This window comes from Botryllus schlosseri, chromosome 10 (genome assembly GCF_051294905.1).
Source record: "Botryllus schlosseri isolate E-star chromosome 10, Bs_hap1, whole genome shotgun sequence".
Classification (NCBI taxonomy): domain Eukaryota; kingdom Metazoa; phylum Chordata; class Ascidiacea; order Stolidobranchia; family Styelidae; genus Botryllus; species Botryllus schlosseri.
The window spans coordinates 18313643-18385731 of NC_137245.1; the positions used below are offsets into that span (position 1 = coordinate 18313643).

Below are 72089 nucleotides of genomic sequence, written 5' to 3' on the forward strand. Positions count from 1 at the left end.
CGCAACAGCTATGAAGATTGCAAGCGTGTTTGGTTCAACTTAACAATAATGAGGTGCATATAGTAAATCCTCAAGAAATTGTATCGGTTACCCCATGTTGGGCCCAAGATCAGTGTGTTTTTAGGAGGGGCGGGAGGGGCTGCAAAATGTTGTTTCGGTCCTGGTTACAACACACAACCGCATAAAAGTACCGACCTAGCATCATAACAGGGCTGTTAAACATACGATTTCACACGGCCCACGAAGCAATCTGTTGCAGACCAAATGAGAATACAATACAGCAATCACCATATAGCACACATTAGAGGTGGCTCACTCCTGCTCCACTCTTGTCTACAGCCGATAGGCAAGACTTTGACAGTGTGACGTCATATTGACAGACAATGGTTCTGTACCTCATTTTAAAACCCGCTAATTAGCGCTAAAGAGTCTCCGGAATTTTAGTTTCAAAATATGGTAACCCTACAGCGGACGTGCATAATATACGAGACTAGTTCACGGGCTACATGAAAGATATCTTAGAAATCATGCATGCAGATTGAAGGCACACATGGGAATGCCATAAGAACGGTTCATAAGTTTTTTCCTACTACCTGATACTAACGAACGATTGGAACGAACGTATCAAAGTATTACTATGCCTTCAAGGACAGATCCATTCGTCCATCATACTATAAGAATGTCGAGTCGGTTCCGAAACTTCCAGATTGATGATAAACTGCCACACTACACATTACAATATAATTGATTGACATGTATGTATATAAATATCACAAACCCAGGTAACCATAGACACGCCGATATGAAAACCGTCCGTTTCAATTTGCCCCAGTTTGCTGGCGGTCTTCAGAAGCATGGTAACTTGCGACCAATGTTTCCTATAGTTTTTGACGAGTCTGCGCGCACTTCTCAACTCACTGCGCGGTTCCTTGGTCATTGGACAACAGTGCGTAACGACAAAAAAAGGACATCACTTCGGATGTTTGTGTGCAGCTTAGGTTTTCTGTGCGCTGAGACCGTGTCAGCACTGTGCAATTGTGCACGTGCGCAGCTCAGAAGGAACATATCTTGGGACTATTAGCCTACATTACAAATTCGTATTTTGAGCTTGACTAAAACACTAAATCTAGGAGGTGGGCCACATAACATATATATACCGACATCTTCCTGTCTTTTCATTGTATCGCATTTTTGTGGTGTATTGAACTGATAAAATTGCTAATAAACCAATAATGAATGATAATAATACCGGAAAATGGGCCACGCCTGAAAAACGGTCGAAAACCCCTGATCCAGAATTTCAGAAACATATCGACGAAGGGATTAATCTTGAGAACTAAGGCTTTCTCTGGATCCGGATTTTAACATTACATTTAAACGGAAACACAATCCGGATTGAATCTAGATTCCATTTTGTCGAACAGCGTTGAATCTAGATCCCTCAAAACCATTATATTCGTATATCTCTAGAAATGTGCTTCACACGTGCCCCAGGGTTCGCTGAGATAGACTCAGGGGTTCGCCTGAGGTGAAAACACACACATGCTTATAAGATTCTTAGCTACTCGTCCGTCTTGGCCATCATCATTGGATGCACGAGCACGGCGCGACGTTATTGCGAAAATGACAGTGGAGTGACAATTTCCAAAGCGAAGCCTGGAATTTTTGAGCTATAGTGTCCGAAAATCAAGAGCAGAAGTCACATTCATTTGCAGTGAATATTCATTATAATGTTTTCGCATTGTGTACTTTCAACACCATGCTGATGTCTAGTTAATTTCGTGAGGCAAAAGTCTATATGGTAATGCATTAGATGTTACTAGTTAGATGTGTGCTGTAGTAGATTTTTGTTTTGAGACTAAGCTAAAATTTGGGTTTCGTGAAAGGCTAGCAGATTAGTGCAAGGTTTCGCCAGTTTAGAATACATATAAGTAACTACCTGCCGTAGGTTAGTTATCTATACCCGAGATGAGTGAGGTCACTGCGCGAGCAGGATTTTGGATTCTAATCGAGCAGGTATCCGGTAAGTTTTTCTTAAACATGATCGGATCCAGATTCACATTTTTTCCGAACTGCCGCATCCGGATCAGGACAGGATTCTGAATTTATAGTGCATGAAAGTGTATTTCTGTTTTTTTACCTCGATGTTTTGTATGAACTTGGAATCAGATGACTTATTCAACATTGCACCAATATTTCGAAAATAGCCTAATAGCAAACTTCAATGCATTGCCGAGGGGTAATTGGATGTATCGACGACAGCGTCAAGTAGATGCTCATTGAGCATTGCTCAACTTTGTGCAGAATATTTTTGGATCCGGATTTCAACATTTGAGATGGAAACAGGATCCGTATTCCATTTTATCGAGCAGGATTGGGTCCGAATCCCGAAAAAACATGATCCGTACATCTCTACTACAGTGATGAGCGGGTTGTGATATTTTACAGTTCTACTCCAGTCCTGAAAATTTCCAATTCAGTCTAACTCCATCCTGATCCAAAAATATTTTTCAAAATCACAGTCCAAATCATCCGCTCATACCTATTTTTTTTAAATATGAAGTTCAATTCTATGACTGAAAAAATGAATAACCACGTTATAGAGAATAATTGAACTTCGTAGAACTTCGTACAGCAGTAATTTTCAGTAATCTTACAGCAACAAGACAGCCAATCAAAACTAGCAAGATGCCTTTCTATACCTCAATAATCACAACATGTACATTATATGCCTATATACAAGAGAAAAGTGAACAATAAATTTATTATCAGGGGATCACTATACTCTTGAAACTTGCTATAGTAGTTGCATGGACAATTAAATACGCCATAGGTTATAACGTCAACCAGTGACGGTATACCAGTGTCCCATTTGTCAACATTCTTCTCCTGACTTTATGAGTTGTGACCCGTCTTTACTGTGATTGCGTTTCATGCGAACTGTTTAAGACTACCACAGTGTCACGCCTTAAAAAGGTAGACCCCCGTCCACTCTGTGAGTCTGTGATTGCCATATTCGCAAAATTACTACCTGCTATCAGCTCAACAACGTTGGTGGCTTTTGCACAGATCACTACAAAATGAAAACTTCCTGAGTAACAACGTTTCTCTCGTCTCTCCGTCCGATCTTCCCGCGGTTCTGGCTGCAAAACCAGCGTACCACAGTTCGGATTTTTCCATGCTAAAAATACAAGTCCAACAGGATCATTTTTTTTTCAAAAATCACACTCCGGTCCGAACCGGACCCAACGAAAATAACTCTTAGTCCGGATCCTGTCCATTCCAAATCAAGTCCAGTGCTCCAGAGATGACCATGGATTAGGATTAGGATTTGAAAAAACCGGATTTGTGAGGTTTTGTCGGTTTAGGATTTGAGAGGTTTTTTTTCGAACGGATTAGGATTTGGATTAGATTTACCGATTTTCTGGGAGATTGATATGTCGTGGGGCGAATGGCGGCAAACTTAATTCAGATCAGTTAATATAATGTACTTATGGTACACTACACTATGTCACACTCGGTGCCAATGAACATGAGAGCTGCAACCCTATGCTAAGTTATCATAGGGTTACCATTAGGGATGGTGTGAACGTGAGGTTCACGTTCGCGTTCTGTGTGTGAACCGCGGAAATTTAGAGGTTCGCGTTCACAACAGAACCTTGGTAGGTTCTGCACTGTGAACCTTTTTCATATATTACAATTTTCACTTCATTATAACATCTTTGGTTCATATTTATTGGATTTCAACTACGGGCCACTCTATGCATGGCGCTGGCAGCAATAAAAATTAACACTAAACGAGCATGCGCCTTGGCACCTCTCAAAAGTTTTACTTGCTTTGTTACAAAAGTTTGCTCGAAATATCCAGCTTTCCGTTTGTGAATATTTAGTGACTCTCTGCTATGAGTTTGACCCGCAATCACATAACATCACGAGCGAAATGCGTAGTCAGCGAATGATGCATATTCAATCAATCAATGAGATTGATATCGTTTTCTCATGCAAAAAAATCTAGCTGATGTACGGGGTCAATCTTGACTTCATATCTTTACTGAGTTTACTGCATCATTAAAACCAAATCCTTGCGATTGAGATGTTGGCTACTGCTGCATAACTTATAAATGGGGTAATATTGGTAGCAAGTATAGAAAGTAGTAACCCGCTTTACACTCTGCTCAATATCAATGTAGCGATACTCGGACGCCGAATACATTGTCCGGTCTGGCCTATATTCCCTGGTAAGTCCTCGTTGAAATTGTTGGCAAAGCGACGGAAGATATTGATTTGATAGGAGTATTATATCCTTTGATTGCCTCAGTTGATATGTTTAGCGATGTTTAAAACGCCAACATGGAGTTTGTGGCCTGAGTCGTCGCTAGGTATCGTGTACATTAACACAGGCTATTACTCCATTGAAAGATAGGCTTGGAATTAGCAATATGACGTCACGTGACGTCATGAGGTTCACGTTCGTGTTCACACAGAACCTTTCAAAAAGGTTCGCGTTCACACGAACCTGAACCTTTCAGAGGTTCACACCATCCCTAGTTACCATACGTCCTCTTTTATGACTTTTCTTTAAGTGTCCTCGGAGGATGCCTAAATATCCTCTTTTTTGAGATTTTGTCCTCTTTTTTTTTTAGAATTTTGGTTAAACATAGGGAAAAATTCGACTGAGATACAATATTTCAGCACTCACGTAACGCTCCGGTGGCCATTTCGGGAGCTGAGCCGGAAAGTTTACATTTTTTTTCTAATAGGTACAGAACTTCTATATACAATGGGGGAGTTCCACTTCATTTTGGACACGCGGTGGCGATAAAGATAACTCGACCCAAATCTGTTTTGTTGCTATATGCTTCACCATGGGACTGGACTTAACATGGACCTAATTTCGTCTCTTGACGTACAACGAGGATGGTGAAAGTATCCATATCAATATAAATCATCCATATGGATATCAAATAGCCGATAGCCGACGAAAATTATACCATTTCTTGCTAAAATTAGCATTTTTTTCTGGATTTCAAGTAAGAATTGGATTAGGATTGGACACGGATTTGAATATACAAAAGTTCTGGATTAGGATTTGAAACTTCGGATTTGGATTGGATTAGGACATAGGAATTCCAAATCTTCTCATCTCTCATCTCTACAGTACAGACAAACCGTCATGCTTCAATGGGTCTTCTTGGTATTCTTTACGCATTACGCAGCTCCTCAGTTTATTGATATCGTGTTGTCGGCATGACGGGTCTACTACGAGTCAGCTGTCAGCTCTAGCACGGCATACCAAGTACATGCAATCATGAACCATGTGGAATGTGAGTGCATGTTGCACTGCTAGCTTGTACCGAACTTACAAGGCGCATCTAACGTGTGCTAGTTCAGAGATCAGTTATGAAGTAGCGGTATATTTTTTACAATGTTGCCCTGGCCTCCTCACCCTATGGTCGCATATTCGGTAATTTGTGATGTATAGCATATTCAGGTGTTGTGGCAGATGTCGTGGTGGTACATGCATCTTATTTACATGCTTTAGCTAGGCCAAGGTGTTGCCGGAGGTGGGATATTAGGGTTGCCGGGTTGGGATATTAGGGTTGCCGGAGGTGGGATATTAGGGTTAGGATATTAGGATTGCCGGTGAAAACAAAATTTCCCGAGGGCCGGGTACACATTTAATGCATTTTTAATTCAAAATTGTTCGAGGGCCGCATTCTCCGAGGTCCAGAGTAGTCGAAAAACACCGTGAATACCACAACAAGTAGACCACGCGTGCTTGATATACAAAATTTCCCGAGGGCCGGGTTCTCCGAGGGCCGGGTTCTCCGAGGGCCGAGTTGGTAGGGCCGGGTTCTCCAAGGGCCGGGTTCTCTGGTAATCGTTTGGTTGAAGGACTTCTCCAAATTGTTTCTGATTCTTCCTATCATTTCACCGCAATCATGTGATGTTTTGAATAGATGAAATTATAAAACTGAACTGAATGTGAGAGTAAGATATCTTATCTCTGATATTCAACAGAGACCCAGGAGCAAAATTCACTTAAGTTTGATGTCTAATATAATTGTAACAATATGCAGGCATTGTCGTACGTGTTGGGAGGATTACCAGAGAACCCGGCCCTTGGAGAACCCGGCCCTACCAACTCGGCCCTCGGAGAACCCGGCCCTTGGAGAACCGGGCCCTCGAGAAATTTTGTATATCAAGCACGCGTGGTCTACTTGTTGTGGTATTCACGGTGTTTTTCGACTACTCTGGACCTCGGAGAATGCGGCCCTCGAACAATTTTGAATTAAAAATGAATTAAATGTGTACCCGGCCCTCAGGAAATTTTGTATTCACCGGCAATCCTAATATCCTAACCCTAATATCCCACCTCCGTCAACCCTAATATCCCACCCCGGCAACCCTAATATCCCACTTTCGGCAACCCTAATATCCCACCCCGGCAACCCTTATATCCCACCTCCACCAACCCTAATATCCCACCTCCGGCAACCCTAATATCCCACCTCCACCAACCCTAGTATCCCACCTCCGGCAACCCTAATACCCCACCTCCACCAACCCTAATATCCCACCCCCGGCAACCCTAATATCCTAACACTAACCCTAATATCCTAACCAACCCTAATATCCCCCCTCCCCCAACCCTAATATCCCACCTCCACTAACCCTAATATCCCACCTCTGGCAACCCTAATATCCCACCTCCGGCAACCCTAATATCCCACCTCCCCCAACCCTAATCCCCCTCCCCCAACCCTAATATCCCACCTCCGGCAACCCTAATATCCCACCTCCGCCAGCCCTAATATCCCACCTCCGGCAACCCTAATATCCCACCTCCGCCAGCCCTAATATCCCACCTCTGGCAACCCTAATATCCCACGCCGTGACTGCGTGACCTACGCATGCCCTGAGCTCCTTACAAGACCGACAAATCAGTTGATAATAACATTATTACTTTATACTTTCATATTAATACTTGTGAATACACCGAGGGCCGGGTTCTCCAAGGGCCGGGTTCTCCGAGGGCCGAGTTGGTGGGGCCGGGTTCTCCAAGGGCCGGGTTCTCCGGCAACCGTTGGGAGAAATTATACTTATATTATTTATTGTGATTTTGATTGCTAAGTTTCTATTTTTTAGATTATGTTGGTATGTGTTTTATTTACGGTGAGTAAAAGAATACAACCTGGTGAATATCATTGTGAGGAACGCTACGTTGTGTTATCCCGCTGACTGATAAATGGAGACTACTGCCCCATCAAATGACTCAGTGCCATTTCTGAAAAGAGGTCTTCCTCCCAATGCAATTGATTCAAGCAATAATCTGGGAAATTTTGTGAGTACTTTCATCCTTAAAGTCTCGAACAGTTCTATGTATATCAGCATCTAAATTATCAAGCAAATAAGCATTGAAGTGGTACTTCATCTATATTGAATATGACTAATTTAAGACAGCATTTTAACTAAAATTCTAGTTATCTTTTATGAAGGCAATTATTTTCTGATTTCCCGCAGGATATCTACGGAGAGCCTGACGATTATACAGCTGCTGAACCTGGACTGAAAGAAATCATCATACCGGTTGCTGTTGGGGTTGTGCTGCTAGCTGTTGTTGTGAGTTGTTTGTATTATAATATATTTAAAGATAAAATGTTTGCATGTCTTGAGTAGTCGTGATAGGTAAGCATCCATTTGGATTTTTGATTCAAAATACAGGGTAGCCTCAAATTTCCGTTGTAGAGCAGGGTTTTGGTGGAACCTGATCTTGATATGATCCATAGAAAAATCCTAGAATTCCCAATGATGCTATTTTTACGAGTCTTCTTGAAACATTTTAGGGATCACCAAGTATGAAATAATATTATGTGAATTCATACAATTTGGAACTCATCCAGAATAGTTTCGGAATTAACGGATACTAATATGCTCATCTTAAAATCTGTTACGCGAATCAACATTATCAATATTTGATCACTAGCGGTTGTATTTTAATGAAGTTATTGATAAGGGATTAGATATAACTGGTGGGCTACAATATATGCAAGGTAAAAGACATGGTGCATATTAGCCTATTCAATAACAATGAGGATGGGGTATGGTGAAACTTCAATCTAAGTCAGTAATGAGCTATATGCCGGCAAGAAATAATAAGCCATAACAGTAAGATAGTGATATATCATAATTTCAATGCGATTTAATGGGAAATTCGCTTTGATTGCTTTGTTAGGACATCATAGATGAATTCAACACCTAATCTCCCTGAAAACTTGAAGTCATCCATTGCATGTTACGCATTGTGGTGAAAGTCGACTTGTATTGTTGCAATGCCATACCATCCATGCAGAAATTGGTGTAGGCCTGTCATGCGCTAAAGAGTTATTACTATTATTCAGCTAGAAACTAGTCGGTAGAGTAGAGGTTAATGTATTGTTTCACAAAGAAGACCAAAAATAACAAGTAGAAAATTGAAGATTTACGGAGTACTTGAAAAAAGTAGCCTCACAAAGTAAATGACGGTATCCTAGAATGATATGCTAATCGTTCCCACGCAATAACTGCAATTGAAAAATTAATATCTGACCAACAAAGCAGAGAAAATATTGATTGCGAAGATTTCACTCGTTTCAATGATGCAAATCTAGTCTGCTTCTACTCGAAAAGTTTAGCAAGCCTGTTTTATTTCAAGGATCGTTCAAGGGCGGCAGTGAAGCTGTAAACATTTTCATGTTTTTGACCTACTCTATAACGCCTAGGAAGATGTGATATTGTCATTGACGTTGATAATGGCCTTCAACATACAGGAGCTCTTGAGAGTTGTCATTTGAGGTTTGTAAGGACCCTTCGCATATTGTTTCCAGACATGTTTACTTGAACTGTTTGTCACCAGCTCCAAGTCCTAGTGCTTTTGTTTTGTTATTGTTTAACTATTGTGATGTACTTTCATCAAACTTTTGGAAAGGCAGGTGCAGGCTGCATAGTCGGTTCATATCTACTTGGATTTCGTACATAGCTGTGATCTGGGGATGTCTTATACTGATTCATAGACAATCGTCGAGTGTTTAGATTTCGTGATGTCGTTAGCTGGACTGTGGTTCAAGGATATGGCGATCATAATTAATGAGTGTTGGACTGTTTTTGTTTGGTTCATGTTCATAATTAGCTAGACTCACCACCTTGCTCTTTTCAAGTATGTCAGCATATCGAAACTCGTTTGCACACTTTATTGATTTATCAGGGTAATCCATCTGAACTAAATATGTCGCTTGTAGACACGGGGTAGCGATCTTTCACAATCTTTGACCACCGAATGCCGTCTTGACAGGCGAGTGTTAACTTCATAGAAGATTTTTGACGACCGTAATCCAAGTCCGCATCGCCCACGATCTCGACTGTTTTTCCTTTATATTTCGCGACGATACTCGATGATTTTGGTGGGTTGAATGTATTTACGAGCGAATTCCCATGCCAAACAAAGACGGAACGGGTTAATTTCAATTCTAATTCTGGGATCGTAGCAGCCGTAATTGCCGGTTCGTTGCTGTCCGAAAACTGTCTTTCACATTTGAAAGCTGATTGCTCGCTGTGTGTCGGACTGTATTAATAGCATACTGCTATCACCGATCGGTTGCTAATTTCAATTGAAAATGTAAACGCCCTTCCTGGGCTGCATCCGTCCATTGTAGGACGGACTCCTTACTTGTAATGCCCCGCGTTTACGTTGTGTTCCATAATCCCGACGACTTCCAGCCGTCGATATATATATCCTGGACAGTTTACATCACTGCTTATAATACTGCTTATAACATTCAATGCGACAACAAAAGAAATTGGGCCCAGTTCTACGCCACATACAGAAAAGTTGGTATTTTTTCGACATTGCTTGTTGGCCTTCTTGCATTGCACTTTGTCCCAATGTTGCGAATTCATAGAATTGCTATTTCCACTAACGTACGTGTGTGCACCACATGGTTTGGATATTACGATACGACCGATCGGGGTTTCAAAGATTCAAGGAAAAGGCATCGAAACTGTAATTCTAGTTGATAGTAAAAGTCTTAGTGTAGGAGGGGGCATAAATTTCAGGAATCGAATTCAGGTTATGTGGGTATTCTTGCTTCCTAACGGCCTTGGAAGTCCTGCAGGCCTCGGTACTGTTGTCGCCGGGCGGTATTTCCAAGCGTCAAGGTAATCAATATCAATTTCAGATATTGCGGCAGCTATCTGTGTCACGTTCAATTCTAGTATACTTGAACTGGCGAGTTAGTCAGTTAGTTATGTATTATGTCAATTATATTATGTTGCGTCGTCTTTTCATGTCGTCTATGCAGCCAAGATTGTGTCGTTTTAATTTCTACATCAACACCCAAAAGTCTCTGTGGACCAACCATAATTCTGGTTCTTTCGCTCCTAATGACTGGAGTCATTGATTTCTGGCTGTCTACGGCGATTGCGATTAAAATTAGATGTAGTCCTATGTGGACTGCACGTTCTCTCATTTACTGATGCAATTGGCAACTATCGCGACCGAATGACTTGTGACTTGATCAATATTAGAATCGTGATGGCCGCTATCCGACATGCAACCAGGATTCCTGGCATTGCATTATTACGTAATGTTTCCAGAGCACGGCGTGTGTCGAAGTGCTTGGAATTGGCTTTGAATGCACGGCGACATTGTGTATCGACACAATTTATCATACTTTTCCTGTCACTTACTTATACGTTATCCTTTCTTTAACTCAGCGTGCAAGCCTCTTATTTAAGTGCTGTAGGCCAAGGTGAGTGTCTGATAAAAAGACTCCTCCAAGTCGTTTCGGCACCCTCCCCACTTTTCATTATATCGCAGTCTTGCGATGTATTGATTTGATGAAAATTCTAATAAAATGATGATACTATTCAATTTTTTATTGAAGTTCTGTACCGCCAAGAGTCTCTTCAAATAAACGAGACTACGCGATACAAATTTTTCGAGACCACGATACTTTATCAAGTATGATACAAAGCGATAGCATTTATTGTGCGTGCGCAAGTTCACGGCATCGGTAACGCGGATTTCGTCGTTCGATTAAATAAAATATAGTCCATGATATTTCCGAACACCAAATCTACTACATGTATGTTATTGTACACACACGAAGTCACTGATGCTGTCCCCTTTGCTCATACATTGTCCGAACGCTCCGTCTAAATCACGTCATCGACGCGAAATACGCGCTTTACAGCCCGCCGTTCATGGAATTCCATTCAAATGTTTATGCGCATAACTTTATTGAAGGCATCTGCACTGCTATGGAAATTTTGAGCGGCCGCAAGCGTTGTTGATCTGCGACTAATTCTCCCCGTGACGGAGGCAATGACACGAGCAACGAAAATAGTCTCAACTTGCCATCATCCGTTGCGCGTGAAGATATTTTGTGAATCAGCGCTTTTTCGTGCATATCTTTCGATTTTGACGCATTTCGCGCGTATGACATATTGGTTTGGAATCGCAACAAGTCTGAGCATTTGATAGGAATTAAATGGAGGAATTTGCGGTAGACTTCGACTGGTCAACCTGTTATTAAATATTTATAGTTGCTACGTATGCTACCCATTTGAAAGTGAAACCAAGTTCGGCGAACTTTCGCTCATACATCGCAATTCTCTGGTCTGGTCTCCTGTGTTTAGTAGCAACTTATCTTGGCATATTCGCCGCAGCCGAAAACCGTTTCGGACCCGGTTATCCGATATTGAAATCCGGATTTGTCCACCAGTAATCTCCTGGTGCCGGTCAATACTAATGAATCAAATTTTCGCTGTTACTTCACTACAGAGTACAAAGCGATATGTTCTGTGATATGATTTAATGACAGCTGGCATATCTCCATGTAAATTTCGAGATATCACATGTGCTGAAAGATCGATTCAAATGGTTGTTTCTCATTATTGACAATCCCTACTTGCTTCAATTCAGAGATTGATCCGTATTTATTAGAAACGCCATTCGATTCGTGTGTACGGGAATCTGTAACTGACCGGCAGGGATCTTTTTCGAGGTATTACGGTATTTTGTTCCAGCCGTATAAAAAAGCACGACAGGTCCACTTATGCTAACCTGGCACAAGTGCAATGGTACATGCATTGCAAACTGTGTGCTGACCGTGGAAGCACAGCATATTGACCACCTACGTACCCTGACCTTTATCAATATTGGCATTCTGTTTGCACCATTATCATCTACTACCTCTAGTCGTGCGTGCTTTGAAATTATGAATAAATATGTGTATCTATGGCTATGGCATGAATTACGACGCGATTACGAGTCTGCCGCCCACGCAACCGCGAATTTCGTAACATTGGCGTGCTGCACTTGAGTTCGTGAACTTTTTCGAAGTCGACGGATTAGTATTTCGACAAAGCGAATCGCGCACTTCCAAAAGGCAGCCCTGTGTATTTTCAATATTGGATGACGCTTGGGATATTGATCGCAGCGTGAATCGCAAATTGACCCGTCCCGGAATTTGCCTGTTCTTATGACGTTGCGCGTGCTGTGCAGTATACTCCTTAGCAAGTTCGGTATTATCGCATACTGCCTGCGCTGTGTACACCTCAGAACCTAACCTCGTCCAATCAGAGCGCAGTCTTGCTTTGAAAACGAATGTTCGGTAGGTTGATTTACGAGGTCTGTTGCGTTGTTGATAGCACGGATGGTACGAATCTCTGAAAGGTCCTGTTCGTGGGAACACAAACAAAACATGACTTATGATTCCACAACGCAAATTGAAATACACTGTTAAATTATATTAGATTTGGCTGGGACTAGTTTTCAGCGCAGAAAGACCCCTTGTGTTATTCGTACTGTCCGGTATTGTCGGGCTGCTCAGAGAATCTTCTGAGCCTAGTAAAAATTTAGATACGCGAGGTCCAATTTAAGGATATTTCATCAAATATGCTAAGATCACTGTAAAATTCTGTGAACACGAGCCCCCCCCCCGAAATATCGAGGTTCACTTACCAAACCTGCGTTCGCACCATCCTTAGTTGATCTACTGTGTTTCGCTTATTTACAATTCGGATATAAAGATTATCCTTACACAAACAACCACGGTACAAATGTTTGCATACCATCACGGTGCGACGCCTTTCTCAATCGCACGCCAGGCCCGCATCACAACCGTTTGACGGTGTGACCCGTCGCGGGTTTAGAATGGACAATGAACATTGGTCAGTACCTTACGCCATAACTTTTCGCGTATCACTTATTCAGACCGACGCATTTCTTACGACTTCCAATTCCTTTGACGATCCCTTATTTTGGCATGGGGAGTACCTTTGTCACTTCAAGGGAGAAATAGTGTTGCTTTGACCAGTCGCGAGCGCGGAATCTTAGCCCATTCAGTCGGTATGTTATTGCTGCGAATTCCGTTGATCGCTGTGTGACATTACGAATTCGTGTAGGTGGCATTCAAAGGCACAACATTCTCTATGCTTTAGTGTAATATTACGCGATAGGTAGCCGATTGCTCGCATTGATCCACAATTCCACCCTAATTTAGGTTCTGCATAATTCCAATGTAAACAAATATTCATCCTCAATCACATCACAGGGTATTTCCTATTATACGACGGTTTTATATTCGATGGCATATGTAATGTAAAGGCACACTCACGTTAACTCAAGTATAGCCACTGTCGTATTTAGAAATCCCCTTGGAACTACCCAGCTGTCGACTAACATTGTATGATGCTTGACATCGCGTGCAACCTAGGCTATTAATTAGAGTCTGGATTTGGATGTAGACCTCAAGATTGCCTTATCTGATGCCATTGGGTTGCGGCGGTGAATTGATTCGCTTACTAAAGCTGCCTGACCTCGCTGATTAAATATTAAGTTAACGAGAACAGAATTTTGACTTTAAAAGTTTGAATCTGAGATAGGATTTCAATTTGGACATGCCTAACAAAACGTCACTGGTCTTAATAATGTTTAAATACGGTTACGACTACACATTGTACTGCCCTGCTGGGTTTAGTGCCGTGTCCCATATTAATTCATCGCCGTGTTGATAATGCTGTTATCGTATCCGTTGTCCATACTTACTCTGTGACATTTAGACTGCGTCCCCGCCAACGTTGTGGTTAATCGTGGTTTCTCCGCACCGAAATCGAGTCCCAACTTGGTTCGGTGCGTGACGGCCGAAAAATCTGTTTCGTATACTTTATTTGTTACGATATATTTGATGAACGCGCGGTGTTTGCTTTCCTCGCCGTTTACCCATTCTTGCTATTTACTTATTTGCTATATTTGGAAGGAGGAGTGTGTCTGCCCGCTGTCAAATTCGCGTATAGAGATTTCCTCGCATAACAATAGTTTTGAGGTCGAAACCTGGGGACATTCTGTGGGTAAAGTTTTCAATACAAGAAGTTTCATGAATTGTATATTTAAATGTGATATTGAAATGGGTAGTCAGACGTAGGTGCAAACTTCACTGCCAACTAACTGAATCTTTATGATATGAGAGTTTACGAGTTGGTTATCGTAACCTCCTGGAAACACAAGCGTAAGCCTATGCGGTGTTTTCTCCTAGCCGTGTCAATCCTGGTTATCATGGCGTGAACATGTGTGATGATGTTCTCGTATTATTGAAATTCTCTTGTTTTGTGATGAAGTCATTGTGGCCAAATCAATGCACTTGGCGACACTTTGATCAGTCATCCGGCGCCCGGTAGCGCGATGCGTTGTTACGACAAGAGCGACAATTTGCATGTTATTCTGCTCGGGTGTTGGTTAATTGTGATGGCCAACACTTTTGGAGCCGGTCGGTAACCGGTAACGTGAAGGGCGTGTTTCCTGTGTATTTGAGATAGATTTCTCCACATACCTTAATTCCGAGTCGCCGGTTCTATCCCAGAGTATTTGACAACACCCGCGCAACCCGTGCCAAGTGGGTGATACTTGAACGCGAAAATCGCTGTAGGTATTGAAGTCGACATTCAGCATGTTCGCATTTCCGTTATCATCTATTCGAAACTGTTATTCTTTTATCCCGTCCGTCAACCTCGAGACAAGAGCTACATATACCGGCGTTTGTGATGTCACTTAACGTGTCGAATGCAAATATATTTCACACTTGACAAACACGGAAGCGTAGGGTTCATTGACTTCGGGCGATGTCCAAGCAGAATTGGACGAAACTTGATAAAGGCGATACCGCCAAATTCAGTACCGCAAAAATAAGATCACCGATGAATGTGTATGGTACACTACGCCACACGGAACGCTGATCGGAATATCTGCCGTTTGATGCGTGCATTTGTCATCTGGCATAGAGGGTGGCACTGGTCGAGAACGCAGTACTTATATTTTCCTGAAGTATTCACAAGCAGGCCCACCTGGCGTACTTATGTTTTCGAACTGTTTCCGCTTCTGCTTGAACAGATTTCAAGGCAAAACTACTTACTTCTTAGGCTTTCACTTTTTAATGTAGAAAGTGGTTTTTGGATGTACCTGCAACACGTTAATGTATGAAATAGTCAGCCATCTCGGTTTATTGCCGAGTATTGGAAAATTAATCCTATATATAGGCGGAGATGCATCTTGCGATTTCCGAAGTGTGCGAATGCGAACCCTCGACTTTTCAAAACTACCTGAGAACTTTTCTGATTGTAGACCATTCATTTTCAATACTGTCACTGGATGTAGCTTTGACATTTCTTGGAGATGGCTACTTCTACTTGTAATTAAGTAAAATATACGGCGTTGCTTCTACTTTGCGTAACAACGCTGAATACTTTGGCCACCTCTCATGTGGCAGTGAGAAACAAGTGGCACACAATGAACTAAATTTATTATTGCATGGTAAATAGCGTTTTTTTCTCGTTTTTTTGCTTGATCATCGCCAACCGTCGATAAACCGTTTATGCGGTTCTGTTCGTGTCAAGGATTATGTACTTATTTCGCTTCACAGAACTTGCGCTGTTACCGAATGGATGCGTTTCTCGCTTCTTTCAAGTAAAAGTAACGCGCTCACGCAACTTGCGTGGATTTACGGAAGGTGTGCGTTGTGGGAAATTACTTTCGAACTTTGATGCGATGGAAATTGCGTAAAACGCCGCGCAGTTGCTTGTCCGTATGCTTTGATTCGGAAACCCCGACGGAAGAGTTTCCCATTCATATTTTCACCCTGTCATGCCTAATTGTGTCGAGTTTTATCAAGGGAATACTGTTACATGCCATATGATATACATTGTTGTTCTAATCATTCCACCGAAAACTTGGATGGTAAGCGGGGTACGCTGTGCATTGTATTGCCTTTTAATATACCCGTGGCAACCTTGCAAGCGAGAATTTGAAGATACGAACGTTGCCTGCGTTGTCGCGTGCAAGTCGCGACGATCTCTCGATGAGGCATTTACTCCGAAAGCCGATTCGTAGAGGTTGCGTGTTTTCCTGGCAGGATTTGGATTCTATTCGATTTTTCCGCTAGATGTCAGTGTGGAATCGAGCAGTCTTCTCTTAGTGGCGCAAATATGCCTGTGAAGTCGATATACTTAGCCCCCGGCTGACTGCCTCAATTTTCTTCGCGTAACTCCTAACTGTTGAATGACTTTCATCTAACCATTCAAAATTTCCAGATATAATAATTATGATCGCGTATTACATTGTTCCATTGTGACGCTGTGCGAAATGCTAGCTGTGAAGTTAACATGAAAGTATTCATTTCGAAATTTCCTTCCTTGTTTTCAGCCATTACCGTTTTTCATAACATACACAAGCCAGGAATACTCTTAACATTTTTGTTTTTGTCGAGTAAGAATGAGTGTCTGGATAGATTTGCATCAATTGTATGAGTGTTATTGGCAGAACAACCGGGCGACAAAACCGCTCTTTTACGGTAGCAATATATAATTGCAAAAATGCCCGCATTCGTGACTCCGGCAATAATTTTGCGTTGGTCGCGATGATGCATCTTGAAATATTCTTACTTTGTGTAAATAATATGTTTAGTGTACGTTTAGCAATAATAATGCTACTAATAACATTAAAAGTTTTTTACTGGTATTGTGATACCGTACATTGTCTCGCAATCTGAACAGACATACTCTATAACTCTCAGAATACCGTCATGCAATTAGGGCCCAGCAAACTTGATTGGAAGTTATACCCGCCCACTATTCGCATTGCCATCATATCATGACTTGCGTTCTTACTAGTATTTTTCGCCTACGCTTACTGTGTTCTAGGCAATTACATTCATTCACTCTTTCGTTCGTTATCTAAATCGAGCAGTGCCAATAAGCAAATTCCGAAGTCCACCGTCACATTCGAAATTCGTCACCGCCACGTCACAAAGCACCTTTGTACGAACCCTTCCGGTAGTGTAGTCAGCATTTTAACAGTATCCATTGTGCCACTGTAGAGTATGCCATACTCTATAGTGCCACACAAGGATAACGTTGCCCCGATGTGACGTGAAAACTCTTAAACTAGGAGGTGGGCGTTTATCGCCTCCATTTGCGAGTTGCCAACAAAGGCGTTCAAGGCGGAGTTAAACCAAACTGTTTGAAAAACCTCAATAAACTTTTACATTGACGTATGATCTGTCGGGAGGTAGTTTTGAAGGCGAGATTTTCAAAGGGCGTAAATTGGCACACTTCGGCAATTCATTAAGCGGGCCCGATTAAATGTGGTGCGTGTGCAAAATTACGTCACCGCATCCATCTCCGTTGTATTGACATGGCGTGCAAGCAGCATCTATCGACTACGAATCCTTTGGCACGTAAATAAGCATTTCATGTTTGCGTCCGTTGCATGGGGTGGAGGCCAGCCAGTCTGCGATGCCCAAGGGACTAAGTTTGATTCGTTCCACCTTGAACGCGTACCTCATCATTGGCAGCGTGTCCTCCCCTTACCTGCAGGCTCCAGCTCAGTTTGATACCATTCATCCACACCGACGCACTGCCTTCCTGTTTAAAACGAGCCACAAATGTAACAGACTTTGTGAAAGGAGAAACAATGCTTTATTCATATCCGCTGCTAGTTAAGTATAGTTTCCAGTAATCCGGACATTGTCCAGTAATCCGGTTATCGCTGTGAGATACGCCATACGCGTGATGAATGAGGCTGTCGTGGGCGGGAGTTTGCGTCTAATTGCGGCAGGATCGCATTACAGTGTTATGGTGCGTTCGCGTCGATACTGTGCGACCTAGCTTAGGGTTGTTGGTGAATTACCGGGGGCATTACGCAAGGAAGCGGCTTGAGTAGCGGGACGCGGGTTAGAAATAGGTAAGCTTTTCCATGCCGTTTTCCATCAGCCGTCTAACGTCAACGAATTTTCCCCGTATTGACTTGAGGAAGTGTTATTTTTTAATATCCGGCTTACCGGTACCGCAAAGCGATTGTGGAAATGATATAGAATCTCGACGATGTGATTGGCTGCCGGTGGTCATTGTGACGGGGGTCACGTGATAACAGGTTACTCCTGTTTAAATTCATGCTCGCTTGCTTTTCCTCGTATGTACTATGATTATGATAGGCGGTTTGATCCCACACCCCCATATGCGCTTCTTAATGGTAAAGTATATCATGGTGGTGATCTAAAATGCAATATTCAATACAGTATTAATTATGTGGTAATACCGGACGAACGGATGAACGCTGCCACGGTCGATTAGCGCTTGTATTGATGGATCGGATGCAAATGATGCGATAATAGCGATTACTGTGACAGTCACGCGATTCGGGAATTCGTGGGTTTAATTGGCAGCTCCGGATATCTGCGATAATTTTGTTTGAAGAGGAAACGGCGTGTAAGCGGCCTTTCCGAAATTAGTAATCGATAGGCCCTGTACGGATATGTTCATTTGGTGGCCAACCGCTAAGAACTCACCTGTGTCCGCGAGACTCTGCCGACGGCATTGCTATGCAGGTGTGTTCGAAATGGGCTGGAATTTAATGCGCGTTGAATATGTTTAGAGTTTTCCTTGGTTTTGCTGTATCGGCGCGAACTTCTTTGCGGTATCTATGATTTTGTAAAATTGACTGAAATAGTTTAGTGGGCCGTGGTAAGTATGCTTGTGGCTGGTTGAAAACCTTTTACCCCTCTGCGCCGAGGCCGTACCTTTAGCAGTCAGTGTCCGCGAAGTGTCGGATTTTCGAAATTCTGCCCGTTGCTGATGAATTCAGCCCCATGTCTGGATTTTACCGAACACCGATTATGTAACGTGCGCAAGCATTTTAACGTGCAGGGGTGGTCAACAAAGTTGACTTTGGTACTCTTGTTGAAGAAACGGCGTAATTCTTCTACTAAATTACAAGTGGAAGTAGCTATTCCCAAGTAGCCCAAGTACCAAAGCATTCTGCATTTGCTCGATGTTGTTTTGCTGACGGCGCATGACGTAATAGAGTCTTGAGATATAGCGAATGCTTGATTGACGGGTATTCGAGAAGTCTGTAGCTGGCAGCGAAATTCATCTTCATCAATTTGCGATTGACGAAAGAGAGCGACCAAGAAATTGCCGATGCGGCCGTATATTACGTTGCGCTTACCCCAGCCGTTCGTCAGCACATTGCCGACAACGGACGATTTGATGACGTGCCTGAAAGGTGTTCTGTGCTGGCGATCGCTGTTGCTTTCTGCGATTGGCCTTAGGACAAGCTAAAGGCCTGTGATTCATTCGTAGCATTTGAAATTGTAGCCGATTTGCGGCGCAGCGGGAATGTTTGCGAGTGCGATCATATTTGCAGCGCGTAGTACGTAATCAGCGGTGTCGTCAATATCGCGACAGGAAAGGGCATGTTTTCGGCAAGGCGAATATATAGCGCCAGCCAGGAAATATGGATATAAAGTTAATCCGGATCGATGCGTTTCCTGCCCGCATGGGGTCATAACTAGGGTCGTGCTAAATCGAGCATCTTGTTGATTCGATTCTGGCCGAGTATTTCGAGTAACACTTGCTATACGGTACAGTAATAATGACTTGAAAGGCTTAAATATGTATCTTTCTTCGCAAGGAACATGATGTCAAAAGTAAATTTGTGTTTCTGAACCATGACGTAGCGTTTTGGGAACATTGTCACGGTCGATCAGTACTCGACAGAAACGCTGTTTTATGATTATTCGTAGCCTCGTACAACTTGATTTTCGATGCTGAACTACTGCGAGCCGAGGCTCTGAGGCTCGAACGGTGGATACTGGATAGGCTATACTACATAATTGAAACTAGATGTGTTTAGGTGATAAAATATTACCCTTGATATGAGAGAGTATATTTTCGTTACTTGAAAAAACTCGTCTCTCGTTACGCGACTATTACAATTGGTACTTGACTCGACTCGAGTACTCCCACTCCCAGCGTTGTGCCCCGGCCTAGCCACAGCCAGTTGCGATGTCTACCTCGTTACGCAAAGTAAACACGGTGTTTTCGGTAGAATATTTGTCCAGAAGGCCCTGTCTCTTTGAATGCGTTTTATCACCCTTGCGGTTTGGCATGGAAATCCGTTTAAGATTGCGAATCGCGCTGGCCGTTCCAACACGGTGCGAGACTTCTTGAGGTATCGACGCGGGAGTTTTGCGTATGTAGGTAGGGGCCATTACGATGGGTATTACCGGCGTCTAATTACCGTTGCTTACTGGGGGAAGTGCGTTGGACGTGAGATGCGATCGTGGATTGGTATTTGCCCGGATGATTGACTGATTAATATTTTCGGTCTCTGGCTAATTACAGCTGTCTTACTTCCCGGAGTCGATCAATAGCGGCCGAATGGGTTGTATGGAGGAGTTTGCGGGGCGATATCCGCCCGCTCACTGCCTCGGCGATTAAAGGGCTGATCTCCGAAACAGGAAATCGAAATTGCCGTTTCTCGCTGTCAGATGGTAGGGAGAAAATCGCTCCGCCGCTGTTCCATATCTCGGGAAGTGATTGCGAGCGCTATTACGGTAATTGGGAGACGGGCGACGCGCTTGTGACAATGCGCCCTCGCTAATTGGCGGGTTTCGCAGCGCGCGGGAAGGAACAATCTTTCTTATTCTTATGTTTGAAAACAAGCTGTTACTGTTAGTTATGGTGCGTGGTATACGTCATGACGTCACGGAGTGGCCTTGTTAGCAGTCAGATTTTGGTAGCCCTCACGGGAATTATAATTATGAGTTGAGTGACAGGGCTAGGCCAGTTTAGATTTTTAGCTGATACTATGTGAATTGCGGGGTTCTAAAATTCAGGGCCATTCTGTTAACTCAAAATTGAGCCGAGTTGCGCATGTGCCTTTGCAAATTATGTTCTGTTCAGGATGCTTCAGAGCTTATTCCTATGGAGTTTTTTTATTTCACGTGAACACCGTCAGGAAATGTTGTGGGTTAACCAATTTGGCATGGTATTAGAAAGATCATTTCATAAATGCCTCATCCCCCTAACATTTCTCAGTTATTTTTTCTGATATTTTCAAAGCCTGTTTGAATGAGTCGCTGTATAAAGTATTTTTTTCAAGTGTGATTAGTACTCCACTACTCCCCTAGTTGACTTCATTGGAATTGCTTGTAAATGGCAAGTCGATTGCTTTAAGTGCTTCAAATTCAATCCAGTGAAGCTGCGAAAAATTGTTGAATTTAGATGATATTTAGTATTCTCTTGTACGTGCAGGAATTTAATGTCATAATTCTATGACATGCCGGTATAATTTCTTTTTCTATTTCGTAGGTGGCTGCTGCATTTGCGTGGAGATTTAGAAATAGTCACCAAGCAAAAGTGAACGGTGATATCCAAACCAATTTAGAGAATAATAATAAAAGTTTGCGCGACCTTGAGGACGGAATACAAGCATGCGAAGAATCTGTGCCTTTGAAAAATAGGTAGGATTGATGTTTTGTTATGAAACTCCGTGGGAATCGAAAAATGTTATTAGATAAAACATAAGCTGTTGTGCCAGTTTACGAGCGTATCAAATGAAGTTATTAAATATTGCAAAGAATATATATGTGTTATGAGGCACCCCTTCAGCGTTTCGCTGTTCTACTCGGGGCCTACGACATTTAAGACATTGTTGGCCCCTGTCTAATGCTTCGTCCGCACCATACCAAATGTGTTATGGTCTGGTAAATTCATAGGCTATCATAGTATCATGTATAAATTATGATTTAAATTAGATTCATTTTTATAAAATTTTACAATTTTAATGGGACGACTTCCAGAGATATATATTATGGTGCCATTTAGACCGGTATTGAAACCACACCTAATTCAACAACATTGGTTCCATGCGCACCTTTTTGCTCGTAGAAAAATCTCTACCTCATCGTCGACGTCCACTGTCAGCCCGTCTGCGATCCCAAACGACGTGTCCAATTGCATCACTGTGAATATGCGAATCGCCACCGAAGTTCAAAGTGCCGAAGTTTTAAAGTCGAATCGTTCGGACGTCTGTTGCGAGTGAGTGCGTGCGGCACTTGCCGTGATCAAATAAATGGTCTTGCAGCTTGATTAGAGTAGGCCTAGTCGAAATGATGACGTCTGTATGGAACTGTGATCTCAGCTGTGGGGTCTTCTGTTTGCGGCATGATAAGTTAATAATGAAATCATTGGCAGTTGAGGTTACTGTTGATTGCATAATGCCATTGTTCATGATTTTGTCTTTTGTTGTTTAATAATTTAATTTTGTAATATAATAATACCTTCGGTACACAAACATGCGTGTGCTACTATCGATCCGATTCTTTTTGAATGGCGGCAGTACGTGGTGGAAATGAGCGTATTGAATAAATTTCGAATACATTGTAACATCATCCCGGTTTTTTAACATGATTTCTTCTAACTTGAAATCCAAATCCTTCCATCACCTAGATATGTGATCAAGCGCAATTGCATATGCACTCTCTATGTTCCATATGCTGTAGTAAAGCTCAAGTTTTTGACTTCGAGCAAATTTATTGAAGCGGGACAAGCACTCTTATATAGAACTCTAAAATCAATTGCACTCGTCTCCATTTGTGACTTCTCGATGGAACGTCCGCTCCAAATGTATTTTGATCCGCATACATCAATCGCACGGAATCAGTCAATAGTGAAACATTGTATTTGACAACGTACTGCGTTGTCCCAGTATAGGAAATGATGTAAATTCATAGATAGAAATCCTTTTTCGATGAATCAATCCGCTACGTTTCTTTTCTCCCAAACCTATGGCCAGTTGCATAGAAAGGTCATCAATATTGCATAGTCAGCTCCGAACTTTACTCATTTCGACTGGAGATATTTCCTTATTTGTGTCATGCGAATTCCGTCAAAGAATGTAACGCAATATTAAACAAGATTACTCCGATCTAAGGTTCGTCATCTGTAGAATGCGGCGTCTATTTTAATTCATGTATTAGACTTTTTTACACTTTTGTGATTTCATGCTAGCAATATCTGCGTGTAATAAACGGTATGGACATAGTTTTTCAATGGACCATCTGCAGGCAGAGATAATTGAAATGTTTCTTTTCATTTTGGGCAGATAGTCCAGTAAACTCAACATTCTCATATTATGCTTGGATTGTTAGTAGTCTAAAGGTCTAGTCATTCGGAATGTTATACTGAAAAATGTTGCAAAGAATTCTACCATAGAGCCGAGTCTATGTTCCTTGTTTTTGTTTGATGACCACTTATTTTCCTAAACTTTTTCAGAATTCATACAGAGGCTGATCACTCGCAGCCTGTCAATTCTCATTTGAAACTTGATGACAATTTCGAAGCTCGCGAAGAAAAATTAACAGAACTCGCTCATCACGAATCCAAAAGCTCACAAATCAAGGATTTTGACGAGTCACAGGTGAGTTAGTTGACTTCTACAATTCATGTAACCCATGCCTTGATTAATGATTACCTATGTATCACCTGTCCCAGTAACCATGTATGATTTTCAGATTGCTGTTGGGATCCAACTTAGTGAATTGAATATGTAAAATTATACATGGTACATGTCTTATCACGTGACGATGTAATTGAAAATAGTAAATGAAAACAATACGACCAAGTAGGACGTGTTGTACTCAATGCACAAATGTTTGGAAGACTCTAGTAATGACTCTGAAATGACTTGACGACTTGAGTTGAGTCACTGAAATGCATGGTATAAATTTTCGAGTCATTGAATATTATACTTGTCAAACCATTCTAGACCTGTCTGCCATACTGGGAAGGGACCACATCATCAATACTAATCCTTATTTTACTGGATCCCATTTCCATTTGCGCTTTCCTATCCATACATTCAACTCAAGTGACTTGAATATTTGGTGTCTTGAAATTAACTTGAAAATTGAAAATATTAGATGACTTAACTCGAAGTATAGATATTGACTCTTAATGACTAGTGACTCGAGGTGGTGACCCTACTCAGAGCGTTCCGTGTTAAACTGGTGTTTACTCTTCAGAACGATATATTTCCAAAGCGTCCAAAAACTCTGGAAGTTATGCTGGTTTCCGATCGCAACGAAGAATCACAGGCTAAGGGATTTTTTTGTCCCGTTCAAGAATGGACTCCCGATGCAGGTAACTAGTATGATTCAACACACAAGCGGCACACTTTGTTACACGAATGCATGCCATTTCCTGATTAATTCGTATGCAACAGTTGAGAAATATTTGTGACAGGGTATAATTACCTTGATCAAATGCTCAAGCCATTGAAGGGGCACTGCACTCTGAAAATGATGTGGTCTCAAATTGAATGGCAAAACGAAAAAAAAATTTTGGCTGCATCCGTTTTCTTTAGAACGCCACCGTAATGGAGCTGCAATGTATTGAAATTTTCACAAACACATCACGCTCCAGCAGTCACGCAGAGATCAAACTTTATATAGTTGTCAGCCGATGTTATGAAGGAAATATGTCGTACACGCCAAGGTGGTTTAGATACCGAGTTCAACAGAAGATGTTCAGTCAGGAGATTTATGTCAAAATCGGGCCTAGTGTATTCTATTTCTGTCGTGTACGACATATTTCCTTCATAACATCGGCTGACAACTATATAAAGTTCGATCTCTGCGTGACTGCTGGAGCGTGATGTGTTTGTGGAAATTTCAATACATTGCAGCTCCATTATGGTGGCGTTCTGAAGAAAACGGCTGCGGCCAAACATTTTTTTTCGTTTCGCCCTTCACTTTGAGACCACATCATTTTTAGAGTGCAGTGCCCCTTTAAGTATACTTGAGAATTCACAAGTTTTTTTGTGAAATATAACAATGGGTATTGCATACAGTACCTCTTTTGTTATTAATCAGTTTTTCGAAAGTAGAAAGTGGGTTGGCTTGCAATGAAATGCATCATTCCATGGCATTGATTGACAGGAATTGTCGGTTGACCCCAATGTTAACGATATGACGCAGTCCTTTGTTTCCTGTGTGGTCATTGGTCATCTCTGGTTTATGATGTACAGTAGTTGGTTCGCTTCATTAAATTTAGTTATTGTGTCATTGATCTTCGTTTGCATTCTCACACAGGAAGACCGCCTTGTATTTCTTTCCTTGTAGAATGCCCATTGAAATGAAGCTGAGCGCACTTCAATGAACCCGGGAAGTTGTAGGAAAGCTACATTTGCCATCCATTCTAGTATATAACATGTATTATTTTTATACTTGCCATTGTTTAGCTGTCAGTAATGCTGTCAGAACTGTAATAGCATGCCTGTGTGTGCTGGTGAGTCAACATGGGTGCATTTGTTTTACAACTGGTTAAAGACAGTTCAAAATTATGTAACAATGCTCATAGCAGGGACATTTTCCTAGATTATGTGACTGAATATGTATTTGTGCTAGATTTCTTTGACTGGAGGTTCATTTTGAACATTTATGCAGTATCATTGTAAAGTTGACTGCTGGAACTAGCCCATCTAATATTCTAACATTTCATTTCTAAATTTCTGATTGAGTATATGTACTGAACAGTGTACAATTATACATGTGTAGCCTAATCAGCTGTTGAAATTACTGTATTACGGTATCAATATTGTGTATGGTGACTCCAAAAGAGCTACCTATCAGACGCTGGCACTATTCCATACCTATTTTCAAAGGCAGATACCGATATGTGAATTGTCATCCGATAGTCTCACTGAATGGAGAATGGCATTTCATTTCACTCTCTTCCAAGCTGGTATTCCGTATAGTGCTGGGATGTAGTCAGGAAATGAATGATCTACTTTTTGACAGAAATCCCTTGCTACCAGTATATAGAAATCTGCTAAGCTAATTCTTGCGCCATTTGGCTACAGGAAATATGAAATGTAGCGGGAGGCAGGCCAACTTCGCTAATCCAGTGCGCAGATCGTGAAAATTAATCTGAAGATGTCTTGAGTGCTTTGAATCTGTTATGCAGTCATGTAGAATTTAGATTTTAATGCAAGGAGGCAATTAAGTTTAGGAGAATATGTGTGTGAGAGGCTTTTTATTGCTTTGATGAGTTCAGGATGAGTTACACCGGGGTCTATGATCGTAGGCCCCGGTTACACGTTCAGTTGCAACTACCTATCACGTTTACGCCATACTATTGCAAGTGCTGATGTCATGGTCTGAAAGTTGCTTGTTCGGGATTTCATTCACTTCCTTGTTTTGCGCCGTTTGCGATTATTCTTATTTGGTTAATGCTGCTTATGAATGTGTCAATGGTTATGTGCTACCTTAATGTACTCTGTCACGCGTTCTTACATAACTGCCCGACACTTCAGTGGTTTCAGGTAGCAGCCGACGCTAATATGTTCTCGTTTATTCGATTTTCATAACGACTCTTACACATTATGGTAGACCGTTTCTCCTCAGACTATAATAATAATAATATAATGTATACACATCTGTTCTTCTCATCCTTGCTATTAGTATTGATTGGTTTTGACAGGTATTTGTTCCAAGTGCCTCACTACATACATAAACATCGATCATAGAGACAACTTGGAAATTCAAACGGCCCATGTGCTGTCGTTGGTGCACAAATTGCCTGTTGAGACATACCTTTTGAAATTTGATCTTGAAATTTGGAAATCCGTGGATACTGCATTATGGGTTACACAAGATCGTCAGTTGCATTGAAGCCGCATGTCGCTGTGCGCTTTTGGATGCAATCGCTCGTTAAGTGACTTTATTTCCGTCTTGACTTTCTGATGAGCTCATTACTGGGAAATGGCCTCGGTAAATACTGGATATTTATAGTTCGGTGCGTTGAGTGCAGATGCGCATATCACTGCCATGCAGGGATGCTATTGCTGCTGTCATATGTGTTAGGAAAGGCAGATGCATAGACACTATTGACTCGTAATTTTGTAGTGATATTATCTTTGCCGTGTCATTTATGTCAGTGGCGAATGCTGACACAATGTTCCAGTGCTGTTCATTCACAGAATTATCTCCAGATGGTGGTCGGTTATTCAGAAAAATCAATGCGAGAGTCCATACTCACGATGTATTGAACTTTACACAATGTGAATCAATAGCTACCGTACTACGCTCTATTGGTCGTGTTAGAGTCATTTGCTTTGGTGACGTCGTGCTGTGCGGAGGACCGGGGTCTTGTATTAGTCTGGGCAAGATAGCAGTTGAACTTGCTTGTGTCTACTAAGAAATATTTAGGATTATGGTAATGACATTGGTTGGAGTTAGGATTACAGTGTCAATTACTTCAATGAGGTTATGTACAGTCGAAATTGCTTAGCTGCAGCTCGAAAGTGAAAACTAGTAGCCTTTCTGTTGTGAGATGGACAGATAGATATGAGGAGGGGGGCAGTGAGTTTATTTGTGCAAAAGCACTCTTTTCCAGGAGATAAGCACACGGAATGAGGTTGATGCCCAAACATGATTAGAGAAGATGGCTATTGGTATATTTTTCTTGTATTCTGGAGTACGGGATGTCGTTGTTTTGTGGTGATTGTATTGTATATCCAATGTAATATGATCATTAGGCCTATGGCAAAATGTAATCTGAAGTGGACAAAACTAGGGATGTTGATAAAGTCAACTTCATGAAGTTCCCAGAGACTGCCAGATGGCCACTCTTGCCACCTCATCATTTACTTTGCAATTGCAACACAATTGTCGGTGTGATTTGATTGGTGAATATCCCTCCTTAATTTACATTGTAATTACAAACTGAATTGGTGGTCAGTGTGTAAAACCTTTTTCTTGCTTTTCCTCATTGTTTCCCAAGTATGTGTTTATATTTGGTGTTGAAGATTAGACTCATACCCAAGAAATTATGGTCTACCGCATGGTAGTGTGATTTGGCTATGTTCAGGACTGTTCCTTTCCTAATACCTATGCGATGTGGTGTTAATCAGCAAATGTCTGGAAGGTGTGTGTGTTGATACTCTTCAAAGGCTGGGAGTGCGGAAGTAGTATTTTTGTTAAAAACAATTTTCATTCATAATTCCAGAATGCTTTGCTGCATTACCACGTTCTGAAGTCGGCCATGCTCATGTGTGGGCTGGTGACATTGTGACGCTGCAAAATGAAGTGAAAATTAATGGCACGCAATAGTCTGACTTCCTGTACTCTTGATAGGTTTTAGTATAACTACAAAGTTAGATTACAAGCATTCATTTTTATGTAGGTGTGTGTGTGTGTTGAAGGCAGGCATTGTAAATATATTGCATTCATCAAAATTGACTACTAGCTGATGAGTAAAGTTTTCATAAGTATTGTGCCTTGACGTCCAATTGCGAGTGCCACAATCTATTATGTAATTGCATTACGTGGACGGTAATTTGTGAATGAGTTCTTGGCGGCAGTTTCTTCGGCGTCACACAGCGTTGTTCCGTTTGAATTGCGTTGGTGTAGTGCAAACGTCACATTGGTCATAGGCATGAGTTAAATTTACTGACCGTCACTTGTACGTGCAGACGTAGGTAAGCGTCAGCCATTTATAAGAGTAATACCATGATTCAAATTTATATTTAGAACTCCTGTCTATGATTTTTGATATGCTGGTTGCAATATAGGGCTTAATGCAACTGAAACGAAGTCATTCTCGGTAATTTGTGCTGGCGTACGTCAGGTACGGTTTCCCCTTCTATATATAAAGTAGGCCGATGTTAATGGCAGTTCTATCCAAGTGTTTAGTAATGACGTGTCGTCTAAGGTGTTGTTTGGGTTTACTGAAACTATTTGAGGGACTCCTGGATTGTTTTTCGAGAAAACTGAGATTATTGAAGTTGATTACCATTTTGTCAACAAGAATGGTAATTGTTCGTTGCCTTTGTGGCGTGGTGTAATTTGTGCCATCTGCCATTGTTCTAAAAGGAAATGTTATTTGATACTGGGCTCCTTGCTCTGTATACACTCTGTTCGTAGTGGAAACAGATGGCAATGATTACTTTATTCGCTAGCGTATACCGGCGTGTGGGTTGCGTGTTGTTGCGCCTACATGTAGCAAGTGTTACAGTCTGCAAACAATGTGAGAGCTTATAAATAAAGGCTATGTGATCCTATGCTTTATATTTATATACAGGCACACACTGTGAATACTGCCTTCTTGTTATAGTTTTGCTTGTATGTGTTTTGTGTTGCAAATATTGATTGCTCGTCGTTTTTATGCTTTTCAGACGTTATATACGAAGATACGGGTAGTCCCGGGAATTCGTGCGATTTGAGAAAAGAACAGCAAGACCGTCTATGTCCGTTAATGGGAAAGGGCAGGTTTAAAATGAAGCCAAAGGGTTTGCTTGAGAGGTTGGTGGGTTGTGATTTTCAGTGTCGCCAGGACGCACGTCGGAACTATGTTTTATTTTTCAGGCGCGGATCGAATGTGGCTCTCACGATATCGCTGAAAAATGAAGAAAAAAGTGCGTCAAGCCCACCCCCGTCATCACGCTCACCGTATGTTTAACACACTATGTTTTTGTTTGTGTTGGATTTCGTTTTGGATCTCCCTGAAGTGTATTTTAGTTGTTAGGTTACTGTGTGGGTGTCGTGTGATGTAAAATTGTAAGTATTTCTGCAAGGGGTTGTACTGATGATGCTCAGTATTGCCTAATTTACAAATAGCCTGCTTCAGTAAGTCGTTACTTGAGTAGCTTGACCGTTATTGACTTGAACCGAAGCTAACCGAAGCTGCCACAGTTCTTAATTGCACATGAGTTTGAACATTAATCTCCTGATTACCCTTCCTAAAGCTTGTACGTACGTTTCCAAGTGGCAGTTCCAAACGTATTTCTACCTTCCAACAGAAAACCCCTGGTTTATCTACGTACTGCGTCTGCGAAACTGGATCCAGTACAGCTACACATCAAAGCTTCAGACACCGCTCGGCTGCAGCAAGAGTTTTGGGAGGTGCCCATGAATCATCCGTCGGAGAAGCACTTTAGTATTCCCGGCTACGGCACCAAAAATAGATACCGTTCTATACTGCCAAGTAAGTCAATATTTGGTCAAATATGCTTAGTGCTTTGGCAAGATCAGTAGTGTACAGTACTTAGCTTGCCAATGTTCGGTAAGGGAATGTTTACATATGGTTCTCTAACAGTCGATGTCCTCATTGTGTGGGGCTATATCAGGTCAGATTTCTTGGAATAATCGTTTGTGTGTTAGTTTTATGAATATGCTGTGATAGGGGATAATGATTCACTATAATCCACTTGTCATAATAATTACGTTGGCTCGATATTTAATTATCAGAACTTGACGACATTTGTGACATACCGTAGTCGTATTTGACGACTACGTTTTTCTCAACCGCAAAATGTCGACCTTCTGTGACGGGACGCGCGTCGCTCCATCGAACATATTTCAAAATTGTTTCTGTTGGAAGAAGTTGATCGATGTGTTTGCATATGTTGAGAACTGGATGTGACCGTGTGAGCCTCTGCAGCCCGTAATTATAACGAGTGCTGGGCTCTGTGATTCTTCGAGTACTAGAATTAAAGTCCGGTATCAATTGTGTTGATTCGAGTCGAGTGGAGGGAGTTAGCTATACTGAGTAATGAAAATACACTCCAATCAAACCTAGAGTAGGCCTACTGTAGGTTTATCAATGAGAAATATGGTTACCGTACTAATATAGTAGGTACATTTTTCCCACCGTAAGAGCCCAAAACATGCTGTACAAGCTTACATATTCATTCACTTGCAGCGTTGTCACAGAACGCAATGAAACGGTCATGGTCAAGTCAAAATTATGTTTGATGGCGTGTAACGGGCATTGGTTTCCTCGTGACCCCAAATCGGTAAATTTTTGAACTTAATAAGCCATTATTAAAGTTATGACATATTAATTGGTGGTAATCGAGTACTATACTTGAAACTTGATTATTATCGAGTGCTCGATTCTGCCCAACCCTAATTATAACGCCTGTTATATTCTACTTGTAGGGGCCTATTATTGGGGTATCTTAATCTCCCTGTGGAGGTGTATGTACAAACGTTCGACATGAAAAGTTTGTAGTAGTGGCTAGGTTATCGATTCCGGGCAGAATCACCAGTCTTCTGCATTCCCATGCTCACAAATACGAATAGCTATCGTCGCCTGCTTAGTCAGCGCTCGGCAGTAGGCCTATCTGCGAATTCAGCATTTTGAATCGGGCACTTGGGGAATTTGTCATTAGAAATATCTATTATTATTATGAATGCGATACGGCAATATTGTATTAATACATTTGTATATGAATGTTTCACTGAATATTGGCGGGAATTGTGATTTAAGGTACTTTGTGAATTTGACACTTGATGAATTCGGCGCACGGCACTTGCTATATATGTAGTGTAGGCCTATTCATGTATTTGGATTAGGTGTTAAGTTAAGGTTAGGGTTAGGATTAGGAGCTGCCAAGTGCCGAATTCACTCGTAACTGATCCTACATGGGCCTGAGAACGGGGAGAAGTACAATTCGTGACTTTGTTTCCAGATCCCCACAGCCGTGTCTTGCTGCCCGCGGCGCCCGGCGGCGATCCGTTGCTGGCATACATCAACGCCAATTACATCCGCGGTTTCTCGTCGCTGTCTGAAGCTGCCAACAGGAAGCAGAGCGAGGACGGCAAGGAGAACGACAGAAGGAGAATGAGCATGAAGAGGAAGGCTTCTTTCATAGCGACGCAGGTGAATACGCCGTTGCAGTAGGGTAGCTGGCAATGTTCTGTGTTCTGAGCCTGCTGATCAGTTGGAAAAAGCCGTGAAGATATTTGAGTGTTGAATATCTATTGGTACTGATGAACCCCCAAGAAATCCATGTGGTAACTTTGATGCACCGCTGAGTACCTGACACTGACACATGACGGTACTCAATTTTATAAAATATTAAAATCTATTCGGTCTGGCCTGAAAAATCGGGCAAAATTTCTGTTGGAACTGATAGATTAATGGGAAATCTTGGTGGGCCCGCTTATAGGGGACAAGGGTCACTTTGATTCACCTCCATTTACTTGGGGTGAACCATGACTCCAGGAGAGTGCTGAATTTTATTGAATAAATTCATTCCATTCAATCGGGCCCATATCGCCTGTCACGATGCTTGGAAAGCGATGCAACTGATATCTTGATGTTGGCAGAAAGTATTGGTTTATCGGCAAATATGCTTTGTCGGTATCGGCACGGTTTTAGTTATGATTGTAACGCTGTTGAAATTGCTATGCCAAAGGCTTACTCACTGGAATTTGGCAGTGAGCTTTAACTTTAGCAGCAATATTCACCAGCCTACACGGGCGCATATGTGTAAGCTTCGTTAGTGGCGAACCTCTAGCTTTTGTGTGTGCTGTACCGGAAACTCAATCAATCAATCACCTTACATTTGCGTTCTTTTCGCAGGGCCCTATGGCGAACACGATTGTTGACTTTTGGAAAATGGTCTGGCGGGAAAACTCGCCCGCTATCGTCATGATTACGAAACTGAAGGAACGGAAGGAGAAGTGCGCCGAGTACATGCCGACCGCGTGCTCGGAGTGTCGCTCTTACGAGCAGTTTGACGTTAAGGTGAAAAACGTCCGAAACGCCGACCACTACACTGTGAGAACGGTGAGTGACTTGGGATCGTGTGTTGCGCGTCGACGGGTATGGCAGGAAATGACTGGGCGATGTGTGACTAAGCGATGCGGGATCGACCGCAGGTGTACTGCGTGTCGTTAATGTTTCCGCAGTGCGTTTGCGTAATAGAAAATCGTTATATGCATTGTGCAGTTCTCGATACTTTTGGTGACAGTTTGGCTGAGGAACCCGTGTCAGCGAGATTTTTTTGTTTTACTTTTAGTCAACAATTTTCGGAGTTATATTTGGTGACGGGCTGAATTTTGTGCGCTTTTCAGAAATTTCTTACGGTCCATGGACATATTATGAGCGTGCGACACTTCGGCATGCAACAATTATGCATGCGACACATGACCATGTGGGTTAAATTACGGGTTAGTGGTGGGTTAGGGTTGAATTTAGGCTTGGGTTTGGGTAAGGCTGGGGATTAGGATATATATAGCGTGTAATTTCAGGGTATTTTTCGAGTTAGGGTAAGTTTTGGGGTTGTGTGTACCCCGGCCCCAGTGGATTTTTTTACTTCCGGCTTTGGACATGACCTGAATTTTTAATTGAATGCTCTCTAGATTTAGAGATTTATAGATTTTGTGTATATGTGTAAATGCGGTGGTTAGCACAGCTTACTTATGTAACCCTATTCGAGTGGCTCGCAGGATTGGTGTACTATAAGATATCACAGTATGACAATTGTGCACCTTATACAGTTATGAGTGCGTTTGGCATTCTGTGTGCCGATTCCAATGCGTTGCAAGCTCGAGCAATAAATAATGAGCTTGAGGTAAGAATTATTCTCGCAAGATCTTGTCTCATTTCGAGTGCTATCGTCGTTTTTAGATTGAGTTGCGTAACTCGGAGGAACCCAGCGAGGTCCGCACGGTCACGCATTACTGGTACGCGGAATGGCTGGACCACGAGACACCCGACAAGCTGCGAAGTCTTCTGACGCTGGTACAGGAAGTTGACTTGCGGAGTCCGGACGTTCAAAACACGGAGCAGGGCCCTGTCATCGTTCATTGTAGGTGAGATTCAGTCGCCTAATTTTCTTGTGGTCTGCTCTGGATTGCAAGATGCCGTCCGGAATTTATCAATTTGATGGGTACAGATCGGATCTGTGTGCATTATATTTTTGAAACTAGATTGGGGTTCGGTCGCAGAAGTTGAAGCTCTATTCTGATGCGACATGTGAATGGATTTGAGTATAACCGAAATTTCTCTGACTCAGATTTGATACTGCATGTTTGTAAATTTAAAATTGCCTCTTGTTTATATGGTGGGGTACTGTGGTTAGGCATTGTGATCAGGCATGTTGATCCTACCTTGTTGTGTTATCGGCTTCACCACTATGAAGCCCCAGAAGGGCATGGCAGGACAGCTGGTAGGTTGTAGTTATCACAGATATCACATCTCGCTGAGCAGAGTAGCAAAGCAAATTTTGCGTACACGGCTGTCCAAATGTCTGCCTGCGTCGAACACCCTAAAACTGATCCGGTTTTAGCTGCTATTTTGCCACTCATTCCACAATTGTTGCAGTTAAATGATACGTTGCCACTATATATTTGTCGTATCTACTGTTCCATGCCAGGCTACAACCCTCAACCCCAGAACATTATATAGATGCAATGCAAATCTTTTGTTTAAAAAGTTTCTCTCCTTTGGGAAGAAGTGGCGTTTCTCACCTTTTATGTGCAGAGACTGATACGTTTTACATTGTTCAGCGCCGGCATCGGCAGGACGGGATGCTTTATCGCGATTAACATCGGCTGCAGGCAGCTGAGGTTCGAAGGAAAAGTGGATCCCTTGAGGATTATTTGTCAGCTCCGCATGGACAGGTATGCGTTTGCAACAGAGGTGGTCACTTTTTAGTAACGAAGCACCTCTGCTCTTCTGTAGTACTGAAATAGGTTTTGCCCACTTGTGCTACTTACTAAGGGGCTATATTTTTGGTCTACCTCACTTCTCTTCACAGGTTTTTACATAAAAGTACTTTTATGCTTGTATTCTGTAAAGTCGAAAGTAGTTGAGGAAATATTTACAACCCCAAACCCTCCACCAAATCTACCTTTTGAAACTACTCCATTCGAGTACCTACTTTTAGTATCCTTATTTTCCACATCCCATTGTCACGTTTGACCTGTCTTGGAAATTGCTACTAATGGAGATTTCCAGAGGTACTTACCACCTTGTCTGCCATTGGATATTTTGAAGCGATCGGATGTGTTTGTGGCACGTTTAATTTTACTCCACGACGATGCGAGTATAGAGTAATCCAAACGGGTATGACAATGACTTCCATGCGTGATGCGTCCTGTAGTGAAATGGCTTCCTTCCGCTTCTTGACATCATTATGACGTCCGTCTGGTACACAAACACTGGTTATAGGTAGGTATGTCGCATTAAACGAGGTATTGGGTGGTCGAAAGAATTTTTCCCTTATCGTGGCATTGTGATATCGCATTGAATTTACATGGTGAGAAATTTGATGTGGTGACATTATTCAACATCCATTGGTAGTTGGCACTTTGGCAGTATAACATTGTGTCAGGGTGTAGTGGACTATTCGGTTCCTTGTCTGTCAACTAGCTTGAAGCTTTTGGGTTTGTATGCTGTTCTGCAGTATTTATGTGCCTAGTAAATCTTTGTTAAATTTCTTGCATGGACAGAAGTAACCAAAGTTGTCACCACTTGTACTCTAGTATGCTTGGTTATAAGTAAGAGTTGCGATTTCGAAGCCATGTCAAAATTTTGTGGCATTAGAAAGTGAAGTTTTGAAATGTATTAGAGTCGGTGGTTACTGGTTGGGGCTGCACACTTCTAGGGGTTAATCTTAGGAAGATTCTTTAAAAATTGCATGGTCCATTTTCACAACTCGCGCAAAATGATCACTGATGGTACAAGTAGGTGTGCTTTTCAAGAATGGATTCAGTGACCATGGCGCGAAGGTTATTTCGCCCAGTTGTTACAATTCCTCTCATTAAAATGATGCAGACATGTCCCAATTGTCCCAATAATACTTAGTTACCAAAATATCGAATTCACTTTTTTCAAATCCACATGCTCATCGCCCATTCCTTTCCAGGGGTGGAATGATCCAAACGTGGGAGCAGTACCAATACGTCCATGTCGCGCTGAGCCGGTACGCCCGTGTCTTGGCAGGCGAAAACGTCAACACCCCCCTCACGGGAAGCTCGATCGTCACTCCGGACTCGAGAGGCTCTTCGAGACTCACCACCCCGAGCTCGGGCAGCGCCGAGTTCAAAAGCCCCTACGCCGGAAAACTCTTTTCTCCAAAAGCCTTTTCAAAGTCTGAACTCGAGACTGTGGACGAGAAGGCGGAGAGGCGGTCCGGTAGCGGTGGAACGGCGACCGCGTCGCCCGCCAGACAGCCCGGGTCTCAAGTCGTTAAGTCTAGGTTTTCTTTTTCCTGTGCCGATGGTCTGGAAAATAAGTCTAAAGCGACCGATCAGTCTCAAAGTGCGGAAGAAAAGCTGCCATTAAGACTGCGAGCGAAGATCAGCCCGATATTGACCCCGGTCCGTGACGAGAACTGGCTGGCCAATGGTCACTGCACAGTTGAAGGTCCGGACACAGTAAAAAGCGAAGATACGTATCGCTCACACGAGGCCAAACCGTCTCCTAGTAGTATCGGTGTCGGGTGTTGCGACCCTGGCAATAAATCGGCAGGGGCCGACTTGAACTCGCCGGGCGGCGATAATAACGTTCTCAAATCGTCGATTTTTATGTTTCCCACGCCAGAAAAATAGCGGCCCACCGTTTTTTTTAACACGTTTTGATCTCTTTTTATCGTGAGACGTCGTTATCTCATTGGTCCGCGAAGTGGGGATTAAGAGAGGCCCCATTTTACGTTATGCTTATCACGTGCAATTATTGACGAAGCAGTGACGCTGCAGACCCGTGTTTACGGCCCTTTTAGTTTGATTATCGATTTCCAGTGTGTTAGCGGATGATGAGATTTCCTGCCGGCAGTAATACGTATATGGCGGATTTTACTTTTTCTGCTGGTATTGATTACTTTACTACTGCCGGGTGATCTTGGTACAGCGGTTTTCAACCTGTGGGCTGTTGCCATGTGTCGCCATTGTGCTTGTGGACAACCGCCAACCGGTAATGTGGTTTTCGACCAAGGCAGGGTTATTTAACCTTTTTTAGCGAGGACCTCTGCATTTCTTTAACTGGTTGCCTGGGCCCAGTGACAGCAGAATTTGTGACGCTAGCAACTAAAAAAAGGTCACTAGTGTTTGTATCGTCTGCCCGGCTATTGTGACCTGAGTTGAACACTGAAAATACGGCAGAATAAGGACAGATCTTATAAATTAGGACAATGACCTTCCATAGGCCCTTTGCAACTGATCTGTTCGGCCCCAAGCGGTCTATGAACCTGAACCTCGGGTTATGAACCCTGATACTAGGGCTTCAACTAAAACAGGCGAAAGTGAAGGCCTTTTTAATAGTTGCCAGCTTCTCAAATAGGTTAAGATTGTATGGACTGGGCGACATTGATGAACTTTATTTGTTGTTAGGCTACCGAATTGGCCGCGAATATTATATTTGTCATCAACTTCCCAAATTTCGTGGACTGGTTTTCATCGGGCGTTAATAGGTTAACACCGTGGGTATAGTAGTGGGCCGTGAACAAAAAAGATTGAAAGCCACTGTCTTAGTACCGCCGAATTTCTCGCACTGCGAGCACAATCCACGATCTAATTCTGTGCCTGACGACAACCGGGACCTGAACAGAACCGAATTTCATTAGTTTGATAACATCATGATTGATTGGTGACGTTAAAATGGGCTCAAGCCTGTCATGCTAATCGCGTTCTTGGGAGAATGACGATGTTTTGGTCTGACGTCAATCGCAACGCAACATCAGCGCTTGGTCAAAAAGTGCTGGTCCATGAGTCTGTTAGCGGAGTTTAATGCTTGAAATTTCGCGTTGTCAAGATCGACTTTTGCCGTGGCTTTTTGCCCATGACTGCTGGTATGCCCTGCTGTAGCCGCAGAGTTTTGAGTTTTTGGACACATCGTTTCCCACGCCAGCACTGCCAGTCGAGTATTTCATGCGTTTGGGTGTTTGATCTTGGTTTGGCGAGGTCTGCGTCTTTCTTATAGCTTTTTTATGTTGTATGCTCGCGCATTGTGCATTTTTATCACTTTTCTTCAAAAGTCTCTCCGTTTTGACACGTTTGTAATATATAAGTCTCTCTGGTACGGTACGGGGTGTGGGTTTCGGGATAGTTTTCAGCATATCGCTTCGTTAGGAAAGCGGTTTTGATCCGCATCGGAGTCTTGCGATAGCGTATATATTGGTAAAGTGCATTCTTTCGCGAGAGTTGGTCAAGGTAGTCATCTCAAAGTAGCGATGAAGTGTAGTTCTAATGAAATTTCAGCAAGGCAAAGTGCTGTTAACGCACCCCAACTCGGATTTTGGCTGTCGGGCTTCTTTTGGAAGCAATGCGACTTCGCTGTTTGCTAGATTGCATTATACTAGGGGCGGGCAACTTGTTAAGTCGGCGGGTCGGATATGAAAATTAAGTACTGGGCGGGCCGGATTCATGAATTGATACATTAAACGCGAATGTATCCACGTATACCAGGATTAATCGCATCTAATGCAAACTTTAGGTCTGAAACATACAGATCAAAGCAGATTAACGTAATGCCTACGAATTTATTACCGAAATGCCTTCGATAACTGATGAAGTCAATGGGAGACATCTGTGGTCGATCAAAGTTGTGTACAGATTCTTGGAATTCTAGCTGCTTGTCGGACACTAAGAAGACAAAGAACTAATATCTGTGTCCGAAAAAAAGAAAGAATGACTTACATTCACTCTAATTTGACGTAGTAAGCAAGTAGGCCCAGTGGATAATTGCGGTAGACTGACCGCTGGCCATATTATCATTTAAGAGCACAAACTGTGCGGGCCGCTCAAAATCACGTCGCGGGCAGTAGTTGTCTGCTTATAGGCTGTTTCTCTAGTCAGTGGGTGCTCGAGTTCTATCGGGCAATGATAGCAGGACGTCACATTCGTGCGACTACGGTAGGACTGTATAACTGGAGGGCGATGAGCAACAATAATCCTCTATCTCAGCGGTTCTCAACCTTTTGGACATGCGCCCCCCTTGGCGATGGTCAAAAATATTGCGCCCCTAACCCCCCTACACTTATCGTCATGTCAAAAAGAGCGTATCATCTAATACAGAGGTAGGCAACCTTTTTGCTAGACACGGCCGCATTTCGATTACTTATGTAGCAATAAGTCGCATTCCAAGGCATAGCCGTAATGAACTAACTGGACACAAAATACCTATGTTAATCTTTTCATATCCATTCCCGGCGAACTCCGGACTATTCTACTTTTCACAACGGCCTATTGTAGGATACGCACCGAGATCGCGAGTGGCAATGTTATGAATAGCTACTGGGATTGCATATTGTCGCGCCCTGCGCGAAAATTTTTCAGATTCACGAATGAATTCCGTAATTAATAGTAGCAGTATCACATAATACTTGGGCTTACCATACGTCCTCTTTTAAGAGGATTTGTCCTCTTTTTTGACTTTTTTGAAAGTGTCCTCGGAGGACGCCCTTTTGTCCTCTTTTTCGAGATTTTGTCCTCTTTTGAAAATTTAGGTCAGATTCAGAGCAAATTGCGAGTGATATGCCGCAAATTAGCACAGAAGTGAAGCTCCGGCGGGTATTTCGGAGTGAAAAACGGTGAATTTAGCTCTGAGCGAAAAGATGACCTTTTTTTTTAGTCATCCGGCCGGCAACGTGGAGAGAAAAACGGGATTTTGAGCTCTGAGCGGAGAAGATGACTTTTTCTTTTTTTTAGTCAACCGATCACAAAGTGGGAAAAATTCACCGGTTTTTGAAAATTCTTCTCCGGTTTTGCAAGTCTGAAATTCTGAAAAAGTATCCTCTTTTTAGATTTGCAAAATATGGTAAGCCTAATATTACTATCAAATATTTATCCTTTCTCCGCCCATGTGATCTGATTTACCGGTGGGTTCATGGAGGGAGTGCAATTTAGGGCAAGTTATAAATGATAATGCATCTTCGATTCTTCGGGTGGGCCAATTGTTATTGGTCACTTTGTTGCATGCTGTTATTTCTTGACCCCCCATCAGGATTGTCGATTGTATCGGTATTGGAAATAGTGGAAATATATTGAAATCGCTCAAATGTACCATCAACAAATTTCTTTCGCGAGGAGCACACGATTCCGATTCCGGCTCAGATTAAGGAGGGTGCTACTATATTAGAATCGAAAAATGAAGTTATGTTGAATTGCGCGGAGCGCGAAGAAAATTTCAAGATTAAATAAAATCTCTTAAAAAATTTGTGAGGGAACTCGTAATTTCCATTTGCATGTCGACGTCCGCCAACATACTCTTTAAATCCTTAATCTAATCGAAGTTACATTATGGCATCCTCTGTTGGGGGGCTGCCAGTAAAACTGCACTCAAGCCACTGCAAAATCTACAGCATAAAGTACCCCGAGTCATAGCTAGGGCCCCAAAGGGGCCTGGCTGTCCATCCAACAAGTCGCTGCTGAAGAGATTCGGCGTCCTAAACATAGAAGATATGCGGAAACTAGAAATCGCCAAGTTCATGTATCAGTTCCACTGCGGTCGTTGCCCCGAATATTTCAATGACTTATTTACCTCGGAATCAAAAGCGCACAAGTACAACACACGCGCGTCCTCGTCGTCCAAATATCATATGATCGACCGAAAAGATCATCGCTCTATCAAATATGCCGGGCCTGATGTGTGGAACAGTATCCCGCCGGCCACCCGACAGTTGACGAGCATGTCCACATTCAAGTCGAAATACAAGCAATTATTACTAAATAAATACAGTCCATCCTCAAGATTACCGGACCACGACTGACCTATCGATCTCGCTTCCCATGACATGCCGCCTATTTCTTGTCGCTTATTTCTTTTTTTATACTATCTTCTTTACTTTCATTCAGTGTGCATGCCTCCTCTTTACATCGCCTAGGCCCAGGTGGGTGTCTGATTCCATAGACCAATCAAGTCACTTGGACATCTTCCTGTCTTTTCATTGTATCGCATTTTTTGTGGTGTATTGAACTGATAAAATTGCTAATAAACCAATGATGATGATGATGAACACATACTAATTGAATTAGGTGTCGACGGCCGCACAAATTCCCTTCTACGGCGACAGGTTGCCCATCCCTGATCTAATAGTATATATATGGTATACATTACGCCAAGTTTAAATCCGCATTTCAGTTGTTGAGTCTTTATCATATCTGACAAATTCCCCCAAACTTGTTTGAAAATAGCAAAAAACATTGAAAAGGACATCAAATTATTTTCAAAGTCGGTTGCACTGAGACTAATCCTCATGAATAGTGACTACCAGAGGTGGTCAGTAACGAAGTACTTTTACTTTTTCGAAGTACTCAAGTAGTTTTCCTCTACATCTGGTACTTACTCAAGTAGATCTGGTTTTCGCTACTTCTACTTCTACTTCAAAATATTTTGTGAACTACTTACTTACTTTTCGCTATTTTCAGTTTGTCAAGTAGAAGTAGTTCAATCTTCCAATCAGGTAGAGATTCTGAGGAATTTCGGGGCTGTTTTCACGGAGTACCAACATTTGATTTCCATAAAAGTTGAGTAAAGGCCAGAATTTCCGTCGCGCTTCGCGCGCGGTGGATCCGGCGTTACCAGTATGATTTCACGAAAGTATCGATTATTATAATTTAGGTAGCGGGTAGGCGTGATTCCATTCACACAGGGATATCTAAAATTATATATCTAGATATCCCCGAGTCCACATCACGTTGTCGACCTTCGCGCATATGAAATAATTCATCGCAGTATATGGCTCATCATAACGTTTGAAACTGATGATGATTACTTGTCATATCGTAATCTAGCATGTCCATGGCGCTTCCTAACCTGGAATAGTGGACTCTGACATTTTTTGTTAGTTTTAGAGCTGTTGCAGCATACCCCCGTTGATACTTTCTGGACTAAAGGCATGAAAAACGTGTTCCACTTTTAGAACTAGTATTTATATGTTTCATTTTCAATTCCCAGTATCATATACTTTGAGTTATAATTAATATCAGTTCTTTGGTATGGATGCATGTCGAAGTATGAAAGCAAGTGTAGTAATGCCTTTAATTTCCGGAGATAAAGCTACACAATATGGGATTTTCACGGTCCACCATATTTTTTATTAACGTTTACTAATCGCGCAAAGTGTTTACACCGTATCCTATACAACTTCTCCGTATAGCTCTTCGACTAAACTACGGACCTTATAATATGGGGGATGGCGCCATCCCATGCTATTTTTTAAAACGTGCTGTTCGAGAAAACAGGATAAGTATCGCATTTCCATATCAATCCTAGCATTTTCATCCCATGATGTGGACGAAGGCTTATGCTATCGAAAATTGGATACCGGCTGGTATGCATCAATGTGAATCAAGCTCGTCACCTCTCGCATAGCTCAATTTGCACCTTTATACAATCCATGTGAACAAATTAGGATCGTTTTCACAACTACTTACTTACTTGAGTACTTTTAAAGTCAGTCAATTCTACTTCTACTTCAAGTAGTTTTAGGTTGCTTATGGAAAAAGTACTTCTACTCGTACTTGAGTAGATTTTTTCGCCGTTACTTCTACTTGAGTAGCTTTCTTGACTACTTTGACCACCTCTGGTGACTACGGAGAGCACGGCGTCGTTCTGTACTGCCCTGCTAAATTTGATAAGTTTTGGAATTGAATTACATTGTGTTGATTTAGGGTAACTTAATTGAGGGCGAAGCCGGACAACCTTTATTGCATATTGCATCAAAAATTTGCTCAAATGAAGTTGAAATCAGCCTATTGAATTTGGCGAGCTATTTTGAATACGAAATAAGATTCATCTTCACCAATCGTCTTCTCAGAATGGTTGTAAAACACATGTTTAGACAGAATTCATAGAGACTACGTCAATTTGTCGGCCCCCATAAGAGCTTCCCGCGCCCCCCAGGTTGAGAATCACTGCTCTATCTCGACTGGTAAAATTTTCGCTTCAAGCCGAAATTCATACTGCAGCATATATACGTAATATTTCGTTTGAAGGTTATCCATTTATACATATTTTGTTTTAAATTCGTTGAAATAGGCTACATACTACACTCCTCGAAATCACACGCAGCCAAATAATTTTCGAGGAATAACGTTAATAGTTGAAATATAAGGTCGACAAGTACGGATTTCCATACCGCCGGTTAGCGTGACGGACTTTCGTGCAACATTTTGCGCTCCAGTACTGTCGTAATATTGTGCTTATGATTCGCCAATACGGAATCGGTGTCCCGTGCACACCAACGATTCGACTGACTACACAACACACAGGTGTGACGCTGAGAACCGTCTTATATAGCTTAGTGCTTGGCACACTAAACGTACCGGGATTCCAACCAGGAATTCTTACAACTTGTCACAGTTGAGTGACTTTGAGATCGTCAAACTTCAGCGTAGGTGTTATTATAGAGATTGTAGGAATTGTAGGATTGTAGCCTGTAGGAAACAATCTCTATAGTATTATCTTAAAGATAGTCAAACGGATTATTTTCCTACATTTTGAAAATAAATTTATGTCTGTCGATCTCGTATAAGAAGTTCGATAATAATTGTTCACGTTGCGGTCATTATTTGTAAATATTGAATGCAAAATACGACTCTCTGTCGTAACAATGCTGAGGGCTGCGTTAACGTTAACGGGGTTACTGTGTTAACTGTGTGTGTATCATGTAGAATGGGAGACTAATGTTTCCTGCATCAGCTCCTAGTATTGCTGGCTTATCTTCGGTGTATCAGGGACAGATATTCAAATATTTTGCGCGCAAAAGTTGATAGGCGTAGTTTCAAAATTCGAGTTACACAGTCGACGGATCGTCTGCAGACTGCAGTTACGATTTTGCTGGTGCAAGCATGTTATCTAGCAGCTACGGTACGGTAGTCTAGTCATTAGTCAGCCTTATCAGCGCAACACATTATGCATTATGAAAATTTCGCGGAACACCAAACGAGATATTATAACGATATAACAAAAAACGAAAAGGCTTGTTCGAATCGTCATTACCCAGGAAGCTTCAGCAAAGACCGTTAATTCAAGCCGCATTGGTCGCCTATAGGCAAAAGTGCAAATAGTATGTCATAATGAATAATTTAGTCCAGTTGATAAATATCTTTTCACATGTCGATCAGCACCAGCAGCCAGAGACTACAAGGAAGATTATGTAATCTAATCTAATCTATGTAACAATGTAATCTAGGAATAAAATTGAAATACGCAGGAGAATATAGCTAAAAATTTCACTCGGCCCGCCAACGTAGTTTCTACTTCGCATTTGGCCCGCGGAGGAAAATGATTGCCCACCCCTGCACTATCGTGTTAGCTCATTGGTTCTTAATATTTTTTCCTCTTGCGCCATTTTTCAAAAATTGCTCAGGTCTGGCGCCCCGCCATGTTTCAAGGACCGTAGTAAAAACAATGGATAAGGGGACGAAGTTCGGTAGGTCTTTTCGGGTTGGGACTACACTATCGGAAATATATTTCGCGCTTTCAATCGCGAACGAGGATCACTCGACTAATTACCGATAAATGCCATAATTTTATGTGCTATATTCGGGGTCGAATCAAGATTGTTATAACAACCATCATGTATGGGCTCATGCCTAGGGTTACCATATTTTGGAAATCTGAAAAGAGGACACTTTTTCAAAAATTTCAAACTTGCAAATCGGAGGAAAATCCTGATAAAATGGTAATTTTTTCCCACTTCGTGGTCGGCTCAGGTCCTAACATTATCAGTGGGTTGACTAGAAAAAGGTCAACTTTCCGGCCCAGCTCCCGTAATACTCGCTGGAGCGTTACTTCAATGCTGATTTCATGTATATAAGTCGATTTTGCCGTATTTTTTTACCAAAATTCTCAAAAAGGAGGACAAAATCTCAGAAAAGAGGACATTTGGGCGTCCTCCGAGGACTCTTTCATACAAGTCAAAAAAGAGGACAAATCCTCTTAAAAGAGGACGTATGGTAACCCTACTCATACCATCTCTTTCGAGCCCGATGTACACATACCGAATTCTCCTCTGCGATTGGCAATACGTTAGTTAGTTGTATTGGGTTTTATTGTGTCGCTTTGCGTGAATCAACAGGTTTGGTAACGATCTTTGCTCGCAAACTTTGAATTCAGTAAGCCTATATACTTCAGCCAGTTAATAACTTTAACATGAATGTATTCCAAACTAAGCAACTCTTATCATAAAACGTTCATGTGAAGTTGTGGGTCACAACACTAAACAGTATCATCCTTAATGATATGATGAAGAAATATTCTGACGATTTAATCTTGTAGATCCCAAATACACGCACATTTTGTTAATCATTTTTGCGGAAAAGCTTTGGAGCATCTTTAATGTACAACGGGCTCTCATTCTCAAAAGCGGTACGGTGCCTGTTCGATTTCGACGCGCAGTGCGCTGCTGGAGGTGCATACAATACCTAGTTCGAAACATTTTGTGGAAAATAACCCGAGTTAGCGTGATGGGAGTGTTTTAACGGGCAATTGCCGATCTAAACGTACGCGCAATTCATTTTACATGAATTAAAATAATCAACCACTGCATTCATGGAAACACGTTGCAAACACCGCCGTTATATATTCACGCGCAGCACGGCGAAGAATTTCAAGATTTGACAGAATTCTTCAACTGTTAATTTGCAATGAGAACTCAGGGATATACTGTATAGAACTGGCTCCTGGGTCAAGAACTACTGTTCTAGCTCAATTGATCTGAAAGGAGTATGTTCAGTGAATCGCAAGTGCTAGTAAAAGTAGCCTTGGTCGAAGCTGATGCCGTGAGATAATACCACACAATAATTTTATGCGAACGAATTGCTGAAACAGAGTCCGGCAAAAATTAGGGCATGTCATGTGACATTCTTATTGACTATAATTGCAGTTGGAACACATCCAAAATAGATCATAGATGTCACATTTACGTTCTTTGCTAGCGTTCAGTTTTTGTGGTAGAATTATATTGGGATAACATGATATCGTTGGTGATGCTCATCATCTTGCTTGGAATAGAGGATCAAGCACATGCACAAGGTCAGGAGTAAGCAAAGCACACTAAGATGCAGCCATTCGATATAATAAGTCATTCCTCGCTAAGCATTCTGTGATAATTCGATCTTTTCTAACGTCTAAATTTCGCAATTTTCGCTTACCTATTTTTAACAGCCCCGTTCTGATCCTTTGAGATGACCCAGCGAGTTACTGACGATATAGTGCGCAGCATGTGCAATACAATGTAGTATAATAGCATCCGGTTTCCAAACCACATTCACTTGATTTTTAGTGTGCAGTTGGAATTTCACACAACCTGCAGGAGTTACAGTTTATCAGCCAGAAGTCAGAGTAAATGTCATTTTCAACGTTTCCGTCAGCGGAGAAGTACTAACTAACGCAGATAGAATCACATGGAAAGCTAACGAGGTATGATTTTACACTTCTCGGCATCTTTTATTACCAGGGTTGCCATCGACATGGACCGAAAAATATGGACAGTCGAAAAATAAGAATATCAATGAAAAAGCGGTTTCGCACATACTTTACATCTATACGAGCCGTGGCATGTCGCATTCCATACTTTTTGCCAGAAACCAGCAGCTCCAGCAACTCCTTGTTATTAAAAAGTGCTCCATGGATCTCACGACAGCTCAGGTCTAGGTTTATCTTTACTTGTAACTAGGGCTGGGCACAATGATTCGAGTTCGAGTACCCGAATCTCAAACGAGTACTAATTTTAATGATTCGAGTCAAGTAGTAAAAGACGATTTTTTTCGAGTAGTGAAATTATACGCTTCTCGTCACTGGAAGTTAATTTTTCAACGTGAATTATAGTTTCGGTACCGGCTGCTCCCCGGTTTATGCGTGTATTTACCAGATTTAGTGAGAATAAAGAATATAATAATAATAATTTAATAATTTATAGAGCACCGAATATAACAATAAAGCATTACTACACCAGGGCGCTGTACACAGCAGGCAATAAAATATAAAAGTAAACGATATGTAGAAAAGATTGTGCCCTGGCAGAATGAACAGTGCTGCAGTTCGAACGCTCGTATGAATAAAACGGTTTTGAGTCTTCGCTTGAAAACATAATGTGAGTCACATAATCTGATGGTTACTGGTAGATTGTTCCACAGAATGGCAGTCGAGGAAGAAAAGGTCCTCTCCCCGTAGGTCGATCTTTGACTCCGAAGTGGCAAGAGGAAAGGATGTTGTGTTACCGAGATGCAGGGCTTGTACCATATACAGTGGATATGACAACTTTACGGATAAAAGCGTGCCAGTCCGTCCAAACTCCACTTTACCGATTGACTAAATTTGTAATGTGAAATGTTAACAGTTTTGGTCCAAGTATAGTGTTCTAAAGTGTAGTAGTCAAGTACAGAATACAAAATCATTAAATTCGTCCTAGGAATGTCGGACCCGTTCTTGTTTTATAAAACTAGATATAACTATATGAATATTTCAGACCGACATTTCCCTCCGAAGGTATTACGATGGCAAATTAACCGAATTAGCGAATCAGCCGAGAGGCAATGCCAGGTATGGATATGAACGGCTCTCGACCATGATTGGAAGTGACATGCTAACCTGATTACTCTTTTGCACTCAAGCTCAGGCCCTGGCTGGCACAGCATTATAATTCCACAAGTTTACTTGAACGACAGCGGTCTCAGAATTTCCGTGATAAGTGGCGGTTGCACGGTAGATGATGTTTCCCCGGTTATTACTCTGTTAGTGGAAGGTGAGTTTTGACGGCAGTTTGCTATTCACAAATAACGATGAAATGCAAATAACCAAACATTTGCGTCCAAATATATGTGCATGTGCATTCGGGGTCTTCAAAAATGACTTTTTTTCTCAAATCGTGCTGGCTACTTGATAAAACTGTAAGGTTACCTAATTTAAGCCTACACACCAAATTTGGTTCAATTCCAACCAGTAGCCGCGTTGCTGCAGGAGAAGAAAGTTTCTATTTATTATACAACAATAAATAACAAAAAATTTGAAAATTTTCTGTTCACCCCATGAAAGTGTTAGGTCGTCTATAGAAACGATGTTCACCAAATTTGGTTCAATTCCAACCAGTGAAAGCGGAGTTATTGCCATCGAAAAATTTGGATTATGAATAAAATAGTATTTACGGTGACCAATCCTTCAATTATTTAGTATGCCCACCGTAAATACTATTTTATTCAAATCCAAATTTTTTGTTATTTATTTTTATATAATAAATAGAAACTTTCCTCTCCTGCAGCAATGCGGCTACTGGTTGAAAGCAAACCAAATTTGGTGTGTAGGCTTAAATTAGGTAACGTAACAATTTTATCAAGTAGCCAGTACGATTTGAGAAAAAAGTCATTTTTGAAGACCCCTAATGTGCATGTTAAACTTATCTTTAAATCCCATTCCTTTCCCCCGCCCTGGACCATTATGCATCACAATTATATGAAGAAGGCCGCATCCGTAACAATCGAGAGATGCTTTGCAATGGATCCCCGGTCACTGCGGTGCATAAAACTCGACTCCGCTGGGGAACTTTGCTATGCATACCAGCTACGTCCGTATTAGATTATGCCGCTCTAGCGTATACTAAGCTATCAAATTTCGCGACGAGTCCGGCCAAACATGCGTTCAATCTGTTAATAATCCATTTATCGTTATGAATTTCCCTGTTCAATGCGATGAGCGATCATTTACGAATGATTAATCGCATGAACACCGGTTTACTTCTCGCAGTGATCACCGACGCATATCCGAGTTGCATCACATATCTTGTCGCGTATAAAAGCAGTGAGCATTGCTACTCAAGTAGATGTAGAAATAACGCCGTAAATTTGTACTCGGTTAGAGTAGAAGCAGCAATTTCCAGTCGTCGAAAAATTTGGATTTGAATAAAATAGTATTTACGGTGAGCACAACTATAATAAATAAACAAAGAATCGGTCACCGTAAATACTATTTTATTCATAATCCGAATTTTTCCACGACAATAACTCCGCTTCCAGTGGTTGCAATTGAACCAAATTTGGTGAGGATCGTTTCTATAGACAGCCTAACACTTTCATGGGGTGAACAGAAAATTTTCAAATTTTTTATTATTTATTTTTATATAATAAATAGAAACTTTCTTCTCCTGTAGCAAAGCGGTTACTGGCTGGAATTGAACCAAATTTTGTGTGTAGGCTTAAATTAGGTACCTAACAATTTTATCAAGTAGCCAGTATGATTTGAGAAAAAAAGTCATTTTTGAAGAGCCCTAGTGGACAGTAGGCCTAATGAAGTATTTCTACTTCATGTTGATTTTTTGCCTACTTGCAATACTTCCTCAAGTATTTATGTATTAGCCTTCGTCTACTTCTATGTGATAGAGATCAGTTTCCTAGGCAAAATTAAGCATAGAAAACTTACTTCTATACTTACTGGGAAATCTCTATTCTCTACCTCTACTTCGATGATTACGATGATTTCTTTGAGCACCTCCGCCAACATATGTACTGTACAATCATCGGAAATATACTCAGTTACCGTGATACCATGTCTAGATTTCACGCAGTTCATGTCAATATTACTCATAAAAGTCGCGCAAACTTATCCTAACACTACTATTAGCTTTTCAAAATCCAAAGTGTGAAAAGTGAGTAGTTTTGTCTAAAAAACTGTTCAAGTATAAATAGAAGTGTTAGTAGCGCGAGTATGCAAACCTTACTGAAGTACAGCCTCGAGAAAAAGTATCTACCTACCCTGTAAATGTATCTTTCATCAATTCAGGTGGCTCAATGCCACACCTTACTGGGTCTCAAAGTTTGCGACTGTGACAAGCAAGGGGGCGATAGAGGGTTAAAAGGCTAAACCGGCCTTTTATCAAGCTCAATGATTTTTTAGCCTCTTGCTTCTTAAATTTTCAATCAATGGACGTTGGACAATAATTAATGTTCCTAGCTACATTATGGCTTATAGCCGTGATGACACGCACTATTAGGCTATCAGTGAGGCGAAAAGGAGATATCGAGTGTGTTGTGACCAGAGGTGGTCAGTAACGAAGTACTTCTACTTTTTCGAAGTACTCAAGTAGTTTTCCTCTACTTCTGGTACTTACTCAAGTAGATCTAATTTTCGCTACTTCTACTTCTACTTCGTAAATTTTTGTGATCTACTTACTTACTTTTCGCTATATTCAGTTTGTCAAGTAGAAGTAGTTTAATCCTTAAATGAGGAGGATAGCCCGAGGAATTTCGGAGCTGTTTTGACGGATTTATCAGCATTTAATTTTCATAAAAGTTGATTAAAGCCCGGAATTTTCGTCGTGCTTCGCGCGCAGTGGTTACGGAGTAACCAGTGTGATTTCATGAAAGTATCGGTGAATACAATTTAGGTAGTGGGTTTTCGTGGTTCCGTTCAAACCGCATTGTTGCCCTTCGCCCATATGAAAGCTTTCATAACAGTACATATGGCTCATCATAACGCTTGAAACTGATGTTTCGCAATCTAGTATTTACTAATCATATCGTAATCTAGCAGTCCATGGCGTGTTTTAATCTGGAAAAGTGGACTCTGACTTTTTAGTTTCAGAGCTGTTTTAGCATACCATCCTTCCAAACTTTCTGGACTGAAGACATGAAATGCATGTTCCGCTTTTAGAAGTGGTAATTATATTTCACTTTCAATTCCCAGTATCATATACTTTGAGTTCTAATTAATATCAGTTCTTTTGTCTCGATAACATACATGTTGAAGCGTAAAAGCAACTGAAGTAATGCCTTTAATTTCCGGAAATAAAGCTACACAATATGGCATTTTTACGATCCACCATATTTTTGATTAACATGTACTAATCACGCAATGTGTTTACGCCGTATCCTATAAAACTACGTATTGCTCTTCGACTAAACTACGGGCCTTATAATATGAGAAGGGCGCCATACCATGATATTTTCTAAAATGTGCTGTTGGATTAAACAGAGGATTAGTATCGCATTTCTATTTCAATACTATCATTTTCATCCCATGATGCAGACGAAAGCTTATGCTGTCGAAAATTGGATACCTCCTGGTATGCATCAATATGGATCAGGCTAGGCACCTTTCGCATAGCTCAATTTGCACCTTTTGACATTCCATGTGAACGAATTACGATCATTTTCACAACTACTTACTTACTTGAGTAGATTTAAAATCAGTAAATTCTACTTCTACTTCAAGTAGTTTTAGGTTGCCTATGGAAGAAGTACTTCTACTCGTACTTGAGTAGATTTTTTCGTCACTACTTCTACTTCTACTTGAGTAGCCTTCTTGGCTACTTTGACCACCTCTGGTTGTGACTACTTTCAATGTCGTAAGCGAAGTTACAGATCATCAAGATGCGATAAGATATTTTTATTGGTTACGTTGTGGATCCTAGGAAATCATCGTTTCCTCACTTTGTTCATCGGGCATAACGAAGATAATAACATTGCTGTTGTCTTGTTTATAGAGAGGAGTCGTCATCATAATAATAATCAAATCTCTTATTGACATATCATCTTCACCTTCTTAACTGTTCTTCGACCACATTAGCAAGGCAAGAACCAAATGTAGGCTACATCTATTCTAGTTCCGGATAATAGAAAATCAACTCCCTTGGCATAGAATCATTCTGCGCTATATTTTCTTCTCTGGATTACAATATAGTAACGAATAGAGAATTTTCTGCTACTAACGAGCAACATGCCACAAAGCAAGCAACAGCATCACGCATCTTTCAGACCCGGAAAGCCTTTCAACTACTGAGCCTACGACCGTGGGTACCACCAACACATCCCCCATTTCACTTGCTTTAACAACTTCCGCGGGCAGCACTGCTGCATCTACCAGTTTGCGAGGTATAACTTCTACGGGCATCAGCAACCGGAGCGTCTTTCATCCAAACGACACGGTTGCCACGACTCAAACCATTTCCATAGATAATGAAGTCAACACCGATGGTACCGTTTCGCCTGATGTGACCGAGGAAAGTGAACCCAATGATGTCGCAGCTGGTACTGCTACTAATAATGCTATTACCGACAAAAGTGAAGCTTCTACACGAAAAGCTACTGACCAGGACGGGTCTGTATCCACAACTCAACTTGATATCGTTGACGTAGGTGATAACAGCGTGGACGAAATGGGATCCACTGCACCTGCCAAGACAACAACTGTTGCTACCGGTACTACTACAGCTGGTGGCTCTTCGGCAATACCTAACGGTAAGCTTGAATAAAGTACCAAAGTAGTACGCAAATGATGGATATCAATGTGTTCTCAAATGTAGGGCTGGGCAAAATCGAGTACCCGAGTGATTCGATACTGAATCACGTAATATGCGTCGAGTCGAGTAATCGAGTATCACCGGTTATGACGTCATAACGGAATGTATTACGTCCAAGTTCAAATATGCACCGTTTTTGCTACCACAAAGAATACAATGCCGGTTATCCATCTCGTAAAAGATACTTTGGTATTTTACCGACCATACCGATTTCATTCCACTCGGTGAAAATATTGTGGGATTATCATGACTTCGTAAATGCGCTACGTCCAGTAACCTCCGTAGGTTTCTACTATGTTTCGTAAGCTACAATACCGCCAATCAAGGTTTCAAGGCTTCAACAGTGAAAATTAATATTGAAACTAGAATTCTCGATGGTAAATTAACTTTCAGTGGCGAGAAGCGTATAATTTCATTACTCGAAAAAATCGTATTTTACTACTCGACTCGAATCATTAAAATTAATACTCGATTCAGATTCGAGTACTCGAATCATTGTGCCCAGCCCTACTCAAATGCTTACCAGAACACGCTCTTCACACTTCTATGATCTTGATCATGATATTTCACTATGCCATGGAATATTTGTGATGCTACTTCAGTGCAACAATTTCCACTCTCCCCAAATTTGAATCCCGGCCTCGCCCATAGGTCGTTCGTGAAATAGAATCACTAGAATCACAGCTGGACGTTTTCAACCCATCCAAATCGTTTGCCACCAGCCCACCACTATTTGATATACTGATATAATGAGAAAGAAAGAGTTATGTGCGATGTGTGTCTTATACAGCATCTTACTTGTCCTTTTGCCCGACTGTTTTTGACATCTGTCTGTCCATTCAGGTAGGGTTTCCATATTTTGAGATCCGAAAAAGATTTTCAAAAATCCTGCAAGCTCTGGCACCGGAAAAGAAAACTGATGATTTTTCTAGAAAAAGTGGACAAATTCCAAAAAACAAGAAGACATTTAGGCGTCGTACGAGGACACTTTCATATCTTTGAAAAAAGATGACATATCTTCTTAAAAGAGGACGTATATGGTAACCCTAATTCAGATATCTTTCCGGTGGGGCACATTCATTCTCTCGGAGAGGCACAATAATCGCAGGAACTGACGCCCTGTTGCACTACTAATCCCCGATTTTGAAATTTGTAATGCAATGCAATAATCAACAATACGATGATATTCAAAACATACGCTCATGGTAGTACTCAAAGTCTTTCACAAAATCACTCACCAATTTATGTCCAATTGTCCATGTGCTATAAAAAAAGAACTGCTTCCCTTAAATTTTCATACTCTAATCCTCTATCAACTCTGTTACAGGAAGATTATGGTGCTTGGTTCTTGCAATTACTTTGCTTACAAGACCTTGATATTTTCTGCTTGGGAACCGCTTCTGATACATTTCGTCACGTTGACATGATGGACATTACATTATAGTTTGTTATGCTATGGATATATTGTTACTGTTACCGAATGAAATGTTATCGCAATGATAAGTGCAATTTATTCTGGGCTGCGACATTCGGAAAAATGTGACAGGCAAGCACAACCATTCCATTTTGCGTTTTTCACCGGGACAACAGCAGCAGTATAGTATTAGTTTCTCACCGATTCTCAGGTGTGTCGCGAACTGATATGTATTTAAAGTAAGGCATGCAGTCTCGCATATGCGACTTGAAAGCCATCAAATCGCTTCAATAGCTGATAAATGAGGACTGTGAAGCCAACCTTGGCATTGTCCACAGTAGGACAATTGACACATCACATTTGGACTGATATTTGCGAATTAACTCATAAACAAGATATCATTCCGAAACGATAAGCTCATTGTTTGCACTCAAGCTGGTATTGCAACTTTACTTCCCAGAATTTACAGTTAACCACGTTAGATATGCGAATTGGAAGCAATGAAATCTCTTGCAATGGAAGGACAGGCCATTGAATTACGCAACGACCCGTTTTAATACATCATTTCCACATAAAAAATGGATGAGTTTCGGCTGTTTGCTTCCACATCCTTTTCCATGATCGGTGCTAAAGCAAATCAAAATCATATTATAATTTTCTACTTCATGGTTATGCTAACATGTTTTATTGTTTTGACTAAAATTCAAAGTTGCATGTTGGTGATTGACACACGAGTAACGAGTGAGTCGTAATTTGCGGGATTTCCATTCCACGTTTAACCACCCAAGAAATGTCTATTGAACGTGTTTTGAAGATCAATCTCGTACATTTTATTTTTCTAACTTGAGCGTCGTTGCTAGTGGAGACGAGGGCTGGGCAAAATCGAGTACCGCTGAGATTCGAATCTGTGTCGATTAGAGTATACTATAGGCTACCGCGTACTAGGGCGTCATAACAGTGAAACGCTGTAACGAATTGAAAAGTTTCGAGGCTCAATAAACTATTGAAAATATATTTTTCATTGTTGCAATATGTCTGCAACATTATTCTTGTTCTGGGAGCGTATATTTTCCATACTACGAATTGAGTACTGAAATCGTGTCATCCCTACTCCCGACAAGAGCCCGCCCATTATCGGTTCGCCGATAGCCTAATATCGAGGCAATATTGATATCGGCCATTTTCGTGTCATCACAACACGGTAGTTGGGAGGCAGAACTAATCTGTGATTGCTAGCCTGCGAATATATTTGTATAGCTTACAGGTGTCCAGATGCAGTATTTCTAGTTTCTTTCGTGTCAAAGCATGAAAGACATGAAAGTGTTAGGTATCTGTATCGTATAAGAACGTGATATCGGTCGGGCCCTACTAGCGACCACTGCAGCTTTAGGTACCTTTTACGCTTGCTTACTTTCGTAACTACCGTATCAGCGTTGAATAGGCCTAAATAAAGTGGCTTGATAGATCATGAATAATATTGCAACGCTCATATTATACTTCCTTATCCTGTAGCCAGGTCGCTATTAGGGCTGGGCACAATGATTCGAGTACTCGAATCTGAATCGAGTATTAATTTTAATGATTCGAGTCGAGTAGTAAAAGACGATTTTTTCGAGTACTGAAATTGTATGCTCCTCACAACTGAAAGTTAATGAACTAACGAGAATTATAGTTTTGATAATATTTGCCACTGAGGAAGCCTTGAAACCTTGATTGGCCGTGTCGTAGCATGATAGACATAGCACAAAGCTACGAACGTTACTGGAAATAACACATTTCCGAAGTCATGATCGTTCCACAATATTGCCAAGAAGTGCAATGAAGTCAGTATGGTTGAAAACATACCTAAGTATCATTAATGTGACGGGTAACAGGCATAGGCGCCGAACCTGGGCAATGGGCATGCAAGGCATGCCAGGCATGCCTAGACATTTTTTTAGGCATGCGGCATGCCTAGAATTCGGTTTGGCATGAATCGGCATAAAGCCCGATTGTGTTATTTAGAACGAATCCTAATGTATTTCCGTTTACGACATTACCCGCTACCGCTTATGTGAGTGAGCTAACCCGTTGCGCGCGGCCAATTAGCTACAAGCGCGTTGCCAATTAACGAGATTTGTCTGTGCACCCTGCACAATGTAACGCGACGCAATCTCCCGCTGAGATGATCGCGAAATTGTGTCATTGATTGCCGTGCGCTCGGCAATCATCGTTTGGGACGCTTGCCTGCTTTATCGCGTCTCCGACAAGCCTAGTTTCACTTGCTTGAGCATGAAATCACATCAGCAGTAGGCCCGGTGCCATCGCTGCCTGCACTATCGCATCTGCATTGGCGCGCACGATATTATCGCTTGCCTACACAATCGCATCTGCAACAGGCCTGGTACGAAAGATATCATCGCTGGCCAACTATCACGTCTATAGCCGAGCATGCGTTGGCTCCCATCTCTCGAGCCTACCATGCGTTAGTTCCAATCTCTCGATGGCTTGGTGACAATGCCGTTAGGTGTTTGTTGGTTAGCGATTGTAATTAAAGAGCGACATCGCTGACCTGTATAACATCGAATGTCCGCGGACAGGTGCGATTGTGAGTGCGCCGTGCATGCGTAAGTGAATTCCGCTAATACCTAAACATAACCATCAGAAGATGTGTGTCAACTGTCAAGGCTTGAGTTGTAAAATACGAGAAAGGTTTGAACAACCTGAAGTCCGTGCCATTATAGAACAGATTCCATAACAACTCTGACATTTTGCCTTGCGCAAATCGTCGACGAGGTTACGTAATACGCGTTGATAAGCGGCGTATTTAATTGTTCGCTAGCGATCAGGAACTCGCTAATTGACAGCACTTCCGGACTCGTTGACAAGCTTATCATACGCGCAAGTTTGTTAACACGAAGATATTGCATAATCGGCATTTATGCATGCACTTAACTCTCATGAATTGACGCTATATTATCCCTAATTATCAATTCCGTCGGATCATGACGTCATTCCTTTGTGACGTCATCGAACTCGCATGCCTAAGGAAAATTAGCGTTCGGCGCCTATGGTAACAGGCATTATGTTCTTCGTGGTGGCATAAAAGGTACATATTTGAACTTTGGCATAGTACATTCTGTTGTGACGTCATAATGGGTGATACCCGACTCGACTCGAAGCATTTTACGTGATTCAGAATCGAATCACTTAGGTACTCGATTTTGCCCAGCCCTAGTCGCTATACCCCGTCGCATAAATATTGGTGTGAGAGGCGCCGACTTTTATTTCTTTACGAGATGGCGAGTTCTTGTGACGTCATATTTGTTCCATATCGATGACGTCATCGTCACGCAAAAACGCACTTTACTACGTGCCGCTGGTGTACGACTGTACGTGCAGAGTTAAACTATTCGCGTGACGTTTTAATATCGGCCCTGCACTCATGGATATCAAACCATGCAGTCGAGTTATTAAATGGAATCTTAAAACGGTACAATCCTTAGAAAGTGTATCTGTGGCCTGCGCTACCAGTCCGTATGACAGAATGCATCGAACAAAAATCAGAGCTTACGTCACTGGGAATGTGCAGTTGCATCAATGTTATTCACGCGCAATGCGCAGTGAGTAACGACCTACATGACGCACTGGCCTAGCAAGTAACACACGACAACTCTCGAATACTTCAGGCAGACAATATTGATGATTACAAACGCGAAATCGCGCAGCCAATCCGTAATTATCTCTTGCGGTTTCTTGCTTCGCGTTGACCAACTCGCATCGCGGCAATTGTTTGCTGATAAAAACAGTGATGTGGGCGGCATTGGTGCATTTCCCGATGGTCAATTCGTAAATTCAATCTGCATGTTGAAGGCCGCCAACACATACTAATTGAATCACGTGTTGACGGCCGCACAAATTTCCTTCTACGGCCGCAGGTTGACCACCCCTGGGGTAGAATTAATTCCACTTCCGGGCGCATGCCGAGATCTTATCAAAAGAAATCCAATGTCTATCTAATGCAGTGGTTCCCAACCTTTTTTGACTCATCGCCCCCTTATGAAGCTCAAAACATTTTCATCGCCCCCCCCCCCCCCCATAAGAAAGCGTTCCTATTCAGAGTTTCATTGACCTCTCGTTACCACAGTTCCCTGTAAGCAGCGCGCATGCCCAATGCGCATTGCTGACATGGCCTCTGCGCGCAAAAAAAAAGACGATGTGATGACCTACTTTTAGTCAACACCACAAAATTAAGAAGAAAATAGGGAATTCAGTGATGACCTCTTTTAGCATACTTAGAGATGCCAACTGTGCGAAAGCTCTGGGAGTCAAATATTGCAAAACATAACGTCAAACTGACTGAAATATACCTAAATTATCTTCATGGTTCGAAATGTCTTTACATGTTTATAGAAATCAGTTTCAATTGTTCAATTTGCTTAAATTATGCTGCAAGAAAGTCGTGGAATTCATTTTCATGCGCATAAGGTCGTCAAGCTCAAGGTACATTTACAGACGTCGAGAATTCTACTACCAAATCGACGCGAAAGCGAACCAGCAAATTTTTCAATATATCAGCTTGCTTTGGTAGGCCTGGTAGCCTAAATGATAACCTACACAACAAATTGGCTCTTGCAGTGGGAAGCAGATAAAGTGACTCGGGACCTATGATATCGATGTTATATAGGACAACGGTTTGTGGGGCGTAATACCCCGTATGCCTACTGCAGGTCAAAATTATGTAAAACAACCCCAATATGTCCTTGTGTGCGCGAGTAAGCACCATGCACTTGCTACTTGTGTAAATGATGAAAACAAATTTTCACAGTGATAGTTGAAGAAAGTCGAACGAGCTGAAAATGTGCCAACGTGCCAATATTCCCAAATTTGGCCCCAATATGCGCTAATTGACAACACTGGCTACTTCGCAACGACACGACACACTAATTAGCAGTTCTGACAGAAAGTGTTCGTGCTTCCTGCTTGCTGGCTCACGCACAAACAGCAGATGTTCGATTATGATGTAACTATTGCGGTATAGCCATTGAGAATGAACGTACACCAAATACTCGATGGTACGAGGATGAGAGAGCTCGTAAACAAGTGAAATAGATGTAATATGAGGCAAATTTACGGGACGTGAAATCCTTTTCAGGTATCACAGGCTAGATTGGGTCAAATATTGAGTCACTTTTCTATCAACATCGATCTCATATAACTTGAACTAAACAATAAACCAAGCATATAATGAATATGATTTGATTGGAAGGTCCAACGTTTTCGCCCCCCTATCGCCCCCTTCGTCCGTTTTCGCCCCCCTATCGCCCCCTTAGTTATTTTCGCCCCCCTAGATCGCCAAATCGCCCCCTGGGGGGCGATATCGCCCACGTTGGGAACCACTGATCTAATGCCTAATAATTTGATATTTGATATTGTTGTTATCGATACGAGTACATCCAGCAATCAAGTTTATCGGAATGTAGAAGGCTCCCTGTTCAAACGAATCGAATAAAATCAGATTTTGTGCCACCCGGAATCTTGTGATGCATCAATATTTGACAATGGCATGGTATGGCCTACTGCACGTTAATAATGAAAGGAACACGGAAAAATGACTGTGCGACAATTTTGGAGTACGAATGGGCGACAATTTTGGAGTACGAATGTATCAAGTAGATAACAAGAAATACGGATGATGGCAAATGAGATCGCATGTATTCTAATCAGCGCCGCCACGAATGGGTTTTGAGTCAGACACCATACTGAGTATGAGTACCTTTCGTCGCAACAATTGTTTTCTCATTATATCGGTGTTTAAAAGCTATATTGCTGCATTTCCCGATTAATGTCCCTTGCAAAACCTTGTTAGAGAAACGAATCTGCGCAGAAATGAATTTCAATTTGCAGGCACACACCAACACACCCTCCAATTTGGCGCTCGTGTTACCAAGGCTATCACGAAGCTATAGCTAGCTCATAAATGGCTTTCTAAACGATTATGGGCGCACATAATTTAGATTTTAGAAAAGCATAAAATCTATTTGAGCGCCTGGTCGGTAGAGGAGATCTAGGGTGGTGCTTCTCAGCACACGATAGGTGCGTCGCCAGTCGAAAAATTAGGGGGATTTGGATTTTTTTTTCAAATTTACCAATATAGAATCAATTAAATTCGGATCAAGTACATGCATAAATGGCGGTCATATAATCTCTTCGTATTGACGATTCTAATACAAAAGTCAAATTTCTCAGCTGTCCCGATTTCTTGAGAGATCCTAATTATTCTTGAAATTTTTTCGCGCCGAGCACGATTCAATGTGTCTTTGTTTGCCGCAATCAGAGAATGGGAAAAAGGTTGGCCACCCCTGTCCTAGTACTACGGGCGCAGTATACTTCTCACGTGACAGATGCCTGGCGTTTCCTAGGGACAATGCTTTAAGGACCATCGGTGTAACGGCACACACGTTAGTGCCGGCCGTACAAGACACTGGTAATTAGGCTACATAGTTAGTCAACTAAGCTGTTCTATACAACTCATGGCATCATAATCCGCGCTTTATTTCATCCGTTCAATAAACACAATATATAATTCGATACACCACGCATAATTTGATGTAGCCTAATGAGCAGATAGGATGGCATATAAATAAGGGTTACCATACGTCCTTTTTTAAGAGGATTTGTCCTCTTTTTTGACTTTTTTGAAAGGGTCCTCGGAGGACGCCCTTTTGTTAGATTTAGAGCAAATTGCGAGCGATATGCCGTAAATTAGCACAGAAGTGACGCTCCGGCGGGTATTTCGGAGTGAAAAACGGTGATTGTAGCTCTGGGCGGAAAGATGACCTTTTTTTTTTAGTCATCCACCTAGCAATGCGGAAAGAAAAACGGTATTTTGAGCTCTGAGCGGAAAAGATGACCTTTTTTTTGTCAACCGATCACAAAGTGGGAAAAATTCACCGAAGTCTCAAATTTCTGAAAAAGCGTCCTCTTTTTAGATTTCCAAACTATGGTAAGCCTAGTATAAATGATCTACTACGATTTCGCACTCTCAATCTATCATTCACCCTCTGCCGAATGCCAGATGTAACAGTAAACAGTATTCGATCTTGATCTCTCGGCGTTGCTTCACTTCTGACACTTTTCCTTGCTCTTCGCATTCGATTTCCTTGTATACGTCTTGCGTCGGGCTTTTTTCTGTGTATTTTTAAAGACGCTGTAAGAACAGCGACGTGGGGTAATAGAAGCCTAGATAAACCCTCGACGCTTGGAACGTATACCGCCAGGGTCTGTCCCTGTCGCGTTAAATTAATCGCAAGCGGCCCTCGAGAGTTATGGGACATAACTAGAGATGCGATAGCAATAATAAAAAAGCTTACCTATCTATCACACGATAGAAAATTCGAAGATATTGCACTCTATGGATCAACGTCCATATCGCAAGTCAATGATGTTAGGGAATAACAAGGCTTTCTCTGGCACATGCGCGTACCGCAGTCATTATTGCGCAACTAGGCCCCGATCCCATGCAGCCGACGCTCGCAACGATGACGAAGCTACGTGTCAACGTGAGATACTCTTTTGGCAATAAACCAGCTCACACTTGGTATAGTTGTAGCGTATCTGCTGTTAGAATTCAGCACACACACCTTTCATGTTCTTGCTCCCACTCGACATGTCATGTTACTTCTATACCAGTATTGGAGTAGAATTTTACGATGGTAGGCCAATCTACTTCTACCTGACTAAGTCTAGTTATCGTACGGAATACCAAATCATAAGTGTATCGGAATCGTTCACATTCCATGCAACTGTGAATCTATTAGACCGATATTTCCATCCGAAGGCACACCGAATTAGAGTCAGAACCGATAGGCATTGCCATATATGCAATGTTCCCTCTAATTTTTCACGAGTCTGCGCGCACTCACCAACTCACTGCGTGGTCCCTTGGACAACAGTGCGTGACGGCTAACAAAAAAATGACATCATTTCGGATTTTCTGTGCGCACTGCGCAGAGATCGTGTCAGCACTGCGCAATTGCGCACGGACGCAGTTTAGAGGGAACATTGTATGTATGTATGACGCTTAACACGAGCCCAAAACTGATTATCTCGACGTTCTTTTGTTTCCTGTTTTCTTTTGCCCTTTTTATTTTATCTAATTGAAAAGTCGATATATTTACATATATGCAGGCCGTGTTATTTTTGGCATTTCAGGAGCCAGATGCCAAAACTGCCAAAAATAAAAATTTTAAAATGCCAAAAATAAGCAATTTTTGGCATATGCCAAAAATAACACGGCCTGCCAAATAGTGTATTTCGTTCATGGTGTTGTGTTAACAGGACCGCGTTACAAGCGAGAAGAGCGCTTGTGAAAGGCAGGTTTCTTAATTTGGGTCCAGCCCACCCATTAGGGGTGACAGCATGGTGTCCTATAAATGGTGTGGGCACAGCGAGATTGAACGGCTGACTGCATTTGGTTTACGTCATACTTTCCATTTGTCCAAAGGCAATTTTACGACCATTTTTGACCGACTTGTCGAGCGCTAAATTTTATAAAACGGGTATCAATGAGAAGCTGCCGCAGTACTGATTATTAAAATATAAATTATATTCTGCTCATGGAACTGGAACCCCCCAAATCGACAACGATTTTTGCAATGTGATCAACGAGTTGAACATTGTGACGCAACAAACTGTCTGTCTATTTCTGAGCTGCATAGTCTCGTTTTGCCAGACAGTCTTGTTGCGTCAATGTTTTTAAACAAGCTAACCTTCCCAGGACTCTTCCATGCGAGTTGGTAATATTAAAGCCATGTGACGTGACAAAAGTCCTCCGAAAATATATCGGTAGACTGAAGGAGAAATGATAGTCGGGCTACTTAATAGAATGTGTTGAGAGACAACACAGGAAAATCCTGGAAAAGGATCGGGAAGAAAATTCTTTCCGCGATGAGATCGATGGTACTGATGGCGAAGTGATCTCTTTTCATGATGCATGGAAGCCGGTTCGGCCCTCCAAAGATTTTGAAGCTCTGAAAACCTTTTGTGGATGACTGGCAACATTCTTTCCCTCAACGGCTACTGTTGAAGCCGATATTTCCCAGATTCGCTGGGCGAGAAATGAATTTAGGAGAAACTTATCTGACCTGAGTGTGGAAGCATTGTTACAGTGCGAACGAGTTAAGTCCATAGCTGTAACAATCAGCTGTTGAGCGTGTTTCTTAAGCTTTTCTTCCTTTATTTTTTTGCTTATTGGCACCGATTCCGATGGATACTGCACGTTTTGTGGTTTCGTTTGATATTATTAACCTATGAAATCGGTAGGTTTTTTCTTCTTATTATTGTTTGTTGGCATTGATTATACGTGGATGCTGCACATTTTATTGTGCCTTTTGACAAACTAGCCCGAATAAAGCGTTTTGTGACTAATTCGCGGCTGAAACTATCTATTTAGAGGACGATGCCAAAACTGCCAAAAATAAAAATCGAAAAATGCCAAAAATAAGTTATTTTTGGCAGTTTTGGCATGTGCCAAAAATAACACGGCCTGCATATATGTAATATGTATGTATATAGCTTTCGAATAGAATTGAATACAACATTGGCTACTGTCACAAACCCCACTCTTTTTTGCTCAAGCTCAAACCCATACTGGAATAGCTTTACAATTCCTAAAGTTTACTTGAACGACAGCGGTCTCAGGATTTCCGTGATAAGCGGCGGTTGCACAGTAACTAACGTTTCCCCGACTATTACTCTGTTCATGGAAGGTGGGTTGGATTGCAATTTTCTGTAGTAAAGTCACAGATAGCGTCGGTTAGACTTGGGATTCTAGGATGAAGCGCGAACAACTTTAAATTAAGGTCAAATTAGATGGGAACATTGGGGTCGACCAACAACTCCACTTGCGGACGCGGTATGACAATGATGACTCACCCTAGTTTCGAATATATTAATCATACTTTGATGGTTAATAATCTCGCATGTTTCGTTGGAGAATAGACGCAATTTCATTTCAAAATTCAATCTCCTCACCTCTCGCGACCCAGGGGTTAAGTAAATACGTTTGGCGCCTACGTGTTAGCGTGCAGTAGGCCTATGCCAAGGCTTGATCAGGAAATATCGGATAATATTGCAACACTTCCTTCTTTAAGAGTCCAGTAGCCGAGTAGATATTTCTCATTGCGTAAATGTCGGTGTCAACTGCAACGCTTTGGGCGTGATAGAATGACGTGTATCCAGTTTCTACCGCCCACCGGGAAATTTGTACTAGAAACAATAATGCCATAATGGTGTACAACAAATTGAATGAGATAAGGTCTTCACAAAACTATGAGCGTGGTAGAACGATATGCAGTAGACAGTTGAATTACTGAAATGGAAACCACATGTATAAGGATTGGTGGATTGGAAAGATAACCTCACTATTCTATGCAAAAAACAGATTAGCTAAAATCCTCGGGCGCTAGAAGTTCTAGGAATGTTATGTCGCACTTAACCGCTTTCATATTATTCGTGGCGACACTTCATCACGTACAGGGGGATGGTAAGCTGCAGAATACTTATACTGATTGTTACAGAATCGTATATGTTTGGATTTACAGTTAAATAACATGTTATTGTGCCGGAAAATGGTCTGAAGAATAGCCTATATTCATGAAGTAACGACACTATTTCCAGGCTACGTTGTAAGCAATGTTCAATCAAATTTTTCACGATTCTGTGCGTACTCACCAAGTCACTGCACGATCTTTTGGAAAACAGTGCGTAACGACTAAAAAAGGTCATCGCTTCGGTTTTTTTTTGTGCGCAGCTTAGATTTTCTGTGCACTGAGACGGTGTCAGCACTGCGCCATTGCGCCCGCGCGCGGCTTAGAGGGAACAGTGGTTGTAAGTTAGTGTCGGCTGGTAATCGTAGCGGGAATAGTGATTGAATAGTCACACGAATCGATCGAATCACAGGATCGCATGGTCTGCACTCCCTTGTGAAAGCGATATAACACATCATTATTCTGAAATAAAATATAACCATTTCCAAAATAAGAACGTTTCCGTCACATTTCACATTGCGCGATGCTGGAAGGCTGTTGCGGCGGCCTCATATAATAGTAGCGTTGTTACTGTAAAGACGCCCGACTGCCGGTGTGGCCGAGTAGACCACTGCTTGGCAAATCAGTTGTATATGAATCGCAAGAGGGAAACATGTTCGGAATTCATCAAGAATGCCGACCAGATTTCTCATATACCGAAACAGTGCAAAATCCCTATTATGATAACTAGAAATTGAATCGCTGCCTTTGCGTAGGCCTATGCCATGGCTACAACGGACGTATATACCTCGCATTTAGTAGGAAAGGTTTTAATAAATTTTAATTGGTCACCCAGTTGAAAATGACATCAACAATTTTTCGTACAGCAAAATGATGCTATGAAATATTCTGAGGTAGGTTGTTTTGTAATCGTTTCGTGGCCATATGAGTTATTATTACCGGGTATGGGTTGCCGAATATTGGATGATTCCACAGGAAGGAATTAGGAACGTAATAGTTATATTACCCCTTGTGGACTGTCACTGACCCCGCGCCCCCTCAAACCTTAATTCAAATTTAGCTCAATTACAGTGCAACCGTCATCTGTCTTGTGCAAATATCAACAATATGACCTTTTTTAAACAAGACCTGCATTATACTATACTTAGAAATTGGGCAGCATTATACTATTTCAAAGCGAATTCTGCAGCTGAATTTCTTGAAATATGAGGTAGTCCCTTGACAATCCGAGATTACGATTTCGTATGAACGAGTGCCGAAAATCCATTTTTACGAAGATTGGTGGAGGCGAATGTAATAACGCTGCCGGCGACATCTTTGAGTATGATTCCAAAATTGAGAAACATATTTTAATAATGAACATATCACGTCCAGCCTAGGTATTTCTATCCAACAGATCATTTTGAAGTTATTCTGGAATAGTGGTTATATGTAGGCTATATCCCAGAAAAAAATGGTTTCGGTGGTTAGGTTTCAATCCCTTTATTGAGATGGTATATGAAAGAAAGCCTCAGGAATTTCTATTTTTACCGACTGTTCATTAATTTGCTGAGACTGACAACTTCAAGTCCAAAATGTTTTGTAAACATTTTGAATTCACCCTGATTGACCTTACTACTCCCACTTTTTGCTTTTGATTTTTTTCCACAAACCCCACCAAAACAACTCTAAACAGAAAGATGTTGATATTGATCAATAAGCTATTGACAATTTAGCAATCAAAATGAGTTTGCACAGTAGGATATTACATCTTAGACGGCCATTCTGTTGATGTGAGTCCTGAGGTTTTAGCAGTGATGATGGCAAACTGCCTCGTTATTTTCCTAATTTAGAAAATTACAAATGAGGTTATAAATCGGGCGGTTTTTTTACCTCAAAAAATCTTGACCAAATTTTGACCTCATGTATGTAAATTAGGTGTTTTCGCACAAAATGTTAGAATTGTACTACTTCTCTTTATATCTGGTTGGAACTGTCTGTCCTTACGAAGTAGTTTGGCCTGAAAATACTTATTTGACTTAAAAACCGACAAATGTTTATGCGAAAAACTTATTTTAACGAAGTCTGGACCGATGACGAATTCCAGTAGCTACATCACGCATTATGGTAGAAATAATTAAATAGTAATATTACGAAGGATGCTTTCCTACATTCTTAGGTAGAAAGTGTCTGTCCTTACTAAGTAGCTTCCCAGGATTAGAGAAAGAACGTTCATTACTGGCGACAAACCGTGTTGCTTCAATCTGACAATGCTGTCTACATCACAATTTTTCATCATTGGCTTCTTGATATCAGAACCAGTGCCCACGCAGTTACGCTTCAGTTAGTGTTTGGATATTACGGTACGTTGAGCATAACACCATGTCAACCCATTTGTTTGATTTACAGTTCATGATTCACAATGAGCAGACAATCGGCCGTCTACAACGGTAGGCATGTAATTGATATAAAGTACACTCTAAATTCGAATGCGTGCTGAGCAACGCAAAATTACACGCCAAATCCGTTGTTTTTTAAACTACCACACAACGTGGTGGAGCCGATGTGTGCCTAGCTATCCTGTGTTTAGTGGTGGTGTGTTCATGCTGACTCGTGCAGAGCTCGAAATAAATACACACCATCCATGAATTTTTACTCAGCTTTAGCTCAAAAATATTTTATTGCAACGAAAACATTCCACAAATTGGGATAGAATTACAATCCTAGCGACACAGTTGTTTTCACAAATAAGATTCTAATTAGAGCAAAGAAGCATTTCACAAATTGGGATGGAATTACAATCCTTGCAAAACAGTTGTTTTCACAAATTAGATTCTAATTAGAGCAAAGAAGCATTTCACAAATTGGGATAGAATTACAATCCTAGCGACAAAGTTGATTTCACAAATTAGATTCTAATTAGAGTAAAGAAACATTTCAAAATTGGGATAGAATTACAATCCTAGCGACACAGTTGTTTTCACAAATTAGATTCTAATTAGAGCAAAGAAACATTCCACAAATTGGGGTAGAATTACAATCCTAGCGACACAGTTGTTTTCACAAATTAGATTCTAATTAGAGCAAAGAATCATTTCACAAATTGGTGTAGAATTACAATTATAGCAACACAGTTGCAACCACAAATTACATTTGAATCAGAGCAAAGAAGCATTTGACAAATTGGGATAGAATTACAATCCTAGCGACACAGTTGTTTTCACAAATTAGATTCTAATTAGAGCAAAGAAACATTTCACAAATTGGGATAGAATTACAATACTAGCGACACAGTTGTTTTCACAAATTAGATTCTAATTAGAGCAAAAGAAACATTTCACAAATTGGGGTAGAATTACTTTAATGGCTACAGTTGATTTCACAAATTAGATTCTAATTAGAGCAAAGAAACATTTCACAAATTGGTGTAGAATTAGAATTATAGCGACACAGTTGCTATCACAAATTAGATTTGAATCAGAGCAAATAAAGATTTCACAAATTGGAGCAAAATTATAATTATATAGTTAGTTGTTTTCAAAAATTAGATTAGAATTAGAATAATTACTACAGTATTTTTTCCGAATTAGAGTAGAATCCGAATTATAGCTAGTTTTATTTTAAAATTAGAGTAGAATTAGAATTACAGCTACAGTTGTTTTCTAAATTAGATTCGATTGAGAGCAAAGAAACATTTCATAAATTAGAGTAGCACCAGAATTATAGTAGCACAGTTCTTTTTACAAATTATAGTAGAATTAGATCGATAGCTACACTGTTTTTCCAAATTAGAGTACAATTAGAATTATAGGTTCAGTTGTTTTCACAAATTAGATTCGAATGAGAGAGACGAAGCACTTCATTATTTAGATTACAATCAGAATTTTAGCTACACAGTTTTTCACAATTAGACAGATAGACCACAACAAGATTGTGTAGTTGTCCAAGTCAGCAAACGATATCAAAATCATCACTGGGATTTCTGAAATCTGCTCATAAAACAGAGAAGCTTGTTTGATTGAAACCCAAAATTTTTGTCTCCAATCAGGACATACTGTAAAAATGACAGTATCTGGAAAACTTTTGGATATGTGAGGTCCCATACATAATAACACGCGAGAAGATCAAGTACTATCTCAAATAGTTCCGCTTTAATGTGAGAAGATCCCTTTATGCGGATGCCATTCGCAACGATCCATGACTGCATGTCACCATTTTCATGGTGCGCTAGTACGAGATGTGGGGGACTCACCATTGTGGATGTTAATTCGACGGAATGGGCCTGGAATTGAACAAAATATGTTAAGTAAAATTATATTGACAATAATCCATGTGTGAAGGCACAAGATTTAGATTAGGTATAGAAATGCTTTTATGGGACTTCTGCATAATGAATATGTAATACAAATACAGCTGAAGGGTCAACATAGTTTGAGTACTTGAACATTATGAAGTTCTGATTACTGTCGATGGTAAACCATAAACTAGTAAATTTACTAAGATTTAATGATCCATTCAGATTTGATCAGTATACCATCATACAGATACGTTTTGGAACGGCACAAGTAGTATGTTCACATTAACTGATTCTATGCTCTATATCAGTGGTTCCCAACCTTTTTCCAACCACGTACCACTTCGAGGTTTTATGCGGTGCTCGCGTCCCACCTACATAATTTACGCACGCTTTAGGCGGTCAAAATGTTTTCATAGTTTATGACATCATACTCACGTATTTGAGCTATGTGAGGTGTAATAACTAGGGCGAGTTTTTGACCTAAAAATAGAAGGATTTTGACCTAAAAAAACTTGATTTTGACCAATTTTTGACATCATGTACGCAAATTAGGTGTTTTCGCACATATTGTTATTAACACTTCTGGTAGGGGGTGGGACTTTCTGTCCTTACGAAAAAGCGTTTTTGACCTAAAAACTGACAAATTTTGAATGAAAAAACTTTATTTTAACGATATCTGGCCCAGTAGTTACACCACGTATTATGGTAGAGTTAATTAAAATTTGTTGTAGTACAACGAAAGATACTTTCCTACATTCTCTGGTAGAAAGTGTTTGTCCTTACTAAGTAGCCTGCCAAGAATGGAGAAATACCGTTTAACAGCAGTAGTTGTTGGCTGGCAACACTGAAGCTGTGCGTACACTGCTGGTTACACAAAACGTTGCTTCATACTGTCAATGTTGCCATGCATCACAATTTTTCATCATGCGCTTCTTGATAAAATAACCATGCAATGTCAAGCAGTCTTGCTTCAGTTAGGATATTGCGGTACGTTGAGCATAACACCATATCAATTGTCAACCTATTTGTTTCGTTCAACAGTTCATGATCCACGATTAGCAGACAATGGGACACCTACAACGGTAGGCCAATAAAGTGGGCTACAAGCTGGAAATATCAAATCTACGATACAAACGAAATGGAGGGGTCCAAAAAATTTGTAAACAATTTTGACAACTTTATGACTTAACGCTCAATTTTATAAAGCAAAATCGCCCTAGTAATAACAAATTCTATTAAACTAGGCAATATCAGCCCGGGTTGATGAGATGCATGGAATTGTTTTTTCATCACTAGTCAAAAAAATTCAAAATCAACCCAACTGAACTAATAACTTCCTTCGGTCGAAAATAAAAACTGAATGTACTCGCGTACCACCTGGAAGACCCTTGAGTACCACTAGTGGTACGCGTACCACAGGTTGGGAACCACTGGTCTATATCCATGGTAGCCAGCATCATGGACTCAAAATTCAGGACTACCGCACCAAAAATTACATTAGCAGCAGAAAAGATTTTTCATGGTGTGGAAAGAAAACGATTTTACGACTCATTCTAACTTTAGCCTTATCAAAAAAAATGATGTAATTCAAAAATATTTAATAATCATTTATTGTTCGGAAGCCTTTTTTAAGTTCGAGTGTGTTTATTGCACCGTCATAACATAGAGTCAATCTAAACATAGGCATATTTTCAGCACCCAAAAACAATTATGCCACATTTTTGCGGCAAAATCTGAATTCAACAGACCCCGAATTAAAACAAATGTTTGTGGCGTAACTCGGAAATTAACAGACCCCAAATTAGAACTAACTCTACATGCGCCCATGTTAATCCACTAAATTTTCAGACAACTAGCGTTACTTTTGTGACGGTCTGTAAAGTTCGAACTTGTGCCAGATCCTGCCATGTAAAACGTTCGAGATGTTACGGAAAACGCCGAACAATGCTTGCCGAAAATCAGAACAAGAGTCAATATCAGTACAAATTGGGACGTTATGGTACATAGATGTTCATTGTTCACACAGTACCAGGTTAAGCAAGCGGCAAATCTTACAACCTACCTGATAAAGCCTAATCGCCCTCAAATCATGCTGTGCCCTGATTCTCTTTTCAGTTAACGCGTTTTGTAACTCCATCAGGAGCATAACCTCATCGGCTTTTTCTCCCTACAAATAAATACAATCATATTAGCCATGTAGAAGATTTGGTGAAGGACTTTCCAGGTATTGCATTTCGGTTCATATGATGGCAAGAGTTGTGCCGCAACAATATTTAATATATACAATATAAAATTGCAACAAAAATTAACGCGACTATCATAATTAATATGCATTCTAGTATAGTTAATTATTACAAACCTCTTCATCTGTCTCAACTCCAAATATTTTGTCAAGAGTAGTAAGCATTTCGCAATACCTATCACGCATCTCTTCTACACTCCTCGAAACGAGCATTTGAAACTCCACTCTGATCTATTACAAAAGTAAAGCATTACTATAGAAGCGACTAGAAGTGAGCAGAGCATGCACACACACTTCTATAGGTTATATAGAGGGATTTGATATGAATACAACAAGATTTATTTCCCTAGATAATAATAATAATGATATTTACCAGTTTAATAAAGGATAGTAATAATGTAAACCCAAAATACATTATTATTCTTATATTATATATATATTAATTTTGCTTACACATCCGGGTACTTTTGTTTTGGTCATTATCAAGGCTAAAATAGCGAATGGATCTTCAACGAATAAATTATCAACTAACCAGTCTGATGTCTTTCAGCATAGGAAAGCTCTTCAATATTTCAGGAACACTGCCGAATTCAACCAACTTGAATTGGTTGCGTCGATCTCGATGAGTGTACTTCATCAGAGAAAGGAGATTTGACCAATTGGCATCAGGTCTTTTTAATTCAGCTTCCAACTTCACCTTTGCTTCTTCGGGGGTCAAAGAAGGATAAGCTTCTGAATTGCACACAAATTATCAACGATGAAAAAGGACCAATAACCATGTAAATAACCTGATGTGCTTGAACACAATTTTGGTGAACTCCAGCATGAAGACTCGCCAGACGCTTTTGCTTTTTGCCGGAGATTCCTCAACTTTTGTGATAGTTTTTTTGAGAAGTAATACTGAAAATCATTTGATCACCAATTTACTTGTTACAAAATATACCGAACTCTGTCAACTCACCGAAGGATGTTTTCCGTCAATATCAACCTTAATGCACGGATATCTTTCGCACATAGCCCGAGAAAAATTAGAGTAGTCTGTTTTTTTTTGTCATGTCCCCATTTCGAAGAACATGATAAGCAGATTCCTCAACAAGTCTATTTTCGAGAGTGAAAATAGAGTTGATTGAAGGGCTGTTCGCACTTTATCACTAAATGATGGCAACGGCATCATTCTTCTGCGTCGGGTATATTCAAACGGTGTAATGCTTTTCTCGTCTGCATCG

General features: G+C 41.2%; 4 protein-coding genes across 7 annotated transcripts in view; 3 read left to right on the top strand and 1 right to left on the bottom strand.

The window, feature by feature from the left end:
* The first annotated feature begins 7124 nt into the window (after window positions 1-7124).
* Window positions 7125-38192, top strand: LOC145449068 (uncharacterized). Its single transcript, XM_080327534.1, has 14 exons — window positions 7125-7345; window positions 7525-7623; window positions 21685-21836; window positions 22264-22413; window positions 23650-23794; window positions 24399-24516; window positions 29552-29678; window positions 29742-29825; window positions 30176-30360; window positions 31850-32040; window positions 32746-32952; window positions 33796-33980; window positions 34677-34790; window positions 36038-38192. Exons 1-14 carry the CDS (start codon window positions 7250-7252, stop codon window positions 36720-36722), a joined length of 2538 nt encoding a protein of 845 aa, XP_080183660.1. The 5' UTR covers window positions 7125-7249; the 3' UTR covers window positions 36723-38192.
* Window positions 38193-45526: 7334 nt separating this feature from the next.
* LOC145448558 (uncharacterized) lies at window positions 45527-53905 on the top strand. 3 transcript variants are annotated; one of them, XM_080326969.1, is made up of 7 exons: window positions 45530-46146; window positions 46397-46533; window positions 47582-47655; window positions 47727-47857; window positions 51858-51974; window positions 52056-52340; window positions 53730-53905. In XM_080326969.1, exons 1-7 carry the CDS (start codon window positions 46086-46088, stop codon window positions 53777-53779), a joined length of 855 nt encoding a protein of 284 aa, XP_080183095.1. In that variant the 5' UTR covers window positions 45530-46085; the 3' UTR covers window positions 53780-53905. The 3 variants fall into 3 exon arrangements, with proteins under 3 accessions (XP_080183096.1, XP_080183095.1, XP_080183093.1); XM_080326970.1 differs by lacking the exon at window positions 51858-51974 and having other exon boundaries at window positions 45527-46146; XM_080326967.1 differs by having other exon boundaries at window positions 45541-46146; window positions 51858-52340.
* Window positions 53906-64070: 10165 nt separating this feature from the next.
* Window positions 64071-72089, top strand: part of LOC145448561 (uncharacterized) — a 15878-nt gene continuing 7859 nt past the window's right edge. The window contains exon 1 of one of the 2 annotated variants that reach the window (XM_080326973.1): window positions 64071-64341. In XM_080326973.1, the coding sequence (XP_080183099.1) occupies window positions 64339-64341 (3 nt within the window). In that variant the 5' untranslated portion in view covers window positions 64071-64338. The remainder of the gene's footprint in view (window positions 64342-72089) is intronic. The other variant, XM_080326974.1, reaches the window with a different exon arrangement.
* LOC145448559 (uncharacterized) overlaps window positions 66986-72089 on the bottom strand; it is a 7175-nt gene continuing 2071 nt past the window's right edge. Inside the window, exons 2-7 of the mRNA XM_080326971.1 lie at window positions 71825-72089; window positions 71652-71763; window positions 71396-71595; window positions 70981-71094; window positions 70684-70788; window positions 66986-68606 (exon numbers count right to left, since the gene is read on the bottom strand). The exon at window positions 71825-72089 is cut by the window's right edge and continues 2 nt beyond it. Of these exons, the coding sequence (XP_080183097.1) occupies window positions 68295-68606; window positions 70684-70788; window positions 70981-71094; window positions 71396-71595; window positions 71652-71763; window positions 71825-71878 (897 nt within the window). The 5' untranslated portion in view covers window positions 71879-72089 and the 3' untranslated portion in view covers window positions 66986-68294. The remainder of the gene's footprint in view (window positions 68607-70683; window positions 70789-70980; window positions 71095-71395; window positions 71596-71651; window positions 71764-71824) is intronic.

What these genes read in the sequence shown, in the direction of transcription:
- LOC145449068 (XM_080327534.1), top strand. Translation starts at nt 7,250, where the DNA reads ATGGAGACTACTGCCCCATCAAATGACTCAGTGCCATTTCTGAAAAGA. An exon ending in TTGTGCTGCTAGCTGTTGTT is followed by an intron (nt 7,624 to 21,684) that starts GTGAGTTGTTTG and finishes TCTATTTCGTAG; the next exon opens with GTGGCTGCTGCATTTGCGTG. An exon ending in CCTGTCATCGTTCATTGTAG is followed by an intron (nt 33,981 to 34,676) that starts GTGAGATTCAGT and finishes TACATTGTTCAG; the next exon opens with CGCCGGCATCGGCAGGACGG.
- LOC145448558 (XM_080326967.1), top strand. Translation starts at nt 46,086, where the DNA reads ATGATATCGTTGGTGATGCTCATCATCTTGCTTGGAATAGAGGATCAA. An exon ending in GGATCAAGCACATGCACAAG is followed by an intron (nt 46,147 to 46,396) that starts GTCAGGAGTAAG and finishes CTTGATTTTTAG; the next exon opens with TGTGCAGTTGGAATTTCACA. An exon ending in CAGCCGAGAGGCAATGCCAG is followed by an intron (nt 47,656 to 47,726) that starts GTATGGATATGA and finishes TTTGCACTCAAG; the next exon opens with CTCAGGCCCTGGCTGGCACA.